Genomic DNA, 55,923 nt, shown 5'->3' on the forward strand with positions numbered 1-55,923 from the left:
TACACGGGGGGCTGGGTTGTGCCAGAGCTGTGTTGTGGGGTGTATTGGTGAGAGGTGCACGGGGGCTGGGTTGTGCCAGAGCTGTGTTGTGGGGTGTATTGGTGAGGGGTGCACGGGGGGCTGGGTTGTGCCAGAGCTGTGTTGTGGGGTGTATTAGTGAGAGGTGCACGGGGGGCTGGGTTGTGCCAGAGCTGTGTTGTGGGGTGTATTGGTGAGAGGTGCACGGGGGCTGGGTTGTGCCAGAGTTGTGTTGTGGGGTGTATTGGTGAGAGGAGCACAGGGGGCTGGGTTGTGCCAGAGCTGTGTTGTGGGGTGTATTGGTTAGAGGAGCAAAGGGGGGCTGGGTTGTGCCAGAGCTGTGTTGTGGGGTGTATTGGTGAGAGGTGCACAGGGGGGCTGGGTTGTGCCAGAGTTGTGTTGTGGGGTGTATTGGTGAGAGGTGCACTGGGGGCTGGGTTGTGCCAGAGCTGTGTTGTGGGGTGTATTGGTGAGAGGTGCACGGGGGCTGGGTTGTGCCAGAGCTGTGTTGTGGGGTGTATTGGTGAGAGGTGCACGGGGGCTGGGTTGTGCCAGAGCTGTGTTGTGGGGTGTATTGGTGAGAGGTGCACGGGGGGCTGGGTTGTGCCAGAGCTGTGTTGTGGGGTGTATTGGTGAGAGGTGCACGGGGGGCTGGGTTGTGCCAGAGCTGTGTTGTGGGGTGTATTGGTGAGAGGTGCACGGGGGCTGGGTTGTGCCAGAGCTGTGTTGTGGGGTGTATTGATGAGAGGTACACGGGGGGCTGGGTTGTGCCAGAGCTGTGTTGTGGGGTGTATTGGTGAGAGGTGCACGGGGGCTGGGTTGTGCCAGAGCTGTGTTGTGGGGTGTATTGATGAGAGGTACACGCGGGGCTGGGTTGTGCCAGAGCTGTGTTGTGGGGTGTATTGGTGAGAGGTGCACGGGGGGCTGGGTTGTGCCAGAGCTGTGTTGTGGGGTGTATTGATGAGAGGTGCACGGGGGGCTGGGTTGTGCCAGAGCTGTGTTGTGGGGTGTATTGGTGAGAGGTGCACGGGGGGCTGGGTTGTGCCAGAGCTGTGTTGTGGGGTGTATTGGTGAGAGGTGCACGGGGGCTGGGTTGTGCCAGAGCTGTGTTGTGGGGTGTATTGGTGAGAGGTGCACGGGGGGCTGGGTTGTGCCAGAGCTGTGTTGTGGGATGTATTGGTGAGAGGTGCACGGGGGGCTGGGTTGTGCCAGAGCTGTGTTGTGGGATGTATTGGTGAGAGGTGCACGGGGGGCTGGGTTGTGCCAGAGCTGTGTTGTGGGGTGTATTGGTGAGAGGTGCACGGGGGGCTGGGTTGTGCCAGAGCTGTGTTGTGGGGTGTATTGGTGAGAGGTGCACGGGGGGCTGGGTTGTGCCAGAGCTGTGTTGTGGGGTGTATTGGTGAGAGGTGCACGGGGGCTGGGTTGTGCCAGAGCTGTGTTGTGGGGTGTATTCGTGAGAGGTGCACGGGGGCTGGGTTGTGCCAGAGCTGTGTTGTGGGGTGTATTCGTGAGAGGTGCACGGGGGGCTGGGTTGTGCCAGAGCTGTGTTGTGGGGTGTACTGGTGAGAGGTGAACGGGGGGCTGGGTTGTGCCAGAGCTGTGTTGTGGGGTGTATTGGTGAGAGGTGCACGCGGGGCTGGGTTGTGCCAGAGCTGTGTTGTGGGGTGTATTAGTGAGAGGTGCACGGGGGGCTGGGTTGTGCCAGAGCTGTGTTGTGGGGTGTATTGGTGAGAGGTGCACGGGGGGCTGGGTTGTGCCAGAGCTGTGTTGTGGGGTGTACTGGTGAGAGGTGAACGGGGGGCTGGGTTGTGCCAGAGCTGTGTTGTGGGGTGTATTCGTGAGAGGTGCACGGGGGCTGGGTTGTGCCAGAGCTGTGTTGTGGGGTGTATTAGTGAGAGGTGCACGGGGGGCTGGGTTGTGCCAGAGCTGTGTTGTGGGGTGTATTGGTGAGAGGTGCACGGGGGGCTGGGTTGTGCCAGAGCTGTGTTGTGGGGTGTATTGGTGAGAGGTGCACGGGGGCTGGGTTGTGCCAGAGCTGTGTTGTGGGGTGTATTGGTGAGAGGTGCACAGGGGGACTGGGTTGTGCCAGAGCTGTGTTGTGGGGTGTATTGGTGAGAGGTGCACGGGGGCTGGGTTGTGCCAGAGCTGTGTTGTGGGATGTATTGGTGAGAGGTGCACGGGGGCTGGGTTGTGCCAGAGCTGTGTTGTGGGGTGTACTGGTGAGAGGTGTACGGGGGCTGGGTTGTGCCAGAGCTGTGTTGTGGGGTGTATTCGTGAGAGGTGCACGGGGGGCTGGGTTGTGCCAGAGCTGTGTTGTGGGATGTATTGGTGAGAAGTGCACGGGGGGCTGGGTTGTGCCAGAGCTGTGTTGTGGGGTGTACTGGTGAGAGGTGCACGGGGGGCTGGGTTGTGCCAGAGCTGTGTTGTGGGGTGTATTGATGAGAGGTGCATGGGGAGCTGGGTTGTGCCAGAGCTGTGTTGTTGGGTGTACTGGTGAGAGGTGTACGGGGGCTGGGTTGTGCCAGAGCTGTGTTGTGGGGTGTATTCGTGAGAGGTGCACGGGGGGCTGGGTTGTGCCAGAGCTGTGTTGTGGGATGTATTGGTGAGAGGTGCACGGGGGGCTGGGTTGTGCCAGAGCTGTGTTGTGGGGTGTACTGGTGAGAGGTGCACGGGGGCTGGGTTGTGCCAGAGCTGTGTTGTGAGGTGTATTGGTGAGAGGTGCATGGGGAGCTGGGTTGTGCCAGAGCTGTGTTGTGGGGTGTATTGGTGAGAGGTGCATGGGGAGCTGGGTTGTGCCAGAGCTGCCCAGCACTAGAGGATTTTAGGGAGGGGGACCGTGACCCGCAGCCTCCCCGCTACCGCAGCCCTGCCCCCCATCTCTACCAATGCCCCTCAGTCCTGACCCACAGCCCCTGCTATCCCAGCCTGGGGCCCCTCAGCTGGACTACACCCCCCTTCACCCTCCCGCCACCAGCTGCTCTCACCCGCTGGTTCCTGTTTCTGCCGTGTAATGTTTCCATGAGGTCTCAGGCGGGCCGGGTGTCCCCACAGTGTTGTCCAGCAGCCTGGGTCCAGCAGCCTGACCTGAACATCCCACAGCCCAAAGGGCATGACTCTGCCAAGCAGGGGGCAGCCGGCCGGCAAGAGGAGGTGGGGGCCAGGACTGATGGTTTCTAGTCTCAGCTCGAGGAGGGACGTGGGGTCTAGTGGTTATAGCAGGGGGGACTTGGCATCAGGCCTTGTGGGTTCTAGCTCTGTCTTTCCCCTCTCTCTGGCCTCATGAACAGTGGCCCACTGCATGTCCTCCTTGCCCCCTTTCAATATGGCAGCCCCTTGCACACCCTGAGGGGCCTTCCCTGCCCTCCTGTGGCAGGGAGTTCCCTGGTTCATGCCTCGCTGAAGGGCTTTACAGGCAGGGTGGGGTGCAGGCTGGGAGCTCCCCTCCAGGCTCAGCTCGGCCCTGGGCAGGGGCTGCGTCTGACATTGGAGGGGCTTGGCTCTGGCCCGGCTGGGCTGGAGTGTGGGCAGCTCTTCAGCTGTTGTGCTCCAAGGGGAAAAGCTGCCTGGACCCTGCTAATCTTCCCTGTGGTGAAGGGGGGCTGCTTTCCAGGAGGCACGGGGGGGGTAACAGGCTGAGCTGGGGGGGCACAAACAGAGGGGGGCTGCAGGGGGCGGAGATAAGCCTGGTACAGGCCCTGCTGGGTCATCCCTGGGGCCATCCCTGGGGCATGTGTTGGGGGGAAGGGGGGTTCGTCTCTGATCCAAAGGGCCTGCGGGGTTTGGAACAGCGTGTGCTGGAGTGTCCCATTGGATCAGAGCCCAGCACTTCGGTCTCAAATGCAGCCATCCCCTTGTACGCCCACCCCGCCCTCCCAGCCTCCCCTTGTACGCCCACCCCACCCTCCCAGCCTCCCCTTGTACGCCCACCCCGCCCTCCCAGCCTCCCCTTGTACGCCCACCCCGCCCTCCCAGCCTCCCCTTGTACGCCCACCCCGCCCTCCCAACCTCCCCTTGTACGCCCACCCCGCCCTCCCAGCCTCCCCTTGTACGCCCCCCCCCAGCCTCCCCTTGTACGCCCACCCCGCCCTCCCAGCCTCCCCTTGTACGCCCCCCCCTCCCAGCCTCCCCTTGTACGCCCACCCCGCCCTCCCAGCCTCCCCTTGTACGCCCACCCCGCCCTCCCAACCTCCCCTTGTACGCCCACCCCGCCCTCCTTCCCTGCCTCCCTCCACCCCACCCAACCCCACCCCTTCCCCATCTCCCTCCAACCACCCCTCCCCCAGCAATCTAGCAACTCCCCCCACATGTGCATCCACCCCAACCCACACCCCTTCCCCATCTTCTCCCTACAGCAATCGAGCTACCCCCACGCACCCCACTTCCCCTTCAAGTGCTCCCCAAGCTCCCCCTTGTGTCTCCCCTATTGCTAATCCCAGAAGGGGGGGGCTTTGCACCTGGGGCTTGGGCACATCCCCTGTGGAAGGCCCCTGGGCTCCCCGATTGCCTCATGTTGGGGTAGGGGGAGCTGGGTAGATGAGACCCCCCCCCCCCTCAGCCCAGACTGGGCTCTTTCATTTAGTGGGAGCCCCTGGTTAAAATATTGCCAGCGCCTGCCCGTCCCAAGCTCCCCACCCCCCCGCCGCACCGAGACTAAACAAACACGCCCCCCCCCCCCCGCGCCTTCCTGGGCGGGGCCACCCCCCATATATCCGAGCCGGCCCTGAGCGCAGGACCGCGCCGCTCCGGATTCTCCCGCCCCAGCATGGACCCGGCTCGCCGCCTGCTGACTCTAGGTGAGCCCCGCGCTGCAAGTCTGCTGGAGCCACTTCGGTTTGGCCGGGCACGGGCCCGATTCTGACGCCGCTGGCTGTGGGGTAAATCCGCGGGGGCAGATCCCACCCCGCTCGGTGCGTTTCGCCGCAGGGACTCCGAAGTGGAGTGACACCGATTTACAGCGGCCGCTTTCGCAAGTGGTGTGAGCGAGGGAGGGCAGGATCCGGCTCAGCCAGTGCCAGCCGGGGCTGATTCTCCCCCAGCCTGCGGGAAACCTGGAGCCACCGAGTCTGCTCCCACGTTTTCCCTCGTACGACTCCAGCGGAGTGAGGCTGGATCCCGTGCTGGTGTAAACGGGCCCGGGCCCCTTGTCTCTGGCGGGGGTCTGTGGACTGTCCCCAGGGCAAAGGAGGGCTGGACGGGCACAGGTTAGCCCAGGGAGCGGTGATCGGGATCCTTGGGCACAGAGACCAGCTGGTTGATCCAAGCGCCTGGGAAGTGAATCCAGGAGTCTTGACTCCCGGTCCTACCCCCCCAACCAGACTCCTCGGCGCCCAGGGGCCAGGTTTGAAAGCTTCTTGGGGCGACCATGCCCGCCTCCCCCCAACCTCCAAACCCTCCTCGCTGGGACTAGAACCCAGGAGTCCTGACACTCAGCCCCCTCCCCAGCTCTCACCACTGCACCCTCTTTCCCCGGGCTGCAGAAGCCAGATTTGTGGAGCGATTTTCCAGGGCATAGGGGCTGGACTTTACACCAGGGAGGGCGCGGCTAGGGGCCAGGTTCCCTCGGGGGGTGAGCAGGCCTTGCATTCCCCTAGGGAGTTGTGGGAGCAGAGGCCCCATTATTGGAGTGTGTGTGTGTGGGGGGGGGGGTTCTGTGGCTGACTTGGTCTGATCCTGGAGGTGGGGGGCTCATCCCCTGCAAGCTGCCTCCCTGCTGGGCTTTGGCTGGTGCTGGAGCATGGATCCAGCTGGGAGCTGCAGCAGCAGGACCTGGCTGCCTGGTGTCTCTGGGTGCAGGGGAGGCCAGATTCGGGGGCGGGGAGTTGACATGTACGTGCCTTTGCCTGGGGTTAGATGCCTTCAGAGCAAACAGTGAACCCGGGACTTCTGGATTCTATCCCAGTGCTGGGAGAGGAGTGGGACCTAATGGTTAGAGCAGGGGAGGCTGGGAGTCAGGACTCCTAGACTATGTCTACATGGTGGGTTCTTGTGCAAGAACACGTCCCCCCTGCCATGTGTGAGATGTGCTTTTGCACAAGAGCATCCATGGCCGTGTGGACGCTCTCTTGCGCAAGAAAGCGCTGATGGCCATTTTAGCCGTAGGGCTTTCTTGCACAAGAAACCCCTGCCACGCGTCCACACTGCCCTCTTGCACAAGAGCTCTTGCACAAGAGAACTTACACTAGTGAAAAAAGAGCGTAGCTCTTGCGCAAGAAGGCCTCTCATACCACGCTGCATTGTAAATCTTCTTGCGCAAGAGCAGGCGGGCAGAACCCACCAGTGTAGACATAGCCCTGGGTTCCACTCTTAGGAGGACAGTAATGTTGAGGGGTTAGAGCAGCAACTTTTGGGGCAGGTCTTCTGGGTTCTAACCCCATGGTGGGAGAGGGTCAAGAATTCTCATCTAAGCCGGTGGGTGTACAAAGGGCTGGACCCTGTAGGGTGCACAGTGCCCCCATCCTATGTCCCTGGGGAGGAGGAGGAAGGGCGTGGCTCCTGGCCTATGATGCCAGCTGAGCAGCGATTGTTTTCAGAAATATTTCCCTCTCTGTTTTGCCGAGTGCTTAATAAAATGGAGCATTCCCTGCCCTGCCAGTCTAGCCACCCTGGCGGGGGGGAGGAGAGGGCTTCAGTGCTGCCTGAAATGGTGCCCACCCCTCTTTCCAGACCTTGGGGGGCCAGACCTGGGCTCCTGGGATGAGAGGCCTGGCGTGCAAAGGGCTGCGAGTCACAGGCAGGCAACGCCGTCTAGTCAACAGCGTCAGAACAAGCATCGGAACATCGAGGTTCTGGCTGTGCTGGGCCTCAGTTTCCCTACCTGCCTTTTGTCTCTGGAGACAGGAAGGCCTTTGGGGCAGGGGCTGCCTCTTGCTGTGGGTTGATGCCGTACCTGCTGCGATGGGGCCCCTAATCGTGGTTGGGGTCTGTGCACCCCCTAGCATGACAGGGACCCTGACCCCAGTTAATGGGGCAAGCGACTGTGCAGCACCTTGCACCATAAAGCTTCAATCTCGGTCAGAACTGATAGTTGCTACCGTAATTCACTTAATAACGAGCATTCCCAGGTCAGGCAGAATCTGGGCCAACTGTCTTAGGAGCCTTCATGTAGCTGTACGTGCCAGATTAATATAAGTGCCCAGGTTTGATCCATGGGCTGGGTCCTGCGCTGCATGTTCCAATGAAGCTCCCGTCCTGGCGAGCGCCATCGCTGCTGTTGTCATTGATGCTGTCTTAGATCCGTGTGGCAGTGCCCAGCCAGTCGCTGCTGCATGGCACGGGGTCTGAGTGCTTCATGGGCTGAGCAGGCATGGTGGAGCTCTGGGCTTAAGTCTCAGCCCTGGCACTGAGTGACTCCGTGCCTCAGTTTCCCCAGTAGTACAGTGGGGCAAATGGTCTTTCATTTGCCTTGTCTGCTTGGGTCTTGATGCCCAGGTCTGTACGTGGCAGGCTTGGTACAATGGGACCCTGGCGCTACAGTGGTGTGAGTGCTACATACCAGCTGAGCCTTGTGGTTGGGTGCCAGCCGTTGGTTTGGTCAGTGCCTTTGTTTTTTTTGCTTTTAATGCCCTGGTTTCATAAAGGGGGTGGGGAAAGGGAGATAATGGGAAGCAAAGAGCCACAAACGGGGCTGGGAGGCAGGACTCCTGGGCTCTGTTCCCAGCTGCCGTTTGCCTTGAGGCCATGGGTGAGCTGTCGCTCGGTGCCTCAGTTTCCCCACTGGTAAAATGGGACTGGTGGCAGCTGTTTTCTCAATAGCTGGAGCTGTGCACTGTAGGGCTGGATGGGACCCAGGTGCCACCCACATGCTGTCAGAGGGGCTGGTGGCAGCCGTGTCTGTGTGTCTCCCAGCATCCGCACGGCTGTAACTAGAGAACAGATGGAGCAAGTGGGTCCTGACTATGGGCCTGGGTGGGAGCTGGCAGGACACAGGTCCCAGCGGCCACGGCTGTCTCCTGGGACTGTCTCCTCTTTGACGGGCCATCGTTCCGCCCAGCGCCTGGCACAATGGGCACCCAGGCCCAGACAAAGCGCTACCATAATACACTTAATACTAACGCCCACCCTACTGCCCCAAGCCTGGAGCCACCGAGTCAAGCCCTTGAAAATCATAAGTGGCTTAAAAATCAAAACAGCTGGGTTAGCCGTGTTGGGCTCCTTGTGGTCTCGTAGTCACATCTGTGCTGTCAGGAGGGGTAGAAACTTGCCTTTCGTGAGAGTCCAGAGCCTCGCGGTCCCAGGACTCCAGAAGCTGGGGGTTTAGGGAGCAGCGGGGGCTAAAATCACAGGTGTCGGCAGCGCCAGGCTCGGGGGGCGTGGGTGCCTCTCCAGGGCGGGGGCAGGGAGGCCTGGTGTCCTGGGGAGGCGGCAGAGGAGTTCCCCTGGCCGGGAGCCGGCGGGTTGGTGTTGCAGGCTGATTTCGAAAGGAAGAGTAAAACCGAAAGGCAGGCACTGAGTTGTGAGATCTGGGGAACTGACGTGTCTTCTTTCTTCTCCTTCTCCTGCCAGAAACCCCTTCTCCTTGCGCCAGGGCAGAGTGAGCGTGTGTGTGGGGTGGAGGCCCCTGCTTGGCAGTGCGAGGGGTGCAGGAGCGGTGGATCAGGCCCCCGGGGGGATCAGGCCCCTGTTGTGGGCGGCGGGGGCTGGGCAGAAGTGCTGACCCAGTTCATGGGAAAGTCAGTTCTGGGTAACTCCGCAGGGTTACTCGCTAGCAGCGAGATGGGGTGGTGATAGCGATTCCTGGCAGGTATGAAACCCCTGCGGGTGTGAATCAGCCTCTTGCTGTCGCGCTCAATGGGCCTAGGCTGGTTTACACCAAGGAGGGACTTGGCCCAGAAAGTCAGGTGTTAATTCCAAGAAGAGGGGGGCTGGGGCTGCTCTGAGAAGGCGCCTGGTGTCTTATGGGAGAGCCAAGACTCCTGGGGTCTAGCCCCAGCTCTGGGAGGACAGTGTGGTCTAGTGGTTAGAGCAGGACTCCCAGGACAAAGCTGTGGTCTGAAACAGCAGCAAAGCTGAGCTCGTGGTGGGGGAGGGAAGCAGAGGCAGGAAAAACTGAAGTGAGTTTCCTTCCGCTTTAGAGGAGCAGGGACTTTCCCAGGGGAGGCTGGGAGGGAGACAGGGGTGCCGCACCAGCTGCTGGCTGCCCAGGCTGGGGGCATGGAGGGGGCATGCGGCATCTGCTCAGCTGGGAATGCAGGGGGCGGAAGTCGCTGCTCGGCGCATGGCTGGGAATGTGGGAACAGGCTGCGGGAAAGCTGTTGCCTCCAGGGGCCAGCAAGCCTAGGAGGAGGGGCTGCCAGAGGAAGGAGGGCAGCAGCGTGCCAGCGGGTTTCCCCGAGCTGGATGACTCCGGTTTTCACTCTGCATCAGTCACCCGACCTGGGCTTCCCAGGGGGATGCACGTCCCAGGCAAGCAGCACCTCGCCGGGCACTTGGCCAGCTTGGGAGCTGCACATGTGTGGGGCAGGGGCTGGAGGAGTGGGGCTTGGAGGAGGGCTGGATGCTTGTGCAGCTGCTCAGGAGAGAGTCCAGGGCTGCCCAGCTGCTTTGCAGGGCACCCACAGCTAGGTTGGTGTTTCTGCTGGTGGTGCACATGCTTCGGTGCACATCATAAATTTATTCCGCACATGGATGGAAAAGAATTAGGGGGAGCACAGGAGTCCTGGCTCCCAGCCTCCATTCTGTGCCTAGCTTGGGGATGGGAGTGGGGTCCAGGGGAGGGGATTGGGGTGAAAGTGCTGCCCAGTCAGACTGGGAGAGGAGGTTGCACCAGGGCTTGAATCTAGCTGTGTGAGCTGATGAAAGATGATTCTGCCTTGTGTGGGCGTCACTCCAGCGAGGCCAGATCCCAGCTGGTGTAAACTGGAGTCGATGGGGCTGGATCCCATCACTCCTGTCCATTTCAATGCACTTACCCCCATTGCCAGAGCCCGACCCGTCCCCTGGGCTCTGCCGTCCTGGCTGAGAGCCGTGGGCACAAGGCGCTGACCCCGCCGTGACTAACCCGGTCAGGAATGAGTCGCCGGGGCTGGTGCTGCCAGAACTCTGACCCCAATCCCACCCCCCCTCCGTCTCCACAGAGTCCCATTCCACACTGCAGCCCCCCCGCCCTGTCTGCTCTGCCCCCGCCGGGATATTTCCTGCCTCCAGCTGCTGCCTTTATTTCAAGAGCCTGCCTGGGTATTAATAGGAGACGCGGGCGGGTTTGGTCAGCCGGGATCTGGCTCTGCCCACGCAGCCAGCGGCTTGCTGGGCGGGAAGGAAAGCGTCGGGCGGGGGAGGTCTCCATTGTTATCCGCGGGAGCCCAGCGCCCTCGAAATCCAGAGTCGCTTCACTTCGCTAACCGGCGTCTGGCTGGCCCGTCACACTCTGATCCCTTCGGCTGCAAAAACTCAAAGCCCCCCGTTGTCCTGAGCGCTGCATGGGCCTTGCCCCACAACCAAGGGCCCCCTTTGCGGTGAGCAGACACCGGAGACAGCCCCAGCCCGGAAGAGCTCACAAGCCACTCCGAGAAGGTGCGGGAGGGGAAACTGAGGCACAGAGAAGGAAACTCCCCACAAGCCCGTCACAGGGCTCGACCCCAGAGTCGTGTAGCCAGGCTGCCAGGCCAGCCCCGTCTAAGGGTCCTGGTTAGCCTAGAATCCCTCGGGGGCAGCCGCGCTCAGTCCGGGCCCCGAAATGAATGGCTCCTCCCACGTTCCCCGGGTTGAAAAGGAGCTGGAGTCGGGTCCCCAGCAGATGCAAAGTGACCCCCCGGCTCCGATGAAGCTCTGCTGAGTGACACCGGCTGGGAACCTGCCCCGTGAGGGACCCCAGCTGGGCGCCTCGCCAAGGGCCACCTGCCATCTGGCTGCTTTCAAAGGCTGTCCCCCCCCACGGCCCCTCCCCAGCCACAATGCACAATGCCGAGTGACAGACCCGCACAAACACTGTGGGGACCGACCGGGGGGGGGGGGGGGGGTTTGTGGCACAGTTGGGGGGGGAATGGCTGCAGTGCAAAGGGCGGGCAATGGTGTCCAGACACAGATTGTAAAAGGTCCTGGGGCCGAATCCCCGGCACGTCAGACGCCCCCCGCCCCCGTGGGCCCCTTGTCAGAGCTCGTTGGGCGGCTTCCACAAGGGGCCCATCCCCCACGAACACCCCATGGCTGGAGCAGGCAGGACTCCTAGGCTCTGTCCCCAGCTCCGAGACGGGGGGGGGGGATCTAGTGGGTTAGAGCAGGGTGGGGCTGGGATTCTGGACTCTGACACGTTGAGTGACCCGCCTGCTCCTCTGGGCCTCAGTTTCCCCACTTGTGCAATGGGGAGAATGGTGTTGGTGCTCTGTGGGAGGCGTCAGTCCCCTTTCAAGGGAACTAAGAGCACCCGAGAGGCTGGGCAAAGCTCCCTGGAGACCTGGAAGTGTCTGGCAGGGGCACCCCGGGCACGGGGTTGGGGGGGATCCCCAGTTCTGTGCGCTGGGAAACAAGGTCGCCTGCTTGGCTCGCACCTCTAGGCCACCCGTTTACCTTCTGCTGTGTAGGGGGGAGGCAAGCCACGGCCTGCAGGCTGCGTCCAGCCCGGGGGGTAATCCAGCCCCCGAACGCCATTGCCCTGCTGCGGCTGAGGTGGCATGCGTGGCCCGCCCCACAGCCCGTGCCAAGAACGTTCCCCACCCCGTGGTAGTGACTAGACCAGGGTTCCTCGGACGTGGCCACCTTGGCTGCATGAGCCACTGGTGGATTTTGCCCCCAAAGCCTGGGCAGAGTCTTGGGGTGCAAAGCAGCAGCCCCTCCCTGCTGTGCCCACCTGCCGCCCTTGAATAGTGTTACGGAGGGTGCAGGCTCCGGGCAGCACCTCTGGAGACATGTGGGGCCGGTGTGGGGGTGGTGGCTGCGGCGTTCAGTCACTGGGTGCTCCCCTGGGCTGCTCCCCCCACCCAGCTGGGGCATGCGAGCCTGGGACGCCACAGGCAGCCGGTGAGTTCCTGCCCCACGTTCCCTGGGGGGCTCTCGCTGAAGGGCCGCGGGAGGCAGGAACAGAGTGACGGGGTCATCAGAACAGGAGGAGCTGCTGGCCACACTCAGGGAGACCCCTGGGCCAGAGGCGCTGCCCACCCCCAGGCCCCCAGCCTCGTTAGGCCACATGCCACTCAGACCAGGTGTCCCCCCTTGTGCCGGGCATTGTGGGTCCCTTTAAAAACGTGCCCGCCTTACAGAGCTCACACTAAGGAGAAATGGGTGGAAAGGGAAACTGAGGCATGAAAACGGGCGTGACTTGTGCAAGGTCACCCAGCAGGCCAGCAGCAGAGTTGGGACTGGGACCCAGGTGTCCTGACTTCCCAGCCTGCGCCTGGGCCATGCTGCCATGCTAACACCGTCCTTGCCGGCGCGCTGTCGGGGTCAGGGCCCCCGGCGCCCTCTGCGCGGGAAGCCGTATAGGAATTTCCTGACCTCGGCCAAGTGGGACTGCTAACAAAGCCACAGCGGTGGCTCCCGAAGGCCCAGCCCCCAGCTCCGTGTGACAGTGCGGCCACAGGCAGCGAGCGGAGAGGGATTAACGGGGTTAGAAGCCTGCAGACGGCTCGGGAAAGGTGCCTAGAGGGGCTGTGAGCGAGGGGCCTGGGCAAAGCGACAGCATGTCCCGGCTGGACCCAGAGCGGGGGTATGTCTACACTACCACCCTGGGTGCTGGGTGTCCTTGCACACCTGGGCACTAGCACCAGTGTCCCTTGCACCAATCCCTGGGTGCTGGGTGTCCTCGCACACCTGGGCACTAGCACCAGTGTCCCTTGCACCAATATCTGGGTGCTGGGTTTCCTCGCACACCTGGGCACTAGCATCAGTGTCCCTTGCACCAATCCCTGGGTGCTGGGTTTCCTCGCACTCCTGGGCACTAGCATCAGTGTCCCTCACATCAATGCCTGGGCATTAGGTGTCCTTGCACACCCGGCTACTAGTGCTAGGGTTCCCCACAACAGCTACCACAATGCCAGACTCCCTAGTGCCAGGGTGTCCAACACACTAGCCACCTGTGGCTGTTTGGCCGGCTGAGTGTGGCTAGTTTGCTACACTCTAGGGGCTCCTGCTTCAGACCTGGTGGGCCCCCCTGGCCCTAGTAGGACAGGATCTGTGCTGAGCACTTGTCTCTAGACCATGGGGCCACATCCGAGGTCTGGGCCGTGCTAGCAACCTGCCCCCCGCCAGCCCCTAACGGCTCAGGCCTTTCGACATCTCTGAGTCATGCCCTTCAGAGAAGGGGGGGAAGTGGCCAGCAGATACGTGGCCTTGTGAAAAGGGAACCGATAACACCCCCTAGTTACCACCCGGATGTTTTCACAACAGCGCCAACTTGCTTCCCCCCAATCCCACGCTAGCCTCGCTCCCACGGAGCCGGGGGGGTCAGCTCCCCTGCTGGGGCGGCCGCCTCGCTGCACTGGCTCGGGAGACTACCGGCCCCCAGCCACGCTGAGCCTGGGCAGGTCTCTCTCTCTTGCACTGGGTGTTACGGTCGCAGCAATGGCCCCCCACAGAATGTGGGGGCTGGTGCACCAGGTGCTGCGTGGACCCTGCCCACGTTCAGGCCCCGCTGTGCCGGGCGCACCTAAACAGCTCTTGCTCCAGAGAGCCAGACAAAGGGGCAGAGACTTCTTAAATCGGTGGGAGTCGGGCTTTATCGCTGTATCCAACTGGGGAAACTGAGGCATGGCTGGGGGACGTGACCTGTCCGGGGTCACTGAACTGAATGCTGATCTCCTGAGTCCCAGCCCAGCCTTAATCCCCAGACCAACCTGCTGCTCTGTGTCCTTCCCCTGGGGCAAAATTAACAGCACGGGAGGGGGGGGGGTCTGTAACAGCGGCTCGCTACTTTCCAGACTTTCCTGCCTCTCTCAGGAGCCGGCCCTTGTGAAGCCCACACGTCACCTCACTCTGGGTATGTCTACACTACCCTCCTAGTTCGAACTAGGAGGGTAATGTATGCATACCGCACTTGCTAATGAAGCCCGGGATTTGAATTTCCCGGGCTTCATTAGCATAAGCGGGGAGCCGCCATTTTTAAATCCCCGCTGCTTCGAACCCCGTGTAGCGCGGCTACACGGGGCTCGAACTAGGTAGTTCGGACTAGGGTGCCTATTCCGAACTACCGGTACACCTCGTTTCACGAGGAGTAACGGTAGTTCGGAATAGGACCCTAGTCCGAACTACCTAGTTCGAGCCCCGTGTAGCCGCGCTACACGGGGTTCGAAGCAGCGGGGATTTAAAAATGGCGGCTCCCCGCTTATGCTAATGAAGCCCGGGAAATTCAAATCCCGGGCTTCATTAGCAAGTGCGGTATGCATACATTACCCCGCTAGTTCGAACTAGCGGGGTAGTGTAGACATACCCTCAGAAACCTTCAGCTCACGCCCTGAGACACAGAAGTGTCCCAGCACACGCTTACGGACACATGGCTGGCTTCCCCGGTTGTCCCAGTTCATTATGGAACCAGATCTAAGCCATGTTCCCTTGTGCGGCCACCCAGGACAGATTCAAATGCCACCCAGCTGAGTGGCAGCACCCACAGCCGGCAGCATATGTTTCTGCTGGTGGTGCACACCTGGCTACGCCTCAGTGCACCTAACAAAATGTATCCTGCACACAAGTGGAAAAACATTAGCAGGAACACAGAGCCACCTCAACAAGCCATTGTCCGTTTGCAGTTTTAGTTGGTGCTGGCTTTGCTGGTGCTGTTTCTATCGCCTGTTGTAGAACTAGGCGAGTCTCTAGAGCAGCGGAAGTTGTGAGAACAGCTCTGGAAGCCCCGGGACGTGAGGGTCCCACTCTGCTCGGGCCGGCGAGGCCCCGGCTGGAGTCCCGTGTCCAGTGGTGGGCGCCGCGCTTAGGGAAGTCGCGGACACGTTGCAGAGGCACAAAGATGGCCCGAGGTTTAGCAAACGGGGCCCATGGGGCGAGGTTAGAGCTGGGCAGGGCTGGTCTGAGGACGGATGCCCGAGGGGAGCTGAGAACGTCGCCCAGCGCAGGGCTCTTACAAAGAGCAGGGGGTTCACTGCTCCCCACGGCCCCCGCGGGACCTTCCTACCTGCCCGCTTGCCGGGAGGGGGATGGGCATTTCGGCCAGGATGTCAGAGGAAAGCGGGTGGGGCGAGGGGGGGATACTTGCAGGTGGAAGAGGAGGCTGTAGCATCCCTGGGGGGTTCAGCACTGGCTGCCCAAGTCCCTGCCGGGAGGTGCAGAAATGAGTCCGGCCTCGGTGCAGGGGCCCGGACCAGCCCTGCCTGCATGAGAGCGAGGGCCCCGGGGACGCCGTAGCCCCTTTGCCAAACGCCCCACGCTGGTCCCAGCAAGCAGCCGCTGGGCCAAGCTCCGGCCGCATCCCAGGGCCTGGGTCGCTGGCAGGCCGGGCAGAGACGGGGCAGCCATGGCCGCCGGGCTCCCGCCCCCAATGCCCCCTTTGGACTCTTGGCAGCCTCGGGGGAACTTGGCTGGCGTCTCCAGCCCCATCCGGGAGCAGCGCCCACTGCCAGGGCCCCTAGTGCGTCAGGCGGGAGGGAACACCCGGGGGGGTGGATTCCAGAGGAAACCGCGGCTGAGCCCGCCTGAGAAACGAGGAGCGGCTAAATCAATCCAGCTGGGCCGGCTGCCTCTGGGGGGCTGCGGGCTGGGAAGGGGGGAGCCCCCCTCCCCTCCGGCTCTGTCATCTTAACCCATTGTGGGCCAGGAGGCGCCCTTCTCCTCAGGCCAGGGCCCCCGGCTGTTCCTTCGAGGCCGGCTCTGGCTGCTCCCCGGAGACTGTGTCCGGTGCAGAGCAGAACAGCCGGAGGGGGTGGGGGGGTGTTAAGGGGGGAGCTGCCTTTAGCATGCAGAGTAGTAGGCAGTTATCCCACAGGGAGCTATGTGATGAGGGGGGGAGTCCTGCCCCCAGACCTCTCCCAGGCTTCCATGCCCAGACACCCACCCCAGGCCTCCCCTGCCGGTCTCTGCTGCTGGTGCCATGGGGCAGGACGGGGGCTCCTGAGGGCGAGGGGAGGGGTGCCTGGCTAGCTGCTCTCTGACTCCCCCACACACTTTAATGTTCCTTTCCCCCTCTGCCCCCTGGGAAAATGTTTGTGGCCCTCAGGCGGCGGCGGCTGCTGGCCAAGGCGTGGGGGGAGTGGGTGGGACAAAGGCTCAGTTATTCGGAGCCATTCCCGGGAAGGGAGGGGCATGGCTCATTGCCCCACCCACCCCATGGCCCTGGAGCCCCAGGGGAGTCGGGATGTGTGGGGGTGGCAGACCGGGCGGGGGGGGGCTGGACCGTACCCTGGGAGCGCAGGAGATGGGACGAGTCCCTGTCGGGGTGGGGGGTGTTAGCTCCAGTGTGGCTGAACAGGGTCCAGAGAGCCGGGCGGGGGGCAGTTCGGAGCTAGGGAGCAGGGGAGGCAGGCTGGACCCAGGGAGTAGGTCAGAGGCTGAGGGGCCATGTTGGGCCCCGTGAGCGGGGGGGGCAGTTTGGGGTTCAGCTGGGAATCCAGGGTCAAGGGGTCGAGGAGGAATTGGGGGGGGGGGCATTTAGGTCTCAGCTGAGGTTGTTCCATGATTCACAGCTTCCTGGCATGGCGGGGGGGGGGGCAGCGCTCACAGTGGTCACTGCCTGGGGCAACCCGGGGTAGCCCAATCCCCTGGCTCCTGCCAGTGCTGGGGCAGCAGCAAGCCCTGGTTAAAGTGCTGGAGTATTATTATTGCAGCCTGGGGCTGTCCCAGCAGGGGGCGCTATGGGGAGCGGGGCAGAAGTGCTGGCTGTGGGGGGAGCTCCCAGCAGGGGGCGCTGTGGGCAGGGGGTTCTGGGTGAGCAGTACTCTGGCAGGGAGGGCCGATTCCCTGCTAAGAGGGCGGCTCTGGGGCTGGGTGGGTGGGGCAGGGCTGCATGGGGGATTTTGGTCACATCCAGGGGCAGGGCCCCAGGATTGCGTCTCTGTGGCAGAGTCACGGCAGCTCCTTGCACACAGGAGGGCTTGAAGGATTCTCCCCCGGCTTCAGCCTGGCTGGTGTTTGAGCAGCTGGGCGGGTCCTGGGGGCTCCTTGTTCACACAGGAACATCCAAGTCTGTGCCGGCACACAAGTGGGTGACACGTGTGAGCGCCCGTGCGTGGGTGTGAGCGCACTGGTATGCACATCTGTACTTGTGCACAAACGTGTGTGTGCAGGCTGGAGTGTGTGGGCAAGTGCACACCAGCCTGTGCGACGCATGGGCAGGGCATGTGTGTAACTGGCAGTATGAGAAGTCTCAGGACATGGGCTCAGGGGGTGCCGTTTAGTGCAGGGACGTGTGTGCAGAACCCTTCCGACTGGAGCTGGTCTCGGGGAGGCACCAGCAGACTGGGTATCCTCAGGCACACAGGGGATGCAAGAGGGATTCTCTGCCCCCCGCCCCCCACAGAAACGGGCAGTGCCCAAATCCTTCTCGTTGTTGGGGGGGGGGCAACGTTGAAAGCTCCCCAACTCAGAACCCCCTCCCCCTAATGAGGGACCAGCCCCAGCCCAGGCATGGACACTGGGTCTGTGGCGTTGGTGTGGGGCAGGGGTGCCCCCTGGAGACTGAGGCTGTGCAGTGCCGCTCTGTGGGGGGACTGATTCCATGGGGCTGGCCTGGCCTTGGGGATCAGGTCCCTTGTGCTCCAGACTTAGCCCACGATGGTGCAGACCAAACATGGCCGACAGGCATCTTAGTTAATGAGTTCGGCCCTGCTGCCTAGCTGGGGAGCAGGACTCCTGGGTTCTGCCCAAGCTCTGGGATGAGGGGAATGGGGGCTAGTGGTTACAGCACTGGCTGGGAGCCAGGACTCCTGGCTTTTAACCTGGCAGAGAGGGGAGCAGGGTCTAGTGGTTAGAGTGGAGCCTGGCCGCCAGGACTCCTGGGTTCTAGTCCTAGCTCTGCCCTCACACCCATGGGCCACCTCAGGAGAAAGGCCTCCAAGGGGCCATGGCTGTCCGTCTGGGGTGGGGTTTGCCCTAGCAAGGCTGGGGCAGCCTGGGCAATGGGCCCTGCTGACACCCCAGTTACAGGGAGCCCCAGTGGCCAATGTCTCCCCTCTCCGGGCAGGACCAAGCCTTGTGCTTTTAACGGGAGGGGAGGTCACCCCGGGACCCGGCAGCGTCTCCATCATGTGCAGCGGAGCCGGCTGTGCGCTCTGCAGCCGGGCGCTGGCTCCATGCCCAGCTAGGGGCTGGGTGCAGAAACCCCTGAGTCAGTCTCTGGCCTCCTCCTCCAGGGAGTATCCAGGGGAGACAGAGCAGCTCCCTTCCGAGGGGGGCCAGCGGGGTTCCTCAGCCTGCGGGCTTCCCCTTTTCACAGCCCCCATGCGGTTCTTTGCACCAGCCTGTGGTCGGTGGCTCTGAGCAACGGCCTGTAAATAAACACCAGCAGGAGGTGGCCGATCTGGGGCAAGAACCGAGTGCAAAGCGGATTGAAAGCAGCCTGCGTTGTCTCTCTGCCCCATCCCCCTCCTCGCTCCCCCCAGGCTCTGACTTCAGGAGAGTCATGGCCCCTGGCCGTGCCTCAGTGTCCCCATCTGTGAAGTGAGGAGAATGCGCCTCCCTTGGTCTATTGCCATGAGCCTTTTGGCTCCCAGACCGGCTCTCCGTGTCCGGGCAGCGTCCAGCGCAGCGGGGCCCTGAGCTCAAGGGTACCGATCTCAGTCTTCGTCTGCGCAGCACCTGGCACGATGGAGGCTCCTCCACAGACTCTGACCCCCAGTACAAGACTCCATTGTCCAGGCCCAAAGGCCAGTTCCCCCTGGAACCCAGGATCCCAGCCGGGGCTGATTTCCCAGAGCACCAGGCGGGTCGGCGGATTGGCAGGGCCGGAGGGGCTGGAGGTGCGTATGGCCGAGTGGCGCTTCGTCCTGCCCATGGTGCCTGACTCTGTCTCTTTGCCTTCCAGGGCTCTGCATCGCCCTCCGCCTGTGCGGCATCATGGACCATAGCAACAGCATGTTAGGTAAGGCCAGCTCCCCCGGCCGGCCTTCCTGAGCGCCTGGCTCTCCGGCTGCAGCCCCTGCCAGTCCCTTTCCCCTGGCTCTGGGGAGCTGGGAGCAGCCACTTGGCCTGGGCGCCTTGGGACGGGTTTTACAGCACGGCAGGTGCATGCAGGAGAAAGGAGAAGGCGCCCGGTGTAGCCCTCACCCTCCCTTCCCCGCCTCAGGGCCAGCAGAGAACAGACACCGTGGCTGGGGCTGATCCCCTCTGTAGCCAAGAGGCACGTCTGGGGCCGGTCCCAATCAAAGCCCCCGATGGCTCAGCCGTTAGTAGCATTCAAGCACCACCATCTGCAGGTGTCTCCCTGGGGCTGAATTGACCCTGGGACTCATGCACACAGAGGGGGCTTGTCTTAGGGTCCAGCCTGTGCACCCTGAGCCCAGCTCTGCTGCAAATCCCAGGAGGGTATCTGGATAAATTCCATTGACCCCCCCCAGGGCCGCCCAGTGCTGCACACCAGGGTTCCCTCTAAGCTGGGCACCTTTGCGGTCGTGCACTAAAAATGTTAAGTCCGCCCACGTCATTTTAAGAGCCACGCAGCAGCACTCACTGCTCACCTTCCTGCTGGGACAGAAGGGGAGTGGCAGCGGCGGTGGCAGCAGCCAGTGGCCTGGTGAGTTCCTGCTGGTGGGCAGATGCCCTTTTGCTCTGCCTGGAGCCAGGGCGCATGAAGTGAGGCTGCTCCAGCTGGAACGGGCCTCATGTGGCTGCCGCTTTACTCCAGCTGGAGCTGGGGCCATCCATGGTGCTATTTTTAGTACCACTGTCCCGCAAAGACCGGGACCCTGGTACTAAAAGTAGCACTGTGGGCAGCTTCTGCTCCAGCCCCAGCACATGGTCCTGCCCCGGGAGCAGCTGGGTCTGGAACCGTGGTACTAAAAATAGCACCATGGCCCCGACTCCAGCCCCCACAGTGGAAGGCAGAAGGTGAAGGAAGGGTCAGGGAGAAAACTAAGGGGAAGGTGGATGAGGAGAGGAAGAGGCTTGTGCTGCGGTGGGGGGCACGGCAGCAGAAGAAAGGGGAAGGCACCAGCAGGCAGGGTGGAGGAGAGACAAATGACGGGGTCCAAGAGGAGGCAATGAGGAAAAGGGCAGGAGGGGGTAAGGGAGGGTAGAGGGCGATGCTGGGAGAGGAAAGGGGAGGAGCCATGGGGGCAAGAGAGAGGAAGAGGAGGGGGGGGAGTGGGTGCCCAGACAAGAGGCATTGAAAGGAGGGGTGGGCATGAGGAAGGCAGGGGATGGAGCAAGTCATGTGTGAGGGCCCAAAGGGGCATGAGGGGAATGGGGGCAAAGGGTGGTGAGGGGGTGGGCACCAGGGAGAAAGCGGGCATGGAGGGCCGGGGCAGGGAGGGAAGGTGAGTAAGGGAAGGTGCAGGTGCCAAGGGCTTGTGGGAGAGAAGCAGAAGGCAGACGTGGAGGGGCAGGACGGGCACCAGAGGAGAGAGGCAGGGCAGGTGGGCAGAGGGAGGTGTTAGGAGAGGGCATGGGGAAGGGTAGCTACAGATAATCAGAGTGGGGCTAGAGGAGGGGTGGGACAGGGGGGAGAGAAGGGCTGGTGCAGGGGAGGGGAGCAGGTCCCAGGAGGGCTGAAGGGCAGGAGCCAGGACAGCAGGGCAGGGTGAGGGGTGGGGGGCAGCAGGCACCAGGGGAGTAGATGAGGGGAGGGGAGGAGACATGGCACAGAGGGGAAAGGGGAAGGGGGGGGGTTACAAGATAGTTATTAATAACGTGGGTCCGAACAAGCCACATGGACTCAATACTGGTGCACAAGACAAAACTCCCTCCGCTCAAGGGTGAAAACCTTAGAGGGGACCCGGCTGCCCCCCCCCTCGCTCCGTCTGCTCCCATCCCAAGCCCTGCAGCCAGCAAAGCTGCGCTGGGATCCCACCCCCCACGCTGGTTAGAGGGAGGGTTCCCAGCTGAGCCCCCCCCCATCCGGTGCAGCTAACAGGCCCAGGAGTTTCCCCGGGACCTGGGGCAGCTCAGAATCCAAACTCGCCTTGTGTCCGATTCCGGCCCCAGAGCCGAGCAGGCAGGGTCCCCAGGGAGCCAGGAAACGTCGATTTGGGTCCGAGCGATGTTAGTTTTGACTGGGGGGGTGGGGTGAAATATTCCCGGATTGTGGCCGGACGCGGCTTTTCAGTGTGACAGGGACACCAGGGAGAGCGGGAACGACGGCAACAGCAAGGGGGGAAGTGGCCGAGGTGGAAAACGTTTCGCTTGGACCGATGCCCGGCTCCGCCCGCCTGCGCCAGGGGCACCACCCGGCTCATCGAGGCTCCTGGGCGGGGGAGCTGGTTGGCCGGCCCAGGCTGGTGTCAGCCGCTTGCCAGGCGCCTGGGGATGCGAGTCAGCAACTGGGGGGTATGAAGGGACAGTCCCACTGCGCTGGGGGGAGGGGGGTTGTGCTTTGCTAGCTGACCATGTCCTGCTCTTCCCCCCCTGCAGGTGCCTCTGAGGTCTGCCCTGATCTAATCTGCCCATCCAATACCACGTGTGTGAACAGCACCCACTGCGCCTGCGTGGAGGGATTCCAGTCACGTGGGGGTCGCTTCTTCACCGACACATTGGAGACCTGCGACGGTAACGGGGCTGCCACGTTATCGGGGGGGGGGGCTGGACAGAGCCAGGCATTGGAGGGGGAACAGCCAACCCCAACGCACGGGCGAGCGCTGCCCTCCTAGGGCTAGAACCGGGATGCGAATGGTTAACCTGTTATCAGTGGTGCTTACTGGTTACAGGGCTGGAGCACGTCCCCCTCCCTGCCCCCCCCTTCTATGGGTTAAACATAACGATTAACCTGCAAACGGATGAGCCGGGATTTCACATCCTTACTCCAGAGGAGGAGCCGGGCGAAAGCCGGGAGTCGGGCCGTGTGGGTCGGGCACTAGGTGGGGGCCCATCACACTGACCAGTCGGAATTAGGGACGTACAATCCCATTTAGCTAATCGTCACGTCTAGACACCTACCCGGGATCCCGTGGGCAGGGGGCTGCTCCAGCCTGGCTGGGCCGCCATAAACCAGTTACTGGCAAACATCTCTCGGTACGGCTGATGTCAACCCAGGGCTGATGAAATACGGCCCGTGGGCCAGATCTGGCCCTCCAAGCCGCTGGATCCAGCCCATGGACACAGTGAGGAGTCCCAGGCAGGCTTCCTGCTTGCCGCACCCACCGGCACGCTGAGAAACGTGGCTGCCTGAGCCATTTCTCTTTCACAACTGTGAGCCCGGAGGGGAGGGGGGAAGGTTTCATGAGCAGCCCCCACCCCCAGGTCAATCCCATTGGCCAGTTTCTGGTCAATCGGAGCTGCCTGTGTGAAGAGAACCATGCCCCCTCCCCCCTGGCTCCTAGTTCTTCACACACACGCACACGGCCCCTGCAGCCTGTGCAGGGACGGGGCAGGCAGGGAGTCTGCCTCAGAAACATGCCGGGCTGCTGGCCAGGAGTCATCCAGCCCCTCCCTCCCCCAGCGCCCTCTACTCCTGACCCCTTACCCCACATAACCCAAACCCTCTGCCCCATCCTGAACCCATCCCCCTCCCAGAACCTGCACCTCAATCCTCTGCCCTAGGTCACAACCCAAACCCCTGCTTCCCCTCCTGTACCCCAATACCCTGCCCCAGGGCACAACCCAAAGGCCTGCACCCCAGTCCAGTGCCCCAGGACACACCTGCCTCCTTCACCCGACCTCCATCCCAGACCCACGTCTCCTCCCTTAACATCATGGACGAGTGCGGCCCTCGACCGCTTACCAAGATCTTGGCGTGGCCCCTCCCATCGAAAATTATTGCCCACCCCTCTGTGAACCGATTACATCCCTAGTCTCAGTCCCAGCCTGGGCCCCAGTCAGCCCCTCGGTGTCCAGGGGCAGAGGGACCCCACAGATCCCTGCCTAGAGGAGCAGAATGGGGCAGCCCCAGCTAAAGCTTTCCCCTCCCCCATCCCCTGGCCGGGCTATATGGGGGGGGCCGGGGAGAGGCAGCTTGTCTGGTGCTTGGGGGCTGGGGGCTCAGGGCCTGTCAGACAATCCAGCAGCACAAACGAGTAATTGAGAATCGGGGCCTCAGCCTGTAAGTGCTGAGGGGCCCGGTCCCTGGTCCTGTCACCCAGCTCAGTGCGGGGGGGGGGGGGAATACGGGGAACGTCTCCCTGCCCAGGACTGGACCCAGCGTCCCCTCTTGCCTTGCAGATATCGACGAGTGTCTGGGGCCCAACCCAGTGAACTGTGGGCCCGATGCCACGTGCAACAACCTGCCTGGGAGTTTCTACTGCACCTGCGCCGATGGCTACAAGTCCAGCTCTGGGAAGGCCAGGTTCCCGAATGCCACCGAGAACAGCTGCCGGGGTGAGCTCTCCCTGCCCCCGCCTGCTGAGCCCCCTTCCCACGTGCTCATTCCCAGCAAGGGGCTGCCCTGGGACAGCTGCTGATTCTGTCAATGGCCCGTCAGCGAGGCCAAGATGAGACGTGACCCTCCGTGGTCCCGCAGAGCAAGGGGGCAAGAGCAGAGCCTGGGGCCGGGCTCTCCCCTGTGCCCAGAGCTTGGGGGCGGAATAGACCCCGGGGTTAGAAACAGCCCCACGGAGCAAACTCCTCGTGCTGCAGCAACGCGCTGGGAGGGGGAAGGGCCCCAGGAACTGGGCTAACGCAGGAGTGAGCAAAACATTGTGATGGGGGCCCAGTCCAAGGTGTTGATGCTGCTTCCATGGAGGAGACGTGGGGTCTGGACGGAGGGTGGGTGCGAAGGGTTCTCGGGATAGAGGATTGGGGGGTGGGTCTAAGGTCTAAGGTCTAAGGCTGTGTCTACACTAGGGAACTATTCAAAATAAATTATTATGCCCCAAAGTAACTCGTTCGAAATAGCGTCCACGCTACAGGGAAGCCTCAAAACTGGTCCGAGGCAGGCTCCCCTAATGTGGACGCGCTGCCGGCTTGGAGCCCCAGGGGGCGCTGGGGAGTCATTACTCAGTGACTCGGGGGAGTCGATATTTCCAAATAGCGGCACTGGAGCGTCCACACACGGCGATGTGAAAAGAACTCCTGAAATGAGCTATTCCTGGGGGTGTTCAGTGGCCACTAATTTGCTAGTCGAGTAGCCGATGGAAACTAGTCGCTAGGGAAAGGCAGTGGCCGCGCTCACTTCCCGGTCTCAGGACAGCACCCCGCCCCTCTGCACTCTGAAAGGGACAGAGAGGAGCCACACACAGACGCTGGCTCTACCTCTGGTCCCCTGCTGGGTCTCAGGACGACCTCCCCCTGCCGCCACTCGGCCTTTTTAAAGAGACAGAGCGACGTCCCTTTAACAATGCAGGGTGGCTTGTGGGGGCGGAGCTTGTGCTGAGACCCAGGGACCAGCTGCTGCGGCTCTGTCCCTTTCAGAATGGGGGATGGAAGTGGGTGGGGGTGAGAGGGGTGGGTTGACCTGAGATTGAGACAGTGTCTTTGTGCACCTGCTCCTCTCTGTCCCTTTCAGAGCGCAGAGCGGGGCGGTGAGGGGCGGACCGAGCTGTCCATAGTGCTACCTGAGAAGCCCCTGCTTAGGGGAGTTGACCACTCGGCTACTCCTCACATCCCTAGTTATTCCTCGTGGAAAGCAGCTCAGACTTCAAAATAACGGGCTTGGTAGTGTGGACGCTCCGCTTGGTATTTCAGAATAACTCCCCGGTGTAGACCAGGGCTGAGAGGGAGTTTGGGGGAGGAGGAGTTGTGACATGGGACAGGGGATTGGGGTGCAGGGCCCAGGAGGGGTGTAATTGACTAATCAAATATTTGATGCATTTTTGCTTTGACTATTCGATTAGTTGATAGGGCAGAGCCGCATTTCAAAGTGGCAGCACCACACAGAGCCCAGGGGACAGCTGGGCACTCCCTGGCTGACTGTGGGCTCCGTGTGGTGCTGCCGCTTTGAAGTATCCCCCTTCTCACCCCCATGCTGCCTCTGTCAGGGGGAAGCAACTAGTCAGCTGGTCCTTAACATCCCTATATTAGTGCAGGGGAGGATTCTGGCCTAGGGGAGGGATGGAGCAGCAGGTGCAGGATCTGGGAAGGAATTGGGGTGCAGAAGGGGTTGGGGTACCAGAGCCAGGCTCTAGCAGGTGGCGCTTACCTAAGCAGCTCCCAGCCAGCAGGTCTCTAAGACAGGCTCCCTGCCTGCCAGCAGCGCCAGAACACTCCGCAGGGGACATCAGCTGGAGAATCCTCCACGGTGCCGTGAGCACGGGCATGTACTCGGCGCGGTTCCCCGCGTTCCCGACACTTGCCCCTTCTGCGGTGTGAGGGAGACCCTGGAGCACGTTTATCTCAAGTGCGCCAGGCTACAGCCCCTCTTCTGGCTCCTCTGGAACCTCTTGTTGGGGTTCTGGCTGCACTTCTCCCCTCACCGATTAATTTACACACACCCCATCCACGGCCCCACAAAGTCACGGGACCTCCTGGCCAACCTCCTCCCGGCTATGGACACAACGGCCATTCACAAGACCAGAGCAGAGGTTGGCCGAGGGAGGGGCCCGCTCCTGTATCCGTTCACGTATCCGTTCTGCCAGGCAGAGTTCCGCTGGGCGGCGTCCACTGGCTCTCTCAACCTACGAGGGGCGGTGGGCGCTGTCCGGGGCTCTCTGCTCGGTGCCCTTGTCCAGTTTAGGGATGTTAAATGTTCATTAATTGACTAATCGAATAGTTTAGGCACCTCAGTCCTCTGCCCTAGGTCACAACCCAAACCCCTGCTTCCCCTCCTGTACCCCAATAACCTGCCCCAGGGCACAACCCAAAGGCCTGCACCCCAGTCCAGTGCCCCAGGACACACCTGCCTCCTTCACCCGACCTCCATCCCAGACCCACGTCTCCTCCGTTAACATCATGGACGAGTGCGGCCCTCGACCGCTTACCAAGACCTTGGCGTGGCCCCTCCCATCGAAAATGATTGCCCACCCCTCTGTTAACCGATTACATCCCTAGTCCCAGTCCCAGCCTAGACCCCAGGCAGCCCCTCGGTGTCCAGGGGCAGAGGGACCCCACAGATCCCTGCCTAGAGGAGCAGAATGGGGCAGCCCCAGCTAAACCTTTCCCTTCCCCCATTCCTTGGCCGGGCTATATGGGGGGGGCCGGGGAGAGGCAGCTTGTCTGGTGCTTGGGGGCTGGGGGCTCAGGGCCTGTCAGACAATCCAGCAGCACAAACGAGTAATTGAGAATCGGGGCCCCAGCCTGTAAGTGCTGAGGGGCCTGGTCCCTGGTCCTGTCACCCAGCTCAGTGCGGGGGGGGGGGGGGGGGATACGGGGAACGTCTCCCTGCCCAGGACTGGACCCAGCGTCCTCTCTGGCCTTGTAGATATCGACGAGTGTCTGGGGCCTAACCCAGTGAACTGTGGGCCCGATGCCACGTGCAACAACCTGCCTGGGAGTTTCAACTGCACCTGTGCCGATGGCTACGAATCCAGCTCTGGGAAGGCCAGGTTCCCGAATGCCAGTGAGAACAGCTGCCGGGGTGAGCTCTCCCTGCCCCCGCCTGCTGAGCCCCCTTCCCACGTGCTCATTCCCAGCAAGGGGCCACCTTGGGGCTCCTGCCGACTCTGGCAATGGCCTGTCAACGAGGCCGAGATGAGACGTGACCCTCCGTGGTCCCGCAGAGCAAGGGGGCAGGAGCAGAGCCTGGGGCCGGGCTCTCCCCTGTGCCCAGAGCTTGGGGGTGGAATAGACCCCGGGGTTAGAAACAGCCCCACGGAGCAAACTCCTCGTGCTGCAGCAACGCGCTGGGAGGGGGAAGGGCCCCAGGAACTGGGTTAACGCAGGAGTGGGCAAAACACTGTGATGGGGGCCCAGTCCAAGGTGTTGATGCTGCTTCCATGGAGGAGACGTGGGGTCTGGACGGAGGGTGGGTGCGAAGGGTTCTCGGGATAGAGGACTGGGGGGTGGGTCTAAGGTCTAAGGCTGTGTCTACACTAGGGAATTATTCAAAATAAATTATTATGCCCCAAAGTAACTCGTTCGAAATAGCGTCCACGCTACAGGGAAGCCTCAAAACTGGTCCGAGGCAGGCTCCCCTAATGTGGACGCGCTGCCGGCTTGGAGCCCCAGGGGGCGCTGGGGAGTCATTACTCAGTGACTCGGGGGAGTCGATATTTCCAAATAGCGGCACTGGAGCGTCCACACACGGCGATGTGAAAAGAACTCCTGAAATGAGCTATTCCTGGGGGGTTCAGTGGCCACTAATTAGCTAGTCGAGTAGCCGATGGAAACTAGTCGCTAGGGAAAGGCAGTGGCCGCGCTCACTTCCCGGTCTCAGGACAGCACCCCGCCCCTCTGCACTCTGAAAGGGACAGAGAGGAGCCGCACACAGACGCTGGCTCTACCTCTGGTCCCCTGCTGGGTCTCAGGACGACCTCCCCCTGCCGCCACTCGGCCTTTTTAAAGAGACAGAGCGACGTCCCTTTAACAATGCAGGGTGGCTTGTGGGGGCGGAGCTTGTGCTGAGACCCAGGGACCAGCTGCTGCGGCTCTGTCCCTTTCAGAATGGGGGATGGCAGTGGGGGGCAGTTTGTCCTGAGACCTGAGATTGAGACAGTGTCTTCGTGCACCTGCTCCTCTCTGTCCCTTTCAGAGCGCAGAGCGGGGCGGTGAGGGGCGGACCGAGCTGTCCATAGTGCTACCTGAGAAGCCCCTGCTTAGGGGAGTTGACCACTTGGCTACTCCTCACATCCCTAGTTATTCCTCGTGGAAAGCAGCTCAGACTTCAAAAGAACGGGCTTGGTAGTGTGGACGCTCCGCTTGGTATTTCAGAATAACTCCCCGGTGTAGACCAGGGCTGAGAGGGAGTTTGGGGGAGGAGGGGCTGTGACTTGGGACAGGGGATTGGGGTGCAGGGCCCAGGAGGGGGATTGGTGTAAGGATGTTAAGTATCGTGTAATTGACTAATCGAATAGTTGATGCATTTTTGCTTTGACTATTCGATTAGTTGATAGGGCAGAGCCGCATTTAGTTGATTAGTTGATAGGGCACCACACAGAGCCCAGGGCACAGCTGGGGACTCCCTGGCTGACCGTGGGCTCCGTGTGGTGCTGCCGCTTTGAAGTATCCTCCTTCTCTCCCCCATGCTGCCCCTGTCAGGGGGAAGCAACTAGCCAGCTGGTCCTTAACATCCCTATATTAGTGCAGGGGAGGATTCTGGCCTAGGGGAGGGATGGAGCAGCAGGTGCAGGATCTGGGAAGGAATTGGGGTGCAGAAGGGCTTGGGGTACCAGAGCCAGGCTCTAGCAGATGGCAGTTACCTAAGCAGCTCCCAGCGAGCAGGCCTCTGAGACAGGCTCGCTGCCTGCCTGCTGCGCCAGAACACTCCGCAGGGGACATCAGCTGGAGAATCCTCCATGGTGCCGTGAGCACGGGCATGTACTCGGCGCGGTTCCCCCCGTTCCCGACACTCGCCCCTTCTGCGGTGAGAGGGGGAGACCCTGGAGCACGTTTATCTCAAGTGCGCCAGGCTACAGCCCCTCTTCCGGCTCCTCTGGAACCTCTTGTTGGGGTTCTGGCTGCACTTCTCCCCTCACCGATTAATTTACACACACCCCGTCCACGGCTCCACAAAGTCACGGGACCTCCTGGCCAACCTCCTCCCGGCTATGGACACAACGGCCATTCACAAGACCAGAGCAGAGTTGGCCGAGGGAGGGGCCCGCTCCTGTATCCGTTCACGTATCCGTTCTGCCAGGCATAGATCCGCTGGGCGGCGTCCACTGGCTCTCTCGACCTACGAGGGGCGGTGGGCGCTGTCCGGGGCTCTCTGCTCGGTGCCCTTGTCCAGTTTAGGGATGTTAAATTTGATTAATTGACTAATCGAATAGTTTAGGCACCTCAGTCCTCTGCCCTAGGTCACAACCCAAACCCCTGCTTCCCCTCCTGTACCCCAATACCCTGCCCCAGGTCACAACCCAAAGGCCTGCACCCCAGTCCAGTGCCCCAGGACACACCTGCCTCCTTCACCCGACCTCCATCCCAGACCCACGTCTCCTCCGTTAACATCATGGACGAGTGTGGACCTCGACCGCTTACCAAGACCTTGGAGTGGCCCCTCCCATCATAAATTATTGCCCACCCCTCTGTGAACCGATTACATCTCTAGTCTCAATCCCAGCCTGGGCCCCTGTCAGCCCCTCGGTGTCCAGGGGCAGAGGGACCCCACAGAGCCCTGCCTAGAGGAGCAGAATGGGGCAACCCCAGCTAAAGCTTTCCCCTCCCCCATTCCCTGGCCGGGCTATATGGGGGGGGGCCGGGGAGAGACAGCTTGTCTGGTGCTTGGGGGCTGGGGGCTCAGGGCCTGTCAGACAATCCAGCAGCACAAACGAGTAATTGAGAATCGGGGCCCCAGCCTGTAAGTGCTGAGGGGCCCGGTCCCTGGTCCTGTCACCCAGCTCAGTGCGGGGGGGGCGGGCGGATACGGGGAACGTCTCCCTGCCCAGGACTGGACCCAGCGTCCCCTCTTGCCTTGCAGATATCGACGAGTGTCTGGGGCCTAACCCAGTGAACTGTGGGCCCGATGCCACGTGCAACAACCTGCCTGGGAGTTTCTACTGCACCTGCGCCGATGGCTACAAGTCCAGCTCTGGGAAGGCCAGGTTCCCGAATGCCAGCGAGAACAGCTGCCGGGGTGAGCTCTCCCCTGCCTCCGCCTGCTGAGCCCCCTTCCCACGTGCTCATTCCCAGCAAGGGGCCACCTTGGGGCTGCTGCCGGCTCTGGCAATGGCCCGTCAGCGAGGCCGAGATGAGACGTGACCCTCCGTGGTCCCTCAGAGCAAGGGGGCAGGAGCAGAGCCTGGGGCCGGGTTCACCCCTGTGCCCAGAGTTTGGGGGCGGAATAGACCCCAGGGTTAGAAACAGCCCCACTGAGCAAACTCCTCGTGCTGCAGCGATGCGCTGGGAGGGGGAAGGGCCCCCAGGAAGTGGTCAAGGGAGGGGCCCGCTCCTGTATCCGTTCACGTATCTGTTCTGCCAGGCAGAGATCCGCTGGGCGCCGTCCACTGGCTCTCTCGACCTACGAGGGGCGGTGGGCGCTGTCCGGGGCTCTCTGCTCGGTGCCCTTGTCCGGTTTAGGGATGTTAACTTTTGATTAATTCACTAATCGAATAGTTTAGGCACCTCGATCCTCTGCCCCAGGTCACAACCCAAACCCCTGCTTCCCCTCCTGTACCCCAATACCCTGCCCCAGGGCACAACCCAAAGGCCTGCACCCCAGTCCAGTGCCCCAGGACACACCTGCCTCCTTCCCCCGACCTCCATCCCAGACCCACGTCTCCTCCGTTAACATCATGGACGAGTGCAGCCCTCGACCGCTTACCAAGACCTTGGAGTGGCCCCTCCCATCATAAATTATTGCCCACCCCTCTGTGAACCGATTACATCTCTAGTCTCAATCCCAGCCTGGACCCCAGTCAGCCCCTCGGTGTCCAGGGGCAGAGGGACCCCACAGATCCCTGCCTAGAGGAGCAGAATGGGGCAGACCCAGCTAAACCTTTCCCCTCCCCCATCTCCTGGCCAGGCTATATGGGGTGGGGGCCGGGGAGAGGCAGCTTGTTTGGTGCTTGGGGGCTGGTGGCTCAGGGCCTGTCAGACAATCCAGCAGCACAAACGAGTAATTGAGAATCGGGGCCTCAGCCTGTAAGTGCTGAGGGGCCCGGTCCCTGGTCCTGTCACCCAGCTCAGTGCGAGGGGGGAGGGATACGGGGAACGTCTCCCTGCCCAGGACTGGACCCAGCGTCCCCTCTTGCCTTGCAGATATCGACGAGTGTCTGGGGCCCAACACAGTGACCTGTGGGCCCGATGCCAAGTGCAACAACCTGCCTGGGAGTTTCTACTGCACCTGCGCCGATGGCTACGAGTCCAGCTCTGGAAAGGCCACGTTCCCGAATGCCAGCGAGAACAGCTGCCGGGGTGAGCTCTCCCTGCCCCCGCCTGCTGAGCCCCCTTCCCACGTGCTCATTCCCAGCAAGGGGCTGCCCTGGGACAGCTGCTGATTCTGGCAATGGCCCGTCAGCGAGGCCGAGATGAGACGTGACCCTCCGTGGTCCCTCAGAGCAAGGGGGCAGGAGCAGAGCCTGGGGCCGGGCTCTCCCCTGTGCCCAGAGCTTGGGGGTGAAATAGACCCCGGGGTTAGAAACAGCCCCACGGAGCAAACTCCTCGTGCTGCAGCGATGCGCTGGGAGCGGGCAGGGCCCCAGGAACTGGGCTAACGCAGGAGTGGGCCGTCATTTTTGGTGGGGACCCACTCCATGATTTTGATAGTCAAGAACCACACTTGCTAAGGTGGGGATGCCGGGTGTGGGATGGAGGTTGGGTGCAGAAGGGAGCCCGGGGTGGAGGCCAGGGGTGCATGAGAGGGTGTGGGGCCTGAGAGGGTTGTGGCCTGGGACAGGGCGTTGCAGCAGGGGGTACAGGTGCAGGAGAGGATTCTGGCCGGGGAGGAACATAGGAGTGGGGTCGGGAACGGGGAAGGACTATGGTGCGGGAGATGGGGAGGTACCAGAGGCAGGCTCTGGCCACGGGACACTTACATTAGTAGCTCCTGGCCAGAAGCCCTCTCCAGCTTCCCTGCCTGCCAGCAGCCCCAGACTGCTCAAAGCAGCTGGCTGTCCCATAGGGCTCCCTGTGCTGCAGGGGGAGGCTTCGCTTGCTGCTCCCGCCCCCAGGGAAATATCTCAGCTTCTATTGGCCAAAAACCAGCCATTGGGAGCTGAGAAATCGTGCTGCGTGGCCCCCGCTTCTAGCAAAATCTCTCTGCTCCCATTGGCTGGTTTCCTAGCAATAGGAGCTGAGAGATTTGGTTCGGGTGGGGCAGCATGTGAAGTCTCCCCGTCTCCAGCGCAGAGACCCATGGGAGTTACCAGCGTCTTTGGGTGACGCTGCTCCCTGCTGCAGAGGTGGTTGCTGGCCAGACTGAAAGGCTTTTTGGGCTGGGTCCTGCCCCTGGCTAAAGTGTTGCTGAATTTCCCCTGTTACCCTATTGCTTGAGCTCCCCCAGGGCCAGGCTTGGGGGAGGGGACTGGGGTAGAGGAGGAGGTGTGGGGTCGGAGAGGGTGTTTGGGTGAAGGAGGGGTGTGACCTGGGGCGGGGGATTGGGAAGCAAGGCCCAGGAGGGACACGGGGTCAGGAGAATATTGCAGCCTGGGGGAGGGATGTAGGGGTGGGTGCAGAGCCTAGGAAGGAATTGGGGTGCAAAGGGGCTGGCGTACCAGAGGCAGGCTCTGGCTGGGAGGTACTTGCCTACGCAGCTCCCAGCCAGCAGCCCTGTGAGGCTCCCCTGCCTGCCAGCAGCCCCAGACCTCTCAAAGCAGCTGGCTCTCCATGGGGCTCTTTGCACTGCAGGGGGAGGCTTCGGTTGCTGCCCCCGCCCCCGGCAAAATCTCTCGGTTTCTATTGCCCAGAAGCTAATCCTAGGGAGCTGAGAAATTGTGCTGCACTGCCCCCGCCCATAGCAAAATCTCTCCGCTCCCATTGGCTGGTTTCCTACCAATAGGAGCCAAGAGCTTTTGTTGAGGGTGGGACAGTGTGTGACGTCTCCCCCACCCTGAGAGCCACAGGGAGCAGCCAGCTGCTTTGAGCGACGGGCGGCTGGGGTGGCTCCAACCTGATGAAAAGGCTGGTTGGGCTGGATCCTGCCCACCCCAGGTTAAAGGGTTTGAATTTGCCCCTGTTACTGTATCGCTTGCGCTCCCTTCCTAGCCAGGCCCAGCATTCCCCCTCCCCCATCTTACTCCTCCTTTTCCAGCCCCAGCGCTCAATTGCACCCTGCTGCTGGAGGGCCTCTCTCCCACAGACCGGGTGAGTGGGGCCCTGAGCCCGGGATGGGGGGGAGGAGGGGACGGACCCCGATTCCCCTTTTCACACCACGTTGCTTTTCTCTGATCGCGCCCAAGGAGGATTCTGGAGCCAAACTCAGCCCTGGGCAAAGAGCCCCTGGCCAGTCAGGCCCCTACAGGCTAGCCACGACCTTCCTAGGCACTGGCCCTTTGGCCCACGGTGATTCTCACCCTGCCGGATCAGCTGCTGCAACGCACCTCACCTGGTAGCCTCCTTCCCTTGCAAATGCCGTGCCCCCCTCAGCGAGAGCCAGGGCATTGCCCATGCTCTTTCCAGCGCCCTGCGTCTGATCCGAGGGATCCTCTGCAGACGGAGTGGGGGGGAGGCAAGGGAGGGGCTGTGATTCGGTGATCTCTGCTCCTGAACTAGGTTTGGGGTGTGTTTTGCAGCTTTCCCTGAGCCCTTTCTGCGAGAGTGCACTTAAGAAGCAGGACGGTGCCACTGGGACAGAGATGCTGCAGGTACTAAGTCAAAATCCGGGGCCTCATTGGATTTGTTCCTAGTAGCAGGAGGAATCGACACTCTCAGAGCAACCTATAGGGACGCAGCATCCCTAGCAGGGGATAAACAAACAGCAGTGCCCAGAAATCCCCACACCTGCCTCTCCAGCAGCCTCTGTGCCCCAAAAGTTGTGTCTTGTAGGTTCCAAGGCCAGAAAGGACCATGGCGATTGAGCATCTAGTCTGAGGGCCCAGGCAGCGAGAGAACGTGCCTTCCCTTTCCGGGGGGTTGGTTGTGGGAAAGTGGGGCAGGGCTAGCAGTCTGGGCATGGGGGAGTGGCAGGGGTCAGGCACAGCAGCGTTATTTCGGGATAACACCCATTATTCCAAACTAGCTATGCGAGCGTCTGCACAGCTAGGTCGCTATTTCGAAATGATTTCAAAATAACGGGTGGCTTATTTTGGCATTTGTAAACCTCATTCCACGAGGAATAACGCCTCTTCCGAAATGGCTAGTTCGAAATAGCAGTCGTGTGGACGCGCCACTGTTGCTATTCGACATTGCTTTGACTAGCCCGAGGGAGAAGCTATGACTCCCCAGTGCTTCCTGGGGCTCTAAATTGAGGGAGCGTGTCCACGTTAGGAGAGCCGGCCTCAGACTCATTTCCAGGCTTCTCTGCGGTGTAGACGCTATTTCGGAGTATTTCTTCCAGACTAGTTTATTCTGGAACAGTCGTGGAGTGCAGACGTAGCCTAAGAGAACAAAGAAGTGCCACCGTGGCTTAACAGCCGACTAGAAGAAACAATGAGAGATGAAAAAAGCACGGTTTAAAAACTGGAAATTAAATTCTAGTGAGGAAAATAGAAAGGAGCATAAACTGTCAAATTAAGTGTAAAAATATAGTAAGTCAAAAAGGTATTTGAAGAACAGCTAGTCAAAAACTCAAAGTAATAGCCAAAAAATGTTCAGTACATCAGCCACAGGAAGCCAGCTAAGCCACCAGTGGAGCCACCGGCCAATCGAGATGCGAAAGGAGCATTCAGAGCTGATGAGGAGAAACTAAATGAATGTTTTGCATTGTCTTCACGGCTGAGGATGTGAGGGAGATTCCCGAACCTGAGCCATTCTTCTAAAGTGACAAATCTGAGGAATTATCCCAGACTGAGGTGTCATTAGAGGAGGTTTTGGAACAAATTGATAAACTTAACAGTAACAAGTCCCCGGGACCGGATGGCACTCACCCAAGAGTTCTGAAAGGACTCAACTGTGAAATTGCAGGGCTATTAACTGTGGTTTGTAACCTATCCTTTAAATCAGCTTCTGTACCTAATGACTGGAAGATAGCGAACATGATGCCAATATTTAAAAAGGGCTCTAGAGGTGATCCTGGCAATTAACCTCCTTACCGGGCAAATTGATTGAAACTATAGTAAAGAACAGAATTGTCAGAAACATCAATGAACATAATTTGTTGGGGAAAAGTCAGCATGGATTCTGTAAAGGGAAATCCTGCCTCACCAGTCTACTAGATTTTCTTGAGGGTGTCTACAAGTATGTGGACAAGGGGGATTCAGTGGACAGACTGTATTTAGATTTCCAGAAAGCCTTTGACAAGGTCCGTCCCCAAAGGCTCTGAAGCAAAGTGAGCTGCCATGAGAGGGAAGGGCCTCTCCTGGATCAGTAACTGGTTCAATTAAAAGATAGAAAACAAAGGGTCAGTTTTCAGAGTGGCGAGAGGTAACTAGTGGGGTCTCCTAAGGGGATCCATCGTAATCATCATAGTCACAAATGACCTGGAGAAAGGAGTAAACAGTGAGGTGGCAAAATTTGCAGATGATACTAAACTGCGCAAGAGAGTTAAGTCCAAAGCAGATGGCGAAGAGCTTCAAAAGGATCTCGCAAAACTAGGTGATTGGCAACAAAAAAGCAGATGCATTTTAATGTTGATAAATGCAAAGTGATGCACATTGGAAAATATAATCCCAGTTATATATCCAAAATGATGGGGACTAATTTCGCTATAACCACTCAAGAGAAATGAATAGGTAGCCGGTTTAACACAAAGAAAAGAAAGGATTTCTTCACACAGCACAGAGTTAATGGGTGGAACTCCTTGCCACAGGACCGGACCGTAACAGGGTTCAGAAAAGAACTAGACAAATTCATGGAGGTTAGGTCCATCAGTGGCTATTAGCAGGATGGGCAGGGAGGGTGGCCCGAGCCTCTGGCAGAAGCTGGGAATGGGCAACGGGCTGGAAGATTCCTGGGTCCACCCGGCATTGGCCACTGTCAAAAGCCAGGACACGAGGCTGGATGGACCTTTGGTCACACCCCATAGGGCCGTTCTTATGTTCCTACTGTGACAACAACACTCCCCTCCCGCCTTTGTCACACCCCCCTTGCCAGAATGTGCTGGTTGCGCTGGAGAAACAGATGAATGCGACTGGGCTGCAGAGCGAGAACGTGGAGCACGGCAGGCACAATTTTTCCACGGTGCTGTTGACCACGGTGGAGAAGCTGCTGCGAATGCTGGGTCAGACCCTGGCTGACCGCTCCGTCAACGTCACCTCCGCCAGAGGCACAGGTCAGCACCGGGCCAGTGGGGCTCATTATGCACAGCCAGCACGCCTGCAGGGAGACAGGAGCTCCCCGGGCCTGCTCCCCATAGCGCCCCCTGCAGGGAGACGGGAGCTCCCAGAGCTCCCCGGGCCTGCTCCCCATAGTGCCCCCTGCAGGGAGACAGGAGCTCCCCGGGCCTGCTCCCCATAGTGCCCCCTGCAGGGAGACAGGAGCTCCCTGGGCCTGCTCCCCATAGTGCCCCCTGCAGAGAGACAGGAGCTCCCCGGGCCTGCTCCCCATAGTGCCCCCTGCAGAGAGACAGGAGCTCCCTGGGCCTGTTCCCCATAGCGCCTCCTACAGGGAGACAGGAGCTCCCAGAGCTCCCCGGGCCTGCTCCCCATAGCGCCCCCTGCAGGGAGACAGGAGCTCCCAGAGCTCCCCAGGCCTGCTCCCCATAGCACCCCTTGCAGGGAGACAGGAGCCCTCACCCACAGCCAGTTCTCCCTCCCTGCTCCCCACAGCGCCCCCTGCAGGGAGACAGGAGCTCCCAGAGCTCCCCAGGCCTGCTTCCCATAGCGCCCCCTGAGGGAGACAGGAGCCCTCACCCACAGCCAGTTCTCCCTCCCTGCTCCCCACAGCGCCCCCTGCAGGGAGATGGGAGCTCCTCTCGCAGCCAACGCTCTCTCCCCGCTCCCCACATAGCACCCCCTGCATAGAGACTGGAGCCCCCCTGCAGCCAGGAAAGCAGCTGGCCCGGCTGCAGGTCCCTCGCCGCGTTCTCTGTTGTGAGCCCTGGCTGGCATTGTGGTTCCAGAACTGATGCTCAGGAAGGCTGGGAACCGGAGCTCGGAGGTCGTGCAGCTGCTGCAGAGCAAGACGCAGGTGAACTTAGAGTGGAACAAAGCCCCAGGGCAGCAGAAGGAAGGTAACTGACCATGCCCTGTGCTGGGATGGGCACAGCCAGGGCTCTGGGGGCAACACATTGCCCTCTGGTGCCAGGCTGGGGTGTGTCCGGGGAGGGGGCACGGCCAATCTGCCCCGTTTCCTGTCTCTGTCACAGGCGACACGCTGGTCGGGCTGCTGGTGCACGTGGGGCTGGGCTCCATGCTGGAAGGTGCCACAAAGATGGAGGCGCCCGAGTGGGACGAGATCCGGCTGAACGGGAGCAGGGAGCGGGAGCGGGGGCAGCCCAGCTACCGGGTGCTGTCGCCCGTGGTGTCGGTCTTCGTCAACGACCCAGGCGGCCAGGCCCACAGCCTCTCCATCAACATAAACTTCAGCCACCCAGTGCCGGTGAGCCCCGCGCTGGGCATGGGGGGGAGCCTAGTACGGCCCCATCCCAGCCAATGGGGACATCCACCTCCCCCTCAGAGGCAAACTGACGTCAGTGCCACCAGCCCAGCAAGACACCCCCCCCGACTTGCCTCCTGGGAGCCCGGGATCCTGCCCTGGGTGGCCCCAGCCCTGCGCCTGCTCCTGCCCTGGTGCCCCCCGTGCATCAAGCCTCTCTCTCCCCAGGAGCGCAAGCTTTTCCAGCGGCTCCTCTGTGCCTACTGGGAGCCTACGAAGCAGCACTGGTCCACCAAGGGCTGCGTCCTGCTGGAGTCCAGTGGCTCCAGGACCCACTGCCAGTGCAACCACCTGACCAGCTTCGCCGTGCTCATGGCCTTCTATGACCTGGAGGTGGGTGCAGCCCTCGCAGGGCCTCAGGGCTGCGCAGGCTGGGGGCCGCTTCCCCCCCTCTCCCCAGTGGAGCAGGAGTCACTCGCCTCCCCCCCCCCCGCCAGCAAACCCACTCCCCACCCGTGGCCAGGGTCCAGGAGCTGATCCAGGGCACAAGCAGCCCCTCTGCCCCACACCGTGGTACTAGGCGGCTTCCCCAACAGCAGCGGCCAAGCTGCCGGCACGCTGGCTGGGAAGCTGTGGGGTGGCCAGGGAGCAGTCCCCATCCCCGTTGCACAGAAAGGGAAACTGAGGCAGGGTGACATGTCTCAAAGAGAAAGGGAAGTGACATTGACGCAGGGAGTTAAACCCAAGAGTCCTGACCCTCATCCCCTCCCTGCCTTGACCCCTGACCCTACTCCCCACGCAGAGCAGACCTGAGCTGTAACACCTTGGCCACAACCATCCGTCCCCTCTAAACACAGCTCCCTGCCCGGGCAGGGACACTGCTCCAGGGGAACCCAGCCCCTCGCATGCCCAGGCCCCTCACCCTGCAGGGAGGTGCCAGGGGTCCCTCTTGTCGGGAGGCTTCCCACTGCACTAGGGCTGGTCACCCCTTGGGGCGGGGCCAGGCTGGGCAGCATCAGCTTGACCCAGGCTGCCCCGTATTGTCAGACGAGCCTGGCAGCACCCACAGCCTGGCCCGGCTGCTGCCTGGCATGTGGGGGGAGCTCTGACTAACCCCGCCCCTCCTGTGCAGGACTGGCGCCTGGACATCATCACCAAGGTGGGGCTGGTGATCTCGCTGCTGTGTCTGCTGCTCTCCATCCTCACCTTCCTCTTCTCCCGCGCCCTGCAAGGCCCTCGCACCACCATCCACCTGCACCTCTGCCTGGCCCTCTTCGTGGCCTACGCCGTGTTCCTCACCGGCATGTCCAGAACCGACAACGAGGTAGCGGACCCCTAGCCGGTCAGGGGCCTGCGCCCCCCCAGTACCCCCTGCCGGGAGCTCCCCTCCCACCAGGCAGACTCCAGCCCCTGCCTGCCCACAGCACCCCCTGCTGTCAGGGGCTGGAATAGCCCGGAGCCCAGCCCTGACGGTGCCCACTCCCCTTTGGCTGCAGGTGGCATGCGCCGTGGTGGCCGGGCTCCTGCACTATTTCCTGCTGACCGCCTTCTGCTGGATGTGCCTGGAGGGCTTGGAGCTGTACCTGCTGGTGGTGCGGGTCTTCAAGCCCCAGGGCCTCAAGCGCCGGTACATGTTCCTGCTGGGCTACGGCGTGCCGGCCGTGATCGTGGGCATCTCCGCCGCCTCGTACAGCGAGGGCTATGGCACCATGCGATAGTAAGTCCGGCGCACGCGCGGGCGTGTAAGGGAACATGGCACCAAGCGATAGTGAGTCCGGCGCACGCGCGGGCGTGTAAGGGAACATGGCACCAAGCGATAGTGAGTCCGGCGCACGCGCGGGCGTGTATGGGAACATGGCACCATGTGATAGTGAGTCTGGTGCACGCGCGGGCGTGTAAGGGAACATGGCCCCATGCAATAGTGAGTTCGGCACACGCGCGGGCGTGTAAGGGAACATGGCACCATGCGATAGTGAGTCCGGCGCACGCGCGGGCGTGTAAGGGAACATGGCACCATGCGATAGTGAGTCCGGCGCACGCGCAGGCGTGTAAGGGAACATGGCACCATGTGACTGAGTCCGGCGCACGGGGGGGGAGGGGAGAGACGTGTAAGGGAACACGGACCCCTGTGACTGAGTCCAGTGCATGCAGGCGGGGGCAGGCGTGTAAGGGAACACGGCACCATGCGGGGTGGCATGGGGGACAGTGCAGCAGCTCAGCTGAGGGTGTCACTGTTGCTTCTGCCAAGGGGGGTGGGGCAGACCCTGCCTGCAGTGCCCCCACCAATCTCCACCCCCTCCCTATAGCTGCTGGCTCTCTCTGAAGAAGGAATTCATTTGGAGCTTCCTGGCACCCGTCTGCATCATCATCGCGGTAAGACTCCAGCTGGCAGGCCGGCCAGTCTTCTACCCCCAGCCCTGCCGGGCCCCCGAGTTCCCAGCCACCTGACCCTCCGTTCCTCCCCCTCCGCCTGCCCCAGGACAGCTGGGCCCTCGCTTGCAATCCCAGCATTTAGAATGGGGTCACTACAGGGAGTGAGGCTTGACAGGTGCCCTGGCCCCACAGCCTGCCCCCCAGCACATCCCGCGCCCCCCAGCACATCCCCTAGCCCCACCCCCCCTCCTAACCCGGCTCGCCCCTGTTCCCCGGCAGGTCAATGCTGTCATCTTCGTGGTCACCGTCTGGAAGCTGGCGCAGAAATTCACCGACATCAGCCCCGATATCAGCAAGCTGAAGAAGTTCAGGTGGGGACAGAGACTTGGCCCCAGGGCAACGGAGACCCTGGCAGGGCCCTGCTGGCCCCTGGATGGGGGCATGTGAATAGTGGGCTGGCACCGGCCAAGGCGGGGCCTGGGAAGGTGGGGGTGGCATGGGGGAAACAGCAGTCACATGGCTTGGGGGAAGGGCTCAGACTGGGGGGGGAGAGCAAAGCCCCAGGATTGACGGGGTGATGGGGGGAGAAACTCAGGGGAGGGACCCTGAGGTGGGAGGAGTCTCAGGGAAGGGGAGGGGCCTTGTGGCTGGGGGGGAGAGGGTATGGTCATGTGACTGGTTCCCCCTCCCCTACAGGGTGCTCACGCTCACGGCCATCGCCCAGCTCTGCATCCTGGGCATCACCTGGATGGTCGGCATGTTCCAGTTCAGCCAGCACACACTGGTCTTCTCCTACGTCTTCACCATCCTCAACAGCTTCCAGGGGCTCTTCATCTTCCTGCTGCACTGTCTGCTCAAGCAACAGGCCAGTGCCCCGCCCCCGGCTTAGCCCCCCACCCCTTCCACAGCCAGTGACCCCCACTGCACCCCCCTTCCATAGTCACTGCTTGCCTACTGCACCCCCCACCTCAGCCATACTCTCCACTTCCCCTCCTGCCTCCCTCCACAGCCAATGCTCAACTCCTGTCCCATGGCAAACCTCCCCACCCCACAGCACCTATTGCTGGGAGTTCCCTCCACCGCTGGGAGGGGGGGGCGGGGGGGAGCTGAGAGCTGGCTCCTCCCAGCTGAAGCCCCTGCCCCAGGGGGTGACCAGCCTTCTCCTCTCTCCTGCCAGGTGAGGGACGAGTACCGCCGGTGGCTGTGCTGTGGCAGACTCAAGGAACGAACCAAGTACTCCGAGTTTTCCAGCTCCATGTCCACCACGCGGGTAAGGGGGGGGCCCAGGCCCACGGCCCAGTCTCTGCACAATGGCACAAGAGCATTCAGGCCCTGCGGCACCCAGCAAGCCCGGCCTGCTCCTGCTGGAGTAGAGGGGAAAAGGAGCCAAGGAACGAGGCTCCATGGTCCCAAGCATGGGGAGGAAGGAGCCTGGATCCCATTCGCTCTTAGGGCCCCCAGGGACTAGGCTGGGGCGAGAGGATGGGACAGGGATGGGGGGGGGGGGGGGGGTGTGAGTCCCAGCCCCACGGTGCCCTGGTCTAACTGCCACGTTTTCCACCAGGGGCCCCAGCAGTCGCTTGAGTCTGGCCTATAGCACGAGTGCGCCCATCAGCCCCTTTCCGGACATCGCAGCTTTGCGCAGGAGAGAACCCGGCCTCCTGCCCCCAGCCTGGCACGACCGCGGGCAGGCGCCCATCTCGCAGCCGGCATGACAGTGCCACGCGGCTGCCAGGACTGGCCACATGCAGACGCTTCGCCGGTCGCCCAGCCGAACCTGCCAGGCAAAAGGGGGTCAGTTGCACAGCCCAGCCCCCCCCGTCCCAGCACTGCCCGTCTGCTGGGAGCGCACCAGGCCTGCCTGCTGTGACCCTGCTGCGACCTATGCTAGGCACAGGGGGCGCCTGCTTCCTCGGTACGAACACGCCCTGCCCTGCCTCCAGGACCCCACGGGCTACGTGCAATAGACACGGAGGGGAGCGTGGGCCCGCCCCGCCACGGAGACAGCTGCCAGGGGAATCCAGCCAGCAGCAAGGAGCCCGCCCAGAAAGGGTCCCACACCCGACTGGGGCTGCAGCAGGAGCATGGCCCTGGGCTGCGAGGGGACGACGCGGCCCCCAGAACGCTGCTGTCTCTGTCTCTCACTTGGGTTTGTTTTTATCTTATAAACGTGATTAAAATTATACGTTTTGTGACAAAAGCGGCTGCTCGCAGGAGCCAAGAGCGCGGCGGCTGGAGAGCGAGCCCAGGGCTCCGGCTCTGGGCCCCTCGCGCTCACGCACTGGGGCTGCTGGGCACGTCGGGACCCTCCAGGCACCCCGCTGCAGCAAAGCCCAGGCCCTCCCAGCTGCCAAAGAGCCGCCCCCATTTCCAGTGGGACTCGGTCTCGCCCGCCAGCCGCTGGCCTGACAAGCCTATTATCAAAGCGGCTCTAGCCAAGGGGGCTCCGTTTGTTACTGCGGGCCCCGAGTGCCCCCCACTGCCAAAAAGCCTGTTTGCAGTTCATTGGGCCCAGGAGCAGGGACCCTGCCATGCAGCCCAATCCACCCCCACGCTGTGGGGCTGTGCAGTGGGGCCCCCACCACCAGGCCAGGAGTGGAGCACCCGGCGTAGACCAGCAGCCAGGCCTCAGGGGAGAGGGGGCAGCAGCAGAGCCCCTGGTTAAACATGGGGGTGCTACTACACCCCAGCAAACCCCTAGTTCCCCTACACCCCCAAGCCTACCCCAGGACCCACTCTCCTGCCCACAGAAGTGCTGGGGCAGGCTGCAAGCCGCTGTCTCCGCTGCAGAGCAGGGGGCCTTGAATCTTTCTGGGCACAGCCGGGTGGCAGCAGGCTGCAAGCAGAGCGCGGCCGCTACAGAGCAAGTCTCCCTTCCGGGGCCCTGCCACCAGGCCTGAGCGAGCTCCGCACCCTGGCCCGCGGGGTGGGTTTGCTGATCCCTTTGCCTTCCTCAGGGGCCTTCTTCCAGCCCCACCCCCATTTGTCAGCAGCCAGCTGGAGTGGGGACCCCAGAACTGCACGGGCGAGCAGCAGTCACACCAATGCCTGAAATGGCAGTGAAATAAACCTCCCTCCCCCTCGCGGGGCTTCCCACCGCCGCCCGCAACAGCATCGCACTGGAACTCACCCACCCCGGGAGCACGGCCCCCTTCGCACCCGACTTCCCCCTCGGAGCTGGGGTCGGACCCCACCGTCCTGAGTCCCTGCGTCTCAGAGACAGACCTGTTCTCCTTGGAAAGCGTTTAATCGTTACCGGAAGCAGCTGCCGGGGAACAGCCGTAGCTGCTTTCCAGACCAGTTTACAGTATGCGATGAGGTATTTTAAAAAAATTTAATTAGGAACTACCGTACGGGTACTATTACACGCAATGAATTCAAGTCTGTCAGCCTATCAAAAAAGCTATCCCTCCCCCCCACAGGCACTTGGTCATAAAACGTTTTATTTGAAACACTCAAACACACACCTACAGGTTTAAAAACTGCATAAAAAATGGAATACCCGTGATCTGGCTTAGAAAGAGTTAAAGCAACACCCATGCTGGTTCTGGGCAGGGGAGTCCAATCCAGTTATCGGCTCTGTTCAACTGTAAGAAAAAGAGACTGTTAATCCCACTGCTGCCACCAAAGGACTCGACCCACAGACCTGACAGACTCCCCACTATCACTAGGGGGCTTCACCACCTAGCACTGGCCCCTAGAACAACAGCACAGCAGCCATCACTGCCACCACCCCGACTCAAAGGGGGCTGTGGAGGGCGTGCCTGTGGCTGCTGCTGTTCCACAAGCATCTGAGATCAGGCTAGGCCCCACTTCCTGCAGAGCCTAAGCCACATACCCCTCACCATTGCGTCTGGGCACCCCACATAAGATCTGCTCCCAGTCAAGGCTAGTTATTTCTCCCTCCCGCCGAGGGCACAGGACTCCCCAGATGCACAGGATTGGTGCCTGAATCCATCCCCCCCCTGCTCCCTGCGGAGAGGGTGGGACCTGCCTGGGGAGGTCTGCCCCGTGGGAGGGCGGAGAAAGGGATGAGGGCTGCCCCGGGCAGGTACGTACTGTACGTGGAAATGTCGATCTCCTCGGGCAGCTCGGCCACGTTCACCTCAAAACGATCCTGCACCTCGTTGAGGATCTTGGCGTCTCCCTCGTCCGACACAAAGGTGACAGCCAGGCCCTTCGTGCCAAAGCGCCCAGCACGTGCCACCTGCAATGAGGAGCTATCAGGGGCGGAGCCTCCTGGAGCCACGCCCACCATCCCAGAGAGACAGGCACATCATGGGGCTGGCAGGGCAATGGACTCCTGGGTGCCTGCAGGGAGGTCCTGCAACCACGTGGGAACCTAGCAGCCTGGGGTCTCAGGACAGCGCCCAGCTGGAGGCCAGAAGAGGCTGCGGCAGTTGTGACCCATCCTAGGCGATGCAGCTGGGGGTGGCGCAGCAGCAGGATCAGCAGGGGCCCTCACTGACCAGTGAACCAGCTTCTTTAGCCCGGGCAAAGAGCCCCCCATGTCCACACCCCCGCAGGTCAAACCCAGCCCTGAGCAGCAGAGCCATGCAGCCCAGGGATGGGTTTGATCTGCAGGCGTGGGGGGCCAGGGCACCTCTGCCTCAGCCCATGCCTTCCAGCAGCAGAAAACCAGCCAGGCCTCGGGGGCTGGGCACCAGCGATGGGCAGAGCCTGGGGACAACGAGGCTCCCCATGATGTGCCCAGGCAGACGGGCACAGGGTCAGCCCACGTCCCAGCTCTCCCCAGGCAGAGGGTCAGGGCCAGAACCCTCCTGGCCGCAGGCTCACCCGGTGCAGGTAGGTGTCCGAGTCCTCGGGCATGTCGTAGTTGAAGACGATGTTGACGCGCTCGATGTCCATCCCCCGCCCAAACAGGTTGGTGGCCACCAGGATGCGGCGCTGGAAATCCTTGAACTGCTGGTACCGGGACAGCCTAGGGGAGAATCACACCTTAGCCCCCAGCCCTGCTCCGGCCACTAGGGCCTGCCCCCTTCCCAAGGCCTGGTGCCAGCAGGAGCCAATCCAGGAGAGCCAAGTCGCTAGCCAGGCCAAGCCCCTGGCAGCCCAGAGCCCAGCACCCACCTCTCCTCCTGCGCCATGCCCCGGTGGATGGCGATGGCCGGGAAGTTCTGCTCCACCAGCAGCTGGGCCAGCGCCATGCAGCGCTGCACCGACTTGACGAAGATCACCACCTGGGGGAGGGGCGGAGGGTTAGCATGCGGCACCCCACAGACCCTGCCCTGCTTCCCTATTCCCATCCCTGCCCACGCCCCGGCCCTACCCCGACCGCTCCCACTGACTTGCATCCATGTGCGGAGCAAATTTTGTTATGTGCAATAGGGATGTAAAATCCTGGTTAACACATTGACTGATTCAAGGTGGGGCTGGAGCGTCCCTGCCTGCAGCGCACCCCACAGGACTGGAACAGCCCCCTGCCCATAGGGGGTGGGGTGGGGAAGGAGAGATGTGGTGGGGGGGCTGCTCCAGCCCCCACTGGTTAACCATTCACATCCCTAGTGTGCAGTGATGTGTGACAATTCACCTCCGCATTGATGCACCCAAACTTCACTCTGCACACTGTGGTGGGGGCGTGGCCTAGGGGCTCAGGGTTGGGGGGGGGGGATGAGGTCTCTTATCTGGAAGTGTGGGCTGGGGGGTTGTGGTGCAGGGCACTTACCTGGGACAGCTCCTGATTGGTGGAGATGGGGAACAGGTGCTTCCCTCATGCTCCTCAGCCTACACCACTCCCCCCCAACCTCAGGTCCCATTGGCCATGATTCCCAGCCAATGGGGTTCCGGGGTGGAGCCCTCGGGCAAGGGCAATGCAGGGACAGAGCTCAGGGCTCCACGCAGGGGGAGGAAGCAGCCCCCCACCTCTCCCCCGGCCCAGGAAGGGCTGGCCAAAACAGGCTTTAGGCCAGGACCCCCTTAGCCTGGAGCTGCAGTCCCTGAAGCCCTTCTCCTAATCCAGGCCTGCTGGGGCTGGAGGAGCGCACCCCTCCCCAGGCCCGTGTCACAGCCAATCGCTGACAGCCAGAAGCCAGGAGTCCTGCTCTAACCACTGCCCCCTGCTCCCCTCCTGGCACAGGGACCCCAGGCCTCACCTGGTTGAATTCCAGCACGTCCAGCAGGTCGAAGAGCTTGCGATTCTTCTCGCTGTCCTTCAGCTTCACGTAGTACTGCTGCAGGCCGTGCAGCGTCAGCTTGGTCTCGTCGTCCACGAACACCTCCATGGGCTGGGGGGAGGGAGGAACTCAGGGACACTCCCACCGCCAAGGGGCTTCCCCCAACCCTGCGTGGGCCACATGAGTGTAACCAGCCCTGCCCCCACCCCATTTTGGACCCTGCACTCCCAGCAAGGGCTCCACAACCTGAGCCTGGAAGGAATTCCCTCTGACAGCAGCTGTAGTAGATCCTTCCCCTGCCCTGAAACCCAGCCACTAGAGGCGGTCAAAGCTCCGCCCCAGCATGGGTCAGAATCGCCTGCCTTGCCCAGGCTACGCATGTGCCAGGAGCCCAGATGCTGCCAGGCGTGAGCCCCCACTGGGCCAGGGCCTCAGAGGACACTGGGCTCCCAGGGACTGAGCGTGAGGGAGCCAGGAACCCCAGACCAGCTGGCCCCTCCCAGGCTGCCTCCTGCTCAGTGTAGGGGAGCTGACTAGGGTCCCCCACTAAGCCAGCAAGTGCTGGATGAGTTGCGGGCAGCCAGGCCACGAGTGTGGAGCCCAGCCAGGGGCAGGCTGGGTCTGAGGATTGCTCTTCTTGGAGGGACAAGGCCCATGGAGGGGGGTAGGCAACTCACGTCCTGCATGAACTTCCTGCAGACGGGCCGGATCTCCTTGCTGAGGGTGGCGCTGAACATCATGCACTGCTTCTCGTGGGGCGTGAGCCGGAAGATCTCCTGCACGTCCCGCCGCATGTCTGTGGAGAGGGAGGGGTCACTGCACAGGGACAGCAGAGGGACCACTCGGGGGAAGGCGCTGGGATCCATGCAAAGAACCAGCCTGCCGAGGTCACACCAGAGCCAGGTAGGCACCTCTAGGTCGCTCGATCCCAGACCGATCCCGCTACACTGAGTGTCTGCCTCCCTCTGCCCTGCCCCGCCTACAATACCAGCCTGGGCTTCAGACCAGCAGGTTCCAGGGACACACAACTGAGCTGCTCCAGGCCTGATCCTGATGGTCAGGCCCACTGCTTCTGCCTTGGAGGAAGGAGGTGCTCTCCACCCAAGCAGGTGTAGTAGGTTCTTACCCTGGTATGTAGTCCCAGCTCTGGGAGGGGAGTAGGGATAGAACCCAGCCTGCCCTGCTCTGACCACTAGACCCCACTCCCCTCCCAGGGCTGCGAGTCAGACCAGGAGTCACCAAATTGCTAGAGCATGCAGACAGCCCCTTGAGCTCAGGTGCCCCAGGCATGCCAAGCCCCTCCCCCTCCCCACACCCCAGTCCACCCCCCTTCTCACCAAGCTGCTCCAGCATCTTGTCGCACTCGTCCAGCACAAAGTGCTTGACGCTGCGCAGGTTGAGGCTCTTGTTGCGCACCAAGGCCAGGATGCGGCCCGGGGTCCCCACCACGATGTGGGGGCAGTTCTTCTTTAGCACCTCCTCGTCCTTCTTGATGGAGAGGCCCCCGAAGAACACCGCCACCTGCAGGAGACCGGGGGAACAGCAGGGTCAGCAGCCAGGCAGTAAACCAGAAGCACCTAGCACACCTGGGGCTAGGAGAGCACCTCCCCCTTTCAGTGGGGGAAACTGAGGCAAAGGAACCGGGATTTGTCCAAAGGCAGGTTAGTGGCAGAGCCTAGACTAGAATTAAGGAGTCCTGACTTCCAACCCCCACTCCGCTCCCAGAGCCGGGAGAGAACTCAGGAGTCCTGACCCACCCCACACAATCCGAGAGAGAAGACGGGAACAGCTTCCACATTCCACCCCTCGTGCCCTGCAGCCAGGCCAAACAGCACTGCAGCTCCACAGGGGAGCCAGCCTCATCCCCTGAGGGCATCCGAGGTGCTGGGGAGGGGCTCCCCTTGACGCAGGCAGCGTGGGGGGCCAGAGGATGGGATCACCTTGACGCTGGGCATGTACTTGGAGAAGCGCTCGTACTCCTTGCTGATCTGGAACGCCAGCTCCCGTGTGTGGCACATCACCAGCACGGACACCTGGGGGGAGAGACGGGGTCACCTCAGCACCCCATGAGACATCCTGCCTCTCCAGGGATGCAGCCCAACACCCCCACCCAGGAACACCCTCCTGGGGATGGACACCTCCCCCCTCTTCCAAGATTTGGGGAACAGGTGCCCCCCCTTTGCCCCTTCACAGGGATGAATGATCTGGGGAGACCAGACTAAGCTAAAGCATCAGGGGTCCACGTCGCCTTCCCTGCCCTTCTCTTGGAGCCCAGGATGTCTCTTCACCAAGTCTACCCCACACCTGGATAGGCAGCCCCAGGCCCCTTCCCACATGGAATGGGTCAGAGAGAGGGCTGCTCCCCCCCCCCCCCCCCAAACCATACCTGCCCATCCACCGGCTCAATCTGCTGCAGCGTGGCCAGCACGAAGACAGCCGTCTTGCCCATGCCCGACTTGGCCTGGCACAGCACGTCCATGCCCAGGATGGCCTGCGGGATGCACTCGTGCTGCACTGCGAGGGGAGGGCAGACACACGACAGTTAGATGGGGCGCAGCATGTTGAGGGGAGAACCAGGAGTCCTGACTCCCAGCCCGCTGCTCAAACCGCTAAACCCATCCCCCTCCAGCACTGGGGCATTAGGGTCACCTACTGAGACCCCACCCCCAGCGGCACAGGGCCCCTCAGTGCTGCACTGGGGCTGATACTGAGTGCCAAGGAGAGCGCTCCCTGCTTCCCCAATGCAGACAGGCCTGATGGACTAGTCGGCTGGTCACACCCCATCCCTTGCTGCCTCCATCAGAAAGAGGCAGCGGGGTGAGGGGAAAGAGGAGAGGGTACTTGAAAGCAGTAGCACCGCTTGAAGCCTGGGCCAGCTGGGGTATCCCCAGGCTCCCCGCAGCGTTTCAAAGCGGCAGCGCCACACAGAGCCCAGGGTCAGTGGGGGAGTTCCCAGCTGATCCCAGGCTCCACCTCCGCCTTTGAAGTGTAGCAACAGCCCATGGGCCCTAGAGCTGTTGCTACACTTCGAAGGTGGAGGCGCCCCATCGACTAATCGAATAGTCAATGCAAAATACATCGACTATTCGATTAGTCAGTCGCTATTGAACGTCCGTAGCCCCCAGTTGGCAGGGCAGATCTCAGGATCACACTCCTTTTGCTGACACCCCCGTATCCCCGCAGCTCTCACCAGGCAGCGCCGCTCTCTATGGCCCCCGCCCGCAGGTCCTCCCAGGCGGGCTGGCGAGGGGGTTGCGCTCCCAGGGGCCAGGGGCCTCGGCTCCGCTCCTACCTTCAGACGGGTGCTCGAAGCCACAGTCCACAATGGCTCGCAGGAGCTCGGGTTTGAGCAGGAAGTCCCGGAACCCTGAGCTGTGGATGGACACATAGGAGCCCTTCACGTCCTTCTTTGCTGCAGGGGGCACCGCGTCCGCCACCACCTGGGGCTCCTCGTCCTCCTCATAATCCAGCAGCTCGTTCTCCACATCCTGCTCCGCCATTCTGCGAGGAACGGGGCACTCGGGCTGCGGGGCTGCACTGAAGGTACCAACAGTGTTAGCACAGGGAGCTCAGGGTTTGGACAGGTCAGAACTGAGGGACCCAGGCCTGTACTAGGCTAGTAAAGGCTTCAGGCCAGTGCTGAGCCAACAGAGGTGGAGGGGAGCCCAGGACTTGCACAAGGGCTTTAGGTCAGGATGGAGACACACCCACAGAGCTGGGACGGAGATGAGGCTGGGGTAACAGGCTGCAGGTCAAGAGCGTGAGGCACGGGCAGAGCTGGGGTGGGGGAGTAACCCCAAACTTCATTAGCCCAGGGGCCTTGGGCAGGATTGAGGGCCATTGGCAGAGCTGGGAGTGGGGAGCCTGGACAGCCAGGGGAGTTGTGGGTCAGGATTGAGGGGCACTGACTGGGAGGCTATGGGTCAGGATTGAGGGGCACTAGATGGGACACTGGGTCGCTTGGGGAGGTGGGTTGGGGAGTCGGGATTATGGGGCGCTGGGGGGCCAGGGCTGGGGGGGCTGTGGACGGGCATTACGATACCCTTGCGGGGGGGGGGGGGTTGGGCTAGCCAGGTGGCTGGGGGGTCGGGGTTATGGGGCGCTGGGGGGCCAGGGCTGGGGGCTGTGGACGGGCATTACGGTACCCTTGCGGGGGGGGTTGGGGGGTCGGGGTTATGGGGCGCTGGGGGGCCAGGGCTGGGGGCTGTGGACGGGCATTACGGTACCCTTGCGGGGGGGGGGGCTGGGGGGCCGGGGTTATGGGGAGGCTGTGGACGGGCATTACGATACCCTTGCGGGGGGGGGGGTTGGGCTAGCCAGGTGGCTGGGGGGTCGGGGTTATGGGGCGCTGGGGAGCCAGGGCTGGGGGCTGTGGACGGGCATTACGATACCCTTGCGGGGGGGGGCTGGGGGGTCGGGATTATGGGGCGCTGGGGGGCCAGGGCTGGGGGGGCTGTGGACGGGCATTACGGTACCCTTGCGGGGGGGGCTGGGGGGTCGGGGTTATGGGGCGCTGGGGGGCCAGGGCTGGGGGCTGTGGACGGGCATTACGGTACCCTTGCGGGGGGGGCTGGGGGGTCGGGGTTATGGGGCGCTGGCAGAGCTGGGGGCCCGCGGGTCGGGACTGCGGGGCGCGGGAGGCGGGGCTACGGGCGGGATTAGGGGGCGCTGGAGGATCCGGGGGGGCTGGGGGCACGTGCCCCCCCCACAAGCAGAGCGGCCGCCATGGGCAGGCTCCCGGCCCCGGCCCCCCCCGTTGCCGGGCCGGGCGGGGGAGACGCGGCGCCGACCAGGCCGCAGCCCAAGCCCCGGGCTCGCGTGAGCGCCCCGCCCGGCCGCTCTCACCTCGCGCTCCCGGAGGCCGCTCACGTGGTACCGCGCTCCGGCTCCCACTCCCGCGCGGCGCGTCCTCTGCCGGCGACAGAGCGCTTCTTCCGCCTCCACTCCCATTGGCGCGACGCCCCGCCATTCCGGGCCGCTCCCTCCACTCTCATTGGTCTGCTGGAGGCCCGAGGCCCGCCTTACGCCGGAGTTAGCGGATGCCGCCAGAGGAACTGCCAGTCTATTGGCTGATAGAGATGTCCATCTTTGGAAGCTGCCTGTTGATTGGGTTAATTCATCTGCCAGTCAGCGCGCCCTTCCATCAGTTTCCTACGAGGGTAGCACTGCGGTCTTGAGAGAGGGAGGAACAAAGGGCAAGTGAAGCCTGGAATGAGACGCCATCTTGAATGGTGGCAAAAAACACACCATGAAGATGGGAAGGAGTGGGGCGCCATCTTAAGTGCTGGCAGGAGTAGTTATCTCTCCCCCTTCTTCTTCCAATCAGGATAAGCGCAGGGCTATGAGGATAGACACAGCTCAGAGGGATGGGCAGGGCTGCTGGTGGCCAGGGTCACTATGCCCATAGACTTGGCCTAGTTCACGTCTGGCCTCCCCAGCATCCCTTGGCAGTGAGTTCCGCAGGCTGCAACATTTTAAACCTGCCCCCCCCCCTCCGTCCATGTCATCTGGTCACCCCAGTTCTTGTGTTATAGGAAGGAGCAAATCTGTTAAGTCTCCACTTGACAAAGCCCTGGCTGGGTTGATTGAGTTGGGATTGGTCCTGCTTTGGGCAGGGGGCTGGACTTGATGACTCCTGAGGTCTCTTCCAGCTCTAGGATTCTATGAAATTCATTCAGTCTCTTCACCCCCGTCCTATAGCTAGATGCCCCTTCAGTGCTGTCTTTTCTACAGTGAACAGTCCTGGTCTCATGAATCTCTCCTCAACCCCCTGCCTTTCCCAATTCCAATATTTTGTTTTAGAGACGGGGTGACCAGAACTGCATACAGTATTCAAGATGTGGGCATACCAGGGAGTTATACTGTGGCTTTGTGATATTTCCTACTTTCTATCCCTTCCCTAATGGCTCCTGACATGCTGCTGTTTGCTTTTTTGACTGTCGCTGCACATTGAGTGCATGTTTTCTGAGAACTCTCCACAATGACTCCAAGATCTGAGTCTCACATGGTAACAGCTAATTTAGTCCCCAGCATTTTGTATGATTAGTGAGGATTCTTTTTTCCAACCTGCATTATTTTACAGTGATCAACATTGCATTTCACCTGCCATTTTGTTGCCCTGTCACCCAGTTTGGTGAGGTCTCTTTGTAACTCCCTGCCGTCAGCTTTGGACTGAGCCATCTTCAGTAGTTTTATATCCTCTTCTCCAAAGAGCTCTGATCGCAGGGTCCTACAGTGACCCTGCTATTTACCACTCTCCATTATGAAAACTGACCATTTATTCCTACTCTTTGTTCCTGTCTTCTGCCTAATTACTTACATGAGAAGGCCTTCTCTCCTCGTATCCCATGACTTTGCTGAAGGGCTTTCGCCGAGGGACCTTGTCAAAGGCTTTCTGAACATCCTAGTTCACTACATCCACTGGATCCCTTGGCCACATGCTTGTTGACCCATCAAAGAATTCTAGTAAAGTGGTGTGAGGCCTGATTGGCCCAGTCATCTCCAACAAGCCCCTCGGGGTAGCTCTACAGCCTCTCCCCGAGTTACGAACGACTTACGGACCAAACACTTGCCCATAACTCGATCTATTCGTAACTTGGACCCCATTGAGTTACACGTGACCGCGCTGTTCGTAAGGGGACCGCCTTTACGACCGCTCCATAGGAGCTTTGGAGCAAATGGTCATAACTCAACCGTTCGCAACTCGAGGAGCGGCTGTACTGTAGTACTGGGCTATACTCTGAGACAGTGTTTCTCAACCAGTGGTACGAGTTCCCTTAGGGGTACTCGAGAGAAGTCGGGGGGCTACATCAACACAACTGAAATTTGGAGAAAACTGAATTTTTGTTTTAAGTTGTACAGCGCTTTATTACTTTTGTACTTTTTACACCCAAAAATGTCATCACCCGCCCGGCTATGATTAAGTTTTTTAAACAAATGTGTTAAAATGGTAGAAAAAAAATTGTGTGTCTGAAAACTGTAAGCACTGGGGGTACTTATTTTTTTTAAGGGGGTACTTTATAAAAAAAAGGTTGAGAAACACTGCTCTGAGATACTGCAGGGCACACAAAATTCATCCCTTTTCTACAGCTGCTCCCTTCCCTTTTGTCTGAATGTTTTTGTCTCCCTGTCCTTCCAGGACTGGTCTGTAGCAGCCCCCATCTTCTCCCCGCCCTTCTCTGCACCACGCCTCTAAATGGAGTATTAACTGGTAGGGCACAATTCCTGCACGGTCCCATTTGCATCCAGGAAGAGGGAAATGCCAGGACAGTCATGGACATGAGACAGTGGTGGAGCAAAGCGAGTGACAGAGCAAGGGAACAAGGGTCTATGTAGAGACAGGCGCCCCATGGCATCGGGATCAATTCACATGGCTGTAGCATCTGTAGGTTTGCTCCAGCGGAATTGGGTCCCAAGAGGCTGCACTGTTACTGGAGTGTGATATGTCCGTACAGGTGATTGTTGCAACCACTGCTAGATGTTTGCACTAAATCTTGTATAAAGTGGGCCACGTGAGGTGTCTATAGAAAGCTAATGATTCGCTGATTCTGTTTATGCTATTTGTGGGCAGGTATCATATTTGTGTGTGTGTGTGTGTGTGTGTGTGTGTGTGTGTGTGTGTGTGTGTGTGTGTGTGAGAAAGGCTTCTCAGGTTGATTGGGACAATGAAGCATGGGAAGCACCAATTGCACTCAGTGGACTTTCCTGCAAACCTCCAATCTGGAATTTGGACCATGGTAGCTGCCTAAAAAGGACTGAGTCCTGCATGGACAAGGGCTGTGCTTAGGTGACAAACTGCATTTTGTAGCTGCATTTTCCCACTGAGAGCCATGAGCGTCCTTCATTGTGGCCTATGATATAAAAAGAGCCCTGGAGTTTGCAAATGAAGTGCTGATTAGCATTTTGTCACACTTCATTTGCATAATCGATTCAAACCGTTTTTGCGCAAGGGGTTTTTGCGCACAAACAAGCAAAAAGGGGTTTTTGCACAAAAAGGAAACGTCCACACTGCTTGTTTTTGCGCAAAAATCCCTTGCGCAAAAACAGCTTGAATCGATTATGCAAATAAAGCAGGACAAAATGCTAATCAGCACTTCATTTGCATACTCTCTGCTGGCAAAAGCCAGCTGTGTAGACAAAGCCCATTTGTCTTTATTCTAGCGTCTCACCTGTGGAGGGGCTTTGCTAGGAACTGAAGCTTGAAGGGATGGTTGACCCTTGAGTGGGTGTCTTCCAGAGACTTGATTTAAAACAGCAGATTATTCACCTCTGCTTCAAGCTTGCCCCAAACACTTTGCCACTGGTGCATGCATTTGATTCCTTTAAGAGTTGTAGCTCTCACCATTTCTTGTTATTGATAACCCTTTAGATTTTAGATTCAAAAGGACTGGCACAGCATGCTTTTTGGGTAATGTCAGTCTAACGCATGGCGACTCACCATGCAGCCTGCAGCCTGTTTGTTTGCGGTCCGCGGTGCGGTTTGGGTGTACACAGGGCTCAACATGTGGCTTGTGGGTGGGATCCTTTGAACATGGCCTCCACTGGGACATCATCCCTGCTGGGAATCCAGGATGGGGCTCCGGAGCACCTGTCCTTTTTTGCCTCTTGTGTCCGGCATGACTCGTCTAGCTCCCCTCCCACCACAGGTTGGAGCATTCTGGTTTGGAAACTTTTTCTGAGTGAAATCACTCTGAGAAGTGCACAACCTGAAGCTTCAAGCTAAACACGCAAAACACTGGGATATAACTTTTTCTTTTTAAAAGTTCTCATCAAAAGTGCGGTCATGTGGGTGGAAATCGGGTAAATATTGCATTTTATTAGTATCAGCAGAACAGACTTAAATGGGGCCTGCAAATCGTGTAGTCTTGCCTTAATCTTTGTATGCATCAGTGTGCACTTTGCACTTAATCAGTGTGAAAGAAGCTATTTGCGACTACACTTAACTTGCGGCCCTCAGCATGTGCTGGGAGTATTTTTGTGGCCCCCAGAGCTTCCAAAGTTGAGTAGCCCTGATCTAAAGTGAGCTGGGAATGTGGCTGGTCCTTTGCGGTCAGAAAACCCATTTTGATTTGGCGAGATTAGTTTTCATAACCTCTCATCTGTGCTTGGAGCGGTGCTGGTGGTGGCACAGGAGCACTGGAGTGTCTAAGGAAATTGCATGTAGGACTTCTTGCTGGCCAGTACGGTGAATAGAACTGCTCTTTGTGATTGGCTGGTGCCTTATAGTGAAGGACTCCCAGACTTAAGCTGTAAGTAGCTCTGTCTCCAAGCAATTCGCCCTGAATTGGCCCTCTCAGCAGTGCCCCCAGAAACTCTCGTGTATTACAGAGGCAGAGAAGCACCTGCAGCATCACCCTCTGCCCGGGACTGTTATGATGTCAGCACCCATCCAGTCGAAGACCAGGAATCTCCATGCACACCTCAGCCAGCCAGTCCCAGCAGTTTATGACATAATGACCTGGGTCCACTGACATTGAGGTAAGTGCTGAGTGCCAGGGAAGAGCGCCCCCTACTGATCCTTTCCACCCTGCTCCTTGCAGCACAGCGCCCCCTACTGATCCTTTCCACCCTGCTCCTTGCAGCACAGCGCCCCCTACTGATCCTTTCCACCCTGCTCCTTGCAGCACAGTGCCCCTATTGATCCTTTCCACCTGCTCCTTGCAGCACAGCGCCCCCTACTGATCCTTTCCACCTGCTCCTTGCAGCACAGCGCCCCCTACTGATCCTTTCCACCCTGCTCCTTGCAGCACAGCGCCCCCTACTGATCCTTTCCACCCTGCTCCTTGCAGCACAGCGCCCCCTACTGATCCTTTCCACCCTGCTCCTTGCAGCACAGCGCCCCCTACTGATCCTTTCCACCCTGCTCCTTGCAGCACAGCGCCCCCTACTGATCCTTTCCACCCTGCTCCTTGCAGCACAGCGCCCCCTACTGATCCTTTCCACCCTGCTCCTTGCAGCACAGCGCCCCCTACTGATCCTTTCCACCCTGCTCCTTGCTGCACAGCACCCCCTACTGATCCTTTCCACCCTGCTCCTTGCAGCACAGCGCCCCCTACTGATCCTTTCCACCTGCTCCTTGCAGCACAGCCTCCGTTACTGAGCCTCCATCTCACGCCTGCAGCACAGCGCCCCCTGCTGAGCCCGTACCCTGATCCCTGCAGCACAGCTCCCCTGCTGAGCTTCTATTTCGCTCCCTGCAGCACAGCACTGCCCCACACTGCACTATGGCACTGGTTTTAGAGACAGGCAGAAAAATGTTTTAGGATCCCAATGAAAACCTCCC

General features: G+C 60.9%; 2 protein-coding genes across 6 annotated transcripts; one reads left to right on the forward strand and one right to left on the reverse strand.

The window, feature by feature from the left end:
* The first annotated feature begins 4,715 nt into the window (after positions 1-4,715).
* Positions 4,716-41,692, forward strand: ADGRE5 (adhesion G protein-coupled receptor E5). 5 transcript variants are annotated; one of them, XM_075902224.1, is made up of 20 exons: positions 4,716-4,811; positions 18,911-18,967; positions 21,454-21,588; positions 23,197-23,352; positions 26,330-26,485; positions 29,483-29,638; positions 30,763-30,918; positions 32,753-32,805; positions 33,234-33,305; positions 35,692-35,869; positions 36,659-36,769; positions 36,905-37,137; positions 37,363-37,527; positions 38,267-38,458; positions 38,631-38,851; positions 39,441-39,507; positions 39,787-39,878; positions 40,204-40,372; positions 40,685-40,777; positions 41,072-41,692. In XM_075902224.1, exons 1-20 carry the CDS (start codon positions 4,781-4,783, stop codon positions 41,102-41,104), a joined length of 2,526 nt encoding a protein of 841 aa, XP_075758339.1. In that variant the 5' UTR covers positions 4,716-4,780; the 3' UTR covers positions 41,105-41,692. The 5 variants fall into 5 exon arrangements, with proteins under 5 accessions (XP_075758339.1, XP_075758343.1, XP_075758342.1 ...); XM_075902225.1 differs by lacking the exon at positions 4,716-4,811 and adding an exon at positions 4,872-4,892; XM_075902228.1 differs by lacking the exon at positions 30,763-30,918.
* Positions 41,693-42,827: 1,135 nt separating this feature from the next.
* DDX39A (DExD-box helicase 39A) lies at positions 42,828-50,619 on the reverse strand. Its single transcript, XM_075902230.1, has 11 exons — positions 50,487-50,619; positions 48,934-49,178; positions 48,028-48,155; positions 47,582-47,674; positions 46,979-47,162; positions 46,319-46,437; positions 45,621-45,752; positions 44,599-44,708; positions 44,305-44,449; positions 43,567-43,714; positions 42,828-43,094 (listed from the first exon to the last, which is right to left on the reverse strand). Exons 2-11 carry the CDS (start codon positions 49,139-49,141, stop codon positions 43,078-43,080), a joined length of 1,284 nt encoding a protein of 427 aa, XP_075758345.1. The 5' UTR covers positions 49,142-49,178; positions 50,487-50,619; the 3' UTR covers positions 42,828-43,077.
* Between the last annotated feature and the right edge of the window lie 5,304 nt (positions 50,620-55,923).

Source organism: Pelodiscus sinensis, chromosome 19 (genome assembly GCF_049634645.1).
Source record: "Pelodiscus sinensis isolate JC-2024 chromosome 19, ASM4963464v1, whole genome shotgun sequence".
Taxonomy (NCBI): domain Eukaryota; kingdom Metazoa; phylum Chordata; order Testudines; family Trionychidae; genus Pelodiscus; species Pelodiscus sinensis.

What these genes read in the sequence shown, in the direction of transcription:
- DDX39A (XM_075902230.1), bottom strand. Translation starts at nt 49,141, where the DNA reads ATGGCGGAGCAGGATGTGGAGAACGAGCTGCTGGATTATGAGGAGGAC. An exon ending in CTTCGAGCACCCGTCTGAAG is followed by an intron (nt 48,156 to 48,933) that starts GTAGGAGCGGAG and finishes CTCCCCTCGCAG; the next exon opens with TGCAGCACGAGTGCATCCCG. An exon ending in ACGTGCTGGAATTCAACCAG is followed by an intron (nt 44,709 to 45,620) that starts GTGAGGCCTGGG and finishes CCCCTCCCCCAG; the next exon opens with GTGGTGATCTTCGTCAAGTC.
- ADGRE5 (XM_075902224.1), top strand. Translation starts at nt 4,781, where the DNA reads ATGGACCCGGCTCGCCGCCTGCTGACTCTAG. An exon ending in TCGCCGCCTGCTGACTCTAG is followed by an intron (nt 4,812 to 18,910) that starts GTGAGCCCCGCG and finishes TTTGCCTTCCAG; the next exon opens with GGCTCTGCATCGCCCTCCGC. An exon ending in TGGCCTTCTATGACCTGGAG is followed by an intron (nt 37,528 to 38,266) that starts GTGGGTGCAGCC and finishes CCTCCTGTGCAG; the next exon opens with GACTGGCGCCTGGACATCAT.